Source organism: Corvus cornix, chromosome 2 (genome assembly GCF_000738735.6).
Source record: "Corvus cornix cornix isolate S_Up_H32 chromosome 2, ASM73873v5, whole genome shotgun sequence".
Classification (NCBI taxonomy): Eukaryota; Metazoa; Chordata; class Aves; order Passeriformes; family Corvidae; genus Corvus; species Corvus cornix.
The window spans coordinates 103,496,756-103,568,844 of NC_046333.1; the positions used below are offsets into that span (position 1 = coordinate 103,496,756).

The 72,089-nt window shown below is 40.8% G+C and overlaps 1 protein-coding gene across 1 annotated transcript; it reads left to right on the forward strand.

The window, feature by feature from the left end:
• Positions 1 to 39,105: 39,105 nt before the first annotated feature.
• TMEM200C (transmembrane protein 200C) lies at positions 39,106 to 44,500 on the forward strand. The gene is made up of 2 exons (XM_039549816.1): positions 39,106 to 39,253; positions 41,333 to 44,500. Exon 2 carries the CDS (start codon positions 41,375 to 41,377, stop codon positions 43,007 to 43,009), a length of 1,635 nt encoding a protein of 544 aa, XP_039405750.1. The 5' UTR covers positions 39,106 to 39,253; positions 41,333 to 41,374; the 3' UTR covers positions 43,010 to 44,500.
• Positions 44,501 to 72,089: the final 27,589 nt, after the last annotated feature.

Below are 72,089 nucleotides of genomic sequence, written 5' to 3' on the forward strand. Positions count from 1 at the left end.
ACACATGTACAGTAACTGGTGCTGAAATTATAGTGGGCAAATTGCAGAGACCTGTACTGACAAGATGACCTCCCAGGTCCAACACTAGGCTGGGCTCCACAAGCCTGACTTGGATACAGTAGTTCCCATGTAAAAAGTTGGCCACCGTTGTCTGGGTTTTGCACCATGGAGGACAAAATGGGTGGAAGTGCTGGAACACAGGGGCATCCTCCAGTAATAAGGGAGGGATGAATGGAAACCCCTCTGGGTGGGAAGGGCTGGGGACCATACCTCCTCCTTCAGTGAATGTTCTCAGTGCCTGGCACCACACAAAAGGAAGGTATCACACCACCGTGGCCCTGACAGACCGTCAGCCCTGCCTGTCCCTGCTCACCCCTCCTGCGTTATCCCCACCCTGCCACAGGCCAGGACTGCATTTCTGCCCCCCAGGGCTGTCAGCCCCTGCCCCTGCAACACCACTGCAGGGTCAGTGTCCATGCCTGGCCGTGGGACACCCCAAACTGAGTCCATATGTTTCCAAGGAGGTGACTGAAGCCTGGGGCTGGGGCTGCCCCAAGGTCTCGCATCTGCCCTGCTCCTGGCCTCACTGGTGGGACAGGCGCTGGCTGCCAGACCCTGCCCTGACAGACTCCATGGGTGCCAGACACACACATTTCAAAAGAAAGCAGTTGTCCAAAACCACCTAATCCTGAAGTAAAGGGCTAATACCTGAATCCAAGTCTCTCAAAGGTGCCCAAACCATGAGGGTAGAGCCTCTCACAACCCTTTCGTAGCCACAGGATCTCTTGGCTCGGTTCAGTGCCTGTTGTAGACCCCAGGTTTTGGTACAGGAGTGGACGGTGAGTGATGTTGTCAATTCTTCTCCTGGAGCTGGGTACTGCCTTTTGGCTTTGCAACACCAGCAGTCTTAGAGTCTTGAGACTTTTTGTTTTTCTAGTCTACACTTCAGTGCCAAAGTTGTCTTTTGATCTGTCTCTTACAGAGAAGTTACTTTGCAAGGGAAATTTTAGAAGTCCAGAGGGGTCTACTTTATTCTTTCTACTGATTGCAATAAAGGCCAAAATTGAATGAGTAGGAGGCAATACCAAATGAGGGAAATGGATTTCATCACCCTTAGGATATTTCAACTAACACTCTTCTTTACACTAGGATCCTCTGGGCATTGCAGGAAGCCAATAGTTTTAAAATGCAAAGTTAGTAATCATTAGCAAGAAACATAAGAATTTGTTTCCAGCTGGGAGAGAAACTGATGGTGAAGCAGACAGGCCTGGAGGTGAAGAAGGCAGACAGGGGTTAGGAAAGGCTGTCTTTTGTATGCCTTCTCCAGGAAAGGATTGAACAGAATGCTGCTACTTACACAAAAGCAAATATCACCACAATATTTAAGAGACACTCAGTGAGATCTGCCAGAAGGAAAGAATTTATAGCGCATAAAGTAGAAGAATATTCACAGATCCTTATGTACTCTGCCTGTGATATAAACTCCACAGCAGGATTTCAGATTGATGCTTTTATTCAAACATAAAACTAAAAACATTCTAATCTTATTTTGTACTCTTTCAGTGCCAGTATAGATCTACCCACTGTAATTGTATTATAATATGGCAAGTAGTATGTTCCAATGTGGCTTTAGCCAAGAGAATGGGTATATCTGAAAAGATGTGTCTACATTGCGGTTACTTGAAATTGTGCAGACACAACCAAGTTGCCTTTAAACTAGATTGTTTGGGTAGTCAGCTTTTCCTAAAATTTCTTAAAAACACTGCCAGCATTGATTCTGTCATCCCAAGAAGAGTCCTCTGTGCAGGGCTCTTTAGACATAAAAAGGAGAGAAGAGTAAAGGAAAAGTGTTCTGTGCTCAGCAGTAAAATTGCCTCTCCTGCTGCTGGCAAGAGGGTGAAAAATTGGGTACAAGGACCTGTGTTTCTAGGGTAATGCCAGCACCCTGAGCAACAGCCACCACCAGGGCTGCCTGACCTGACAGACACCCCCGCCATTAGATTTACCATGGATCATGGGGATTTCAATTTACTCACTTTTGCTGCTCTGAAGTGTCTTAGTGCCTGAATGCTATTAGGCCAGAGCCCTGTGTTCCAATGTTACCAGCTCATAGAAGAGTCTGTACCTGCATTAACACTTAGTGCCTAAAAATCTTCCACAGACTTTTAGACAGGAAAAATCATCACACTCTGAGAACTGGGGAAAAGTAGACTGGTCTCTTTTCCTGCTTTCTCTTGAACTTCTCTTGACCTGCCCCTCACAGCGCAACTTTCTTGCTCTATCACAATTTGGACCAAGCAACGTAAACTGTAAAATCTAACCTTTGTAAGTTATTCTTGAATTCTTCATCTGTTCTGTGAAGGATTAATGAAGTCACCTGCTGAGATCTTGTCCTTGATGGCAAATACATGTTGTGAACCCTGCCTTTACCATGCAATATGCTGCAAATATTAAACTTATTTTCTGCAAATCCATGTACAGAAGTATAATGAAGATACACTTGAAATGGTGCAAATACCACCACTGTTCCCAATGCAACTCCTGTACATGCCTGTACCTTGTGATGGTATCCTTTCAATGCACATTAAGCTTAAGCATTCGGGATAAACCTGACTGAAGTATGGCTATCTACAAAAGCAAATTGAGAGGAGAAATACAAAACACATAAAACCATGTCAGTGAGGGAAGCAAGTGCCAATTTTGGCCTGAGCATGTAATATAATCAGTACTTACATAGGAAAAATGACATTTAGCAAAATCCTTTTGCAAGAAACTCATCAAGGAAGCATATGCTGATAATTAAAATCTATGGCTGATCCAACTCAGAGATTTACATTGTCACAAGAACTGAGATATTCAGTACATATGGTGGTCACTTGAGGAAACCCATTGTGAATCACCGCCCTCTTCAGAATATATGTTCTGTGGCAAATACAGCAGGGTTTCTCTTTGATGCATGTAGACTTTTATGATGTCGAGTATTTGAATCATTTCAGTTATAACCTGAACATCATGGTTTGTCAAGGCCTAGGCCAAGGCTAGGATGTTATGCATGACATCAAAATCTACCCTCTGTCTCTAGCAAGTGAGGTGATGTTGACTACTTTGTCGTGCAATGAGCCTTCAGTGCACTTACACTGACACTTGTTCAGACTGCCTACATCTACCACAGGCCTGCTGATACTGCCACGGTGCAGGGGCACCACAGGACACGCCACATATTTGGTAGATGCAGGACTGGCATGCCAACTGTTTCTCATTAGCACCTTCTCCTCCAGACCTCACTCCTGCAAAGGCACCAGGAACAACATTGCACACTGCTCCTGGTCCTGTCCCTAGGATCCTTCTACATAAGTTGCTTTTCCATGTTTGATTCCTCTCCCAAGCATCAGTGGCTCATCCTGTATCTGCTAAAATGCTTTATCAAACCTATCACAAAACAGCCACTTCTAAATCCAGAACTTGGCCCTAAGCAAGTTAACACATAATGTTCAAATTTAAAACAACTTAGAGTGTCAATGACTGACTCTCTCCCAAACTTCAGTTCCATAACACTTGAGGTAACACCATTTACTCAAGCTAGACCGTCTCCCCCCCATATAAGTTTTCTATAGGCACCAGTGTAGGTCATCCAGGTATGACAAATGTAACAAGTTAGAGGTGGATGAAAGTCCACATTTGGCTGATAATAACTGGAATGAAATTTAGGTGTCCTGAATTGTATTTGTATTCATGAATGAACTACACCCACATGCCTATAACAACATGGTCATTTAGTACCCTTAATTTTCCTTGGGCAAGGTTTAGATCCAGTGACTGTGATGCCTTGAGAGGCCTCCTAGAAACAGAGACTAGACAGGAGTAAGGGAATAAAGGTAGGTATTTATTTGAAAGACCTTCAAAGGTACCCCCTGGGGCCAGAGGCTATTGCCCAGATGGACCCCAAGATGGACAACAGATCGCGAGTTCTTCACACTTTTATAGGTTTGGTTCATTTGCATAGCAGGGTTAATTCTCCAATCAAAGCTTCAGTTTAATGATGTAATTCCCCTCAGCTTGTCCCCCTTAGAGGCTCTTTGGTTTCTACTTTTTGGGCCTAGGACAGTCTAGGTGTCCTTGAAGAGCAGGCCTGGAGAGGCTTTGTTATGTCTACCTAGCACAAGAGAGCAGAAGTTAACAGGCTACAAGGAACTTCAGAGTTACACACTAGGCAGTACAGAATTTGAAAAATATAAAAGTTAAAACCTAAGGCATCAACTGTAATAGCCAAGACAAAATACAGTTGTTTTTAAGGACAAATCACCTGACCAAGCCTCTGCTTTAGCCATCTGTGCCTATTTCACTTAATCCCACTTCCAGAATTAAACTACTTAGAGACACTAGAAGCCATAGGAGAGTGAATAAAAATGCAGTAGAACTCAAAACACATAGAAGGAGAGAAATTAATCTTTAGCACTTTGGCAAGTGTTTAGAGTTTGAAAAATACTAATGCTGAAACTTATAGCGGAGAAAAAGTCTTCATTCTTCTTGGGCTTCAGGCCAAAAAATCACGTGTATTTAGTGTGAAAGTACTACATTTACCATTTTAAGTTCTATTCCCATCTTAATTCTAAACCACTTACGAGAAAATAAATTTTATCAGTGAAGATGTAAAAATCATAATATCCCACTTAGAAAGTATTAAGAGGTGCTAAAAGAAACATTCACTATATACTTTGACGGGTTAGCCCCATTGGTCTGCGTCAGCCTTTCCAGTTATGAAGATGTTAACATGAAATTTACTCTTGAAGACTCTGGAGGATCTACGCAAGAAGCTTGTGTGAGTTGAAATGGTGGGGACGATGCTAACTTGCAGCAAATACCAGCTCATTCAGTGGAGAAGTGAAGCAAATAGAAACAAACTGTTTGGAAAGTCCTATTAGTCATACAACTATACCAACAAGCAGCTAATATCGTAATTTTTGAGGAATTGAAGAATTTCTTAAAACATCAGTCCTACTAGCCAAGTCTGTGGACTTTTTTGAATTCTGGCTTTCACCAAAACTTACCTATATACCTGAATGTATTTGGCTCACTTGACTGTAAGCTTGACTACCTTTCCCAGCTGTAACAGTTGGCCTTGTCTCTCTCTCTCCCTTCTAGAAGTCAATGTGGAACGATATCATCAAATCATTATGGCTGCAGCACTTCTCATCTTTAGCCAACTGAACAGTGTTGAAGTATTGTGGTACAGTGGGAATGCCCGATTGACCTAGGGTATGTTTGGTGTGTAGAGAGTGGATAGGTCCCTGAGGGCTTCTGCCTGCACTCACCCTTGCTCTGGGAGATCCCAGGAGCGCTGTGCAGAAACCTCTGCTTCCCCTGGTTCTCAACACCATCGAGCTGGGACTTTATGGCAGCACACACAGGCCACTACCCCCTGCACAACTTTTTCAGTGTTCTCAGCCCCTTGGGAAACAGGCGTGTTTGGTAGCATGACTGGTGGGGCACCTGAGCAGGATTCCACGGAGCTGGGTTACTGCTACTGCCAGTGAGGTCATGTGTTTACATGTGTATTCCACTTGTAGTTATATGCTAAAACGTATTCTATTATCTATCATTCTATTACAGGTCATTCTATCTATTATCTATCATTCTATTACAGGTCAGAGAAGGTATTCATGAAAGGGTAAGGATAGACATCCCTATAAGCAAATTTTAGCCTTGGTCTTCTAAAGCCTATTCCTTAGGCCCTCAATCTATACTTGTTTAGTAGCTTTCCTCACAACCCAGTACACTGTATTTTTGTGGTGATTTTCCTTTGCACAGCTAAAAAAAATCCTCACAGATCATTTTCCATGTGTAAACAGAACACAGATACAGTTTTTCCACTGTTCATATAAATGCTATCCTTTTGTGAATTCGGCCTTAGAGTATTTTGATAGGCAGATAAATAAGGACTTTCACTACAGTCTCTTATTCCCAGGTGGGTGGTATTTTCTGTAGTGTTATTACCAGCTGTATAAATAGCAGCACTACTGCTGGTGTAATTTGGACTGCTGTGGATGTATACACTCAAAGTACAATTAGATAGCTCTAGTTGTTCACCTATAAAATGATAACTGCAGTCACCTGGCATTTGGTAAATATATTCAGCACCCTCAATACTCCAGAACACCTCCCTAATTCGCCACAAATAAAGAACACTGCATAAAGCCTGGCATCCCTTGTGAAGCTAGCAGAAGGGGGAATACAGCACATTCAGATGCCAAGGTACTTTGGCTGCAGATATCCACTATTTTTATTATGTAAGCTTTTAGGCTTGAAAAGAGCACTCCTACAGCATTGTGTTTCTCTGATGAAATTAGGGATTTGCTATGTACCCTAACAAATATACAGATCCAGAATGAAAATATATTTACAGTGCTGTAGCACTCTAGTCTGAATATCCACTAGGAAATTTGAAATTAGGTTTGGCTTGGTTTGGTTGGTGTCCGTTGTTACATAATTAAAGGTCTGTACCCTTGTGTCAACTTGTAAGGAAAATCATTCAAGAATAACTAATGTTGTAGTCCATAAACATGAGCACTGTAGACTATAAAGCGAAACATGTATTCTTACCTAGAGGTGTATTCTTAAAAGACCTGTGTGATGTTTCAGAAAGGTCCAAATAAACAGAGGTATGTCCTTAAACCTCTAAAGAAGTAACACTGCAGCAGTAATAAACTGTGATGCAGCATCACAGTAGTCTTTAGCTATAAAATGTCATTAAGGAATGAAATTCTTGATTTCCTATTTTTTCCCATGCATCCCTTAAAGGGCAGCAAAATCTTTCTGTCATAAATGCATTAGGAGCAGCTAGGAGCACTAAAAGCACCTAAATTTCAGTTCTTCATTTAGAGTACCCAATCCAGCAATATTATGGGATGTATTTACATTATATGTCAACTCTCAACTTCTATTTCTCCCTCCTCTCAAATTTATTGATTTATCACTGCAGAATATGATAATTTCATCTGAGGCATTGCCTTCCCTGATGGCTCTTTTCTTCACCAACTAAAGTAGAATATGTGGGATGCAATTCTAGTGCACTGTTGAAAAGAGTAATTGGTTTCTGAGATTTAAATAATCTTGCCTCCTTTGATTGAGCAAAATACATTAATTTTTCAGAGTTATATCCAGTCAATAAAGTCCCCCAAAAGTGACATTTTAACTGATTACAATCCTACAACTTTGATACCACAGTGGATATTAATACTTAAAATTAAGAAGCTTGATTGCCATCTCTTCATCACGCTTACAAGTTTACTGAACTAATTAAAAATATATTAAAATTAATGAAACTTTGAAAGTGATTAAAGTTGTTTCACACCAGGAGAAAGACACTTGAAACATCAATTCTCCCTGTGTGTTTACATCTACCATGATTGAGAGTGTTCATAATTCAGCATTTTCATTAAGGAACAACAATTCATTTTCTCCTTTTTAGAAATACAACTCTTAAATTTACAGTATTTTTTTTTCTGTTCTAATTGTAAATATAAATTTGGTGTAGATTTAACAAAATACAATTTATCAGAGGACAAATTCAAACAGAAGCTCTTCCACTACCTTTAGAGGATTGAATTGCACCCTATGACACTGGAAGGTAGAAATAAAGAAATAAAAGGCAAGCCGTATTTTTCTTCTTTTAGCTAGGCCTATGAAAGTGACATAACAATAGTACTGCAGCATTCTAAGTACCTCCTCTGACTCCTATTTTTACATTGTTTACAAATATAGTTGGAATAGAAAAAATTTCATGCATGCAAATTTAATTTGATTCTGTCCCTAAGCAATATGGAAATAAAAAATATTAAACAGATAATCTAAGTGAGGGAATTCCTTTTTCCCCCATCTCGTTACACTAGTCATTATCTGACATTGTTACTTTCCAATGGAACTGATTTCTAAAGTAGTTACTTGGAGAAATGTTTGCAATATTGCCAAGGAAAGAAGTTTCTGTGTGTGACATGTTTTAGCTGGCCTGCTCTAGTCTAAATATCTGTTCATTTTCAGAGGCAGCAAATCCTCTTTTTTCATAAGAAACAAGACATTTCTGTACCAATACCAAAGTTCTTCAAATGGAATTATAAATGCATTATTGTACCACCTGCATTTCTGTGTGTAAATATTTTAAAAGATTAATTCCTAGACATTTTCCCCTTCTGCATCTAAGTGAGTGCTGTTGTCATGCTGTATAGAATCATGGAATCATAGAATGTTTGGGTTGGAAGGGCCTTTAAAGATCCTCTGGTTCCAAGCCCCTGCCCAACCGGGCATGTAACAAGGAGGAAGTTGACAATGGAATATTACAGGAAAATAAAATTCAGACAAAAAGAGGAAACCCCCTTTTTACAAAGCCAGAATCACTTTCTTTAAATTCACAGCAAGAATCAAAGAGCACATAGATGCAGTAATTCCTGAGTGTATTTGGAGAATCCTTGCTTAATCCAGTGTCAGGCAAGAATTTCAGAAGTAAAGAGGCAATTAGAGAGGAGGGAGGGAGACATGAGACATGAGAGACTGGCACACAGTGAAGTACGTGGGTTTGCTTCAGTCTCATGCCCTGAGATGATGCTTGAGAAAACATTTGTTACATTTGTTGAAATTTCATTTTGCCTGGCTTTTATTTATATTCCACTTTGCAAGAATAAATAGCCTTAAAATACCTAAATACTAAATGCATAAATCTTCCAGCAATTATTTATGTGAACACAGGCAGGGATAGGGACTTTGCAGAAGAGAACCGCAAAGGTATTTATTCATGACAATCTCCTACATCAAGACCTATCTTAACTAAAATATATATTGTTCAAGAAACCCAAGCTAATGATGGTTTTGGTTTATAATCATTTTAATAATTCAGTACGAACTCATCGAACATTATGTAAAATTTAATTTGAAACTCTTTTAGCCATGAAAGCTAGCTCTTGCACACTGCATTTGATTACCTGACTGGTCTCTAAAAAGTGACTCATGCATGTCTATTACTTAGAATATAATTTTTGCAACATTCTGTATCTACCAAAGGGTTCTTTGCTCTTTTTTTGCCAAGTGTATTGCTACATGTTTACCTTTATACAGAAATTAATGAAAAATTGTCCTTTGTTGTAAATCGTTAAGATCCCCTTATTTAAATAGAACTTATTAGTAGATTAATGGGAAAATATCCTACATATTGATTTAAATACATGGTAAAGATAATAGTTATTAGTATTTATTAAAGCTATTTGGTTTATCACAGAGACAATACACCAGGATAAGGAGCAAAAATGCACTAAGTAGAAGAGAAATCTCCCCAGGATGCGTATTAATATCATTAGCACATATTAAAAGCTAAGAATGTTGTGTTGACAAATATTCAAGCTGATTCAAGAATCACAGCAGGAGAAAGAGTGCCTTCTTTCTCCTTGCAGTTTTTGAGTTGGCACAGGCTGGGCAATGAAAAATATGGTGGAGGGAAGTGTTTTAAATAGCTTCACAGTTTGCTTGCACAGAAAACCTCACTGGTAGAACGTGAGTAAAACCTGTGATAATGGAGTCAGGCACAGCGTTTACTAAATCACTTTATCTAGGCATTTGGCCATCAGCAGTAAATAGATATGAAGAGCAGCATTGGATGCTCTATTGGCATATGAGAACCCTATTGGATAACGACAAAAACAAGATAGTAAAAAGGAGAAAGAAAAGCAGATCATGCTTTTAAAAGAGTGTAATAAAACTTATATAAGAGGAAGAAAAGGAAAGAGAGATAGAAAGAGAGAAAGAAAAAGAGAGAAGAGAAAAAAGGAGGAAAGAAGGAAAGAAAGAAGGAAAGAAAGACAGAAAGTTAAAATAGGTGTAAGACAAATAGGTGTGAAGTTGATCTCTAGACTACTACAGAAAAGATGTTTGAAATCACCCAGTATTATATTCAGAAAAATCAAAGCTAAAGAAGACTTCACATCAAATTTGAAAATCAAGTGATAAAAGGAAATAAAAAGAGTCTGAGTTGACAAGCAGGTGTGGAAGATAAAGTATCAGAAAATATTAGGAGCAGCATTTAGCTGGAGTCTCTAGTCATTTAAAGATAGATGTTAACTAAGTTAAGTTACGTGGCCAAGCTCCCATAGTCAGTGAAATGTATTCAGCTTTAAATCTGACTGCATATGTTCATGTGTTTGTGTATATATATTTTGGCAATCCTATGAACCTGAGGAATATGTCAGATTTTATCTTTCAGGTTGGGTCACGTATATCAACTAAGTAAAAATCTTGTACTTTTAAGAGATTCTGACAAACATGAGCTAAAAACAGTGTAGCCCACAAATGTAAATGCTTGTGTTCTTTCAACAATTTTAAGCTTTGAGTCATTGTTGTAAAAGCAGTGATCTACCAGAAAATTATTTCAAATGTTTGTGAAAAAAATCCTCAGCTTGTTGATAGTAAAAGTAGTATTCATAAATATGTTTTAAATGTTTTTATCAGCAAAACAGAGCAATACTCAGATGTTTTTTCCATCTGGACTGTGAGGAGTTTTCACTTACACACTGTAAAAGACAGGATAACTCAGCACTTTAAAAATAATCAAAATGAGAATCGTGTGCACTCAGAAAAGTGTGAATTTTTATATTTTATTTAATATATAATAAATAAAGCACATCTCCTCATGGTTTCCTAATTCTTCTTTTTCTTTGTTCTGGTTATCATTTTTGCTACACGGGAACTGCCCAGTCTGGAAGTCAGATGGAAACTCTGACACCTCCAAACACGTAACCATGTAGATGTTTTTCACTGAAGACTTTTTGGGGGACCGAGTGCTGAAGAGCTGGCCAGAGTAACGACCCGTGCACCGATACGATTTGAGCATCGTTCTCCGCTTTACTGTTTACCTATACAAGCTCCTATCTACTTCTGCAAAGATTCACACCCAGTCCCTCTAGACGGCCTCTAATCCAAGGGGGAGCCGGCCAGTGTATAACTTTGCCAAGGACTTTCAGGGCTGCCTGCAGCCAGGTGTTTTCCAGGCTTGCCTGCAGCCAGGGGCCAGTTCAGGGGTTTTTCCTCAGCAGCCCTGGGTTGGCCAGTCTGTCCAGGGGTATGATATGCCCCTGTTCCACAAGGAATTCCTCTACAAAGACTGAGACTCAGACAGGAGCATGTGCACAAAACAGGTGTATTCAGATTACACTGAACAAACTGTAGGCATGGAGAAGAATACGTTCTTTGAACTTTTTATTTCAGTGTAGAATTTTAGAGATAGGAGGTAGCACCCCAAGAACATCAAAGGCTTATGGCTACAAGCACAAACATAATTTTAAATTACCTCCTTCTCTCTCACTGCCCCCCAAAAAAACCCTTATACAAAAGTATCCAGTACAAGACAGGCCCAAAGACTGTCTTTTGGGTCTTTTAGTTTACAGCTATCTTTTTTAGATTCCTCACATACCACCACTATGTCCCTCCATACAGCTTACTCCTTCAAGCTACCCCTGAGATGTCCTGAGAGCAACTGAAACAGCTACAAGCAAGAGGTCCAGGTGCAACAACACAATGGAGATCACCATCTACATCCACACCTAGTCCAAATGACTCTTACCTAAGAGATGTCCTTTTGAATGAGTTTTATATCATATCCCTGCATCCCGCCTTCCAGAAACTCATACCTCATGCAGGTCTCAACAGCTCAACAGTGTCCCTTGTGCCCCCCTTCACACAGACCAAAGGAAGAGACTGCCCCAAAGGAAGCCTCCCATGTTCACATGGTAGATCTTATTTAGGTTTAGCTGGGGTGTTTGAACACCAGCACCTGTGTACATTTTGTTTCTTTGCTTGTTTGGGGATTTTTTGCCTCAGAGTCCTGCTTGCTCTTCTCACAGTTTTTTGAAATGACCCATCCGTTTAATCACACAGAGGGATTTCTATCAGCTGTCAGGGGAGGCCACATCAACCAAAGCTTCCACTGCAAAGAACAGTGACCAATCACAGTGATCCAGCCAGGGCTTCCTTTCACTTTAGGTAGGTTATGGGAAAAACAGTGTCTGCTACTATCCACAGTCATAGCAGCAACTCTGAGAAGTGGTAAGAAGTCATCTGGAAGCATCCCACAAGCTTTTCAAAGGAGGCTACAGATCAGGATTTGTCAAGAGGCACTGTCCAGCAGCTGGATGCTTTTCCACACACGGTCTTGTGTAACCATCCCCAAGGTTACCAGCAGCTAGGGCTATCCCTTTCTTATGCAAGTCTACCACTCACTTTTTATCCATGCTCTTTATGCATCTATTGCTTCTCAATGAGCACTCTTTGCTTATAGGTGTTTGAGTTTTGCCTGTACGCCTTCTTTCTCTAAGGGCATGCCCAGCCGTGGCATGGAGGGAAATCTCAGCTGGTTTCATCCAGAGATTTGGAGAAAATCTAGGTGGTCCCTCTGAGGAAGAGGCAGCCTGTGTGTGAGCTCTCTGGGGTAAGCCAGTGCCTGTTCTCTTGCTGTGGTACATGTACATAAAAATACATGGAGTCTGATTAGTACTCAACATTCACAATAAGGCAGCTTATTTTACATGTAAATATTTCTTCTTGGGTTTCAGTCTTCTAATTGTGAAAACAACACCCTAAGGTTAAATCTGGTAGGTGTTTGGAAGGTGTGAGAGAGAGGAGACTATACCCCTTGAGGCAGGCAGAAGCACAGGTGGTTTGTGCCTTAAGCTCTACATACCACATCAATGTACCTTCAAACAGAAAGAAGTCTTTCCTGTTTAACGGCAGAATCCAAACCCAGAAATATCACAGGGCTGCTTGCTCTTTAATGGAGTTGGAACAGTGTCCTGCAGGCTCTGAGCTGTGCTAATCTCATGATGTTTTCTGTGCTCATATGGAAACAATCTCACCAGCAGCCCCAATGGCTTGCCCTGCAAGTACACTCAGTACTATAGAAATTGAGAACTGACAGAAGAGGTCCTCATCAGTATCAGATACTGAGACATCATGCTAGTAGTTAACAATTTGCCAAGATGCATGCAGGTGGGTGCCTTGCCGCTGTGGAAGCTGATATTCTGTGGGGCAAAAAGGCTGCTGCTGCAGGGTGCACGCACGCACGCACACGGATGGAGCACTATGGTCATTGTGGATGCTCATCAGGGTAAATCAGCTGGACAATGCCTCACAGACCTTCACAACAAATGTATTGGTGGATTTGACATGACAAGTCCCCATGAGATTGCTGTGGCAAGCTTCCAAGAGCTGATGAATGCTCATTCTTGAGCTATTGTTGAGAAGGGGAAATGGGAGCCTAGCTAAAATAATTGCCTGTCAAAAATGAATCACTTAGAGAAGCACAGCATCAGCCATGTTAGGGGGGAAAAGGATTCATCAGAGACATGTTATCCACTGAGGGTGCCTCATTTGAGAATAGTCAGCATGGCTTCTTTAAGGTGCAAGAAAGGGGTCAAGCAGGTAGCTGAAAATTACCTACTCGATACAACTGGATTCCCAAGGGGCTTCTTAAAACTCTTTCATCAAAGAGAAAGAAAATAAGCATGCACAGCAAATGCATACAAAAATCAAAAGAGAAAATAGGATTAATGGTCATTTCTCAGTGCAATCACTAGTCAAATTCTTCATGGAATGGTGCTGAAATTTGTACTGTTTAAGATAGTCAAATTTTATCACCTTGAGAAGAGGATGAATGAAGAGAAAATTTGCAGATAATTCACAAAAATCCAAGGCACTAAAAACAAGAACTACCATGATGACTTTTTCTTACCTTAAGGGGCCAAGCAGCTGGACAGTAAATTGGTAGGTGAAATTCAGTGTAGATAAATGTAAAGTGATGCACATGAGGAAAACTAATCCTCGCTTCACACAAAAATTATGACCTCTGTACTGACTATTACACTTGGGAACAAGACCTTCATGTTATGATATATAGCTCCATAAAAAGCATCAGGTTACTGTTCTATAGCTGTTGAAAGAGGAAAACAACAAATGTTTAGAACTATCAGGAAGAGAATCGAGAACAAAGCAAAAATAATCATGCTGCAATATAAATCCATGTTCTGCCAACACCTTGAATATTCTGTTCAGTTCTGCTCACCTCATCTGCAAAAGGATGTATAAGGTTCATAGAAGACCCACAGGGATAAATAAAAGCAAGAAAAGCTTTGATAAGAGCAAGAGTCTGGAACTGTTCATTATGGAAGAAGCTTCTTAGGGGCTTAGAGTAAAGGTCCAAGAAATCCTTAGCAACATAAAGAAGGTGGGCAGAGACCAATCACTTACTGTCTCTTCCAACACAAGAACTAAGGCCAAACAAGCAAGATCTGTGTTCAAAAGCAGCAAAAGGAGCTAGTTCTTTATCCAAGTGGGTAGTACACCTGTGGAACTCCTTGCTATTGTGGCTGTGAAAAAACACATATGGGAGTAAAAAGAAGCCAGGCAAGTACTGCATAAATAGGTAAATGCCAGACAAATCCTACACAACACCACAACTAGAAAACCTCAGAAAATAACCTACAGTGGCCTGAGCAGTTGCAGCTATAAGAGGAAGTATCCTGTTCATGGTGTGAGCAATATAAAATTTCTTATGTTCTTATGTTCTGCCCTTAGCTCTCACAAAGAAGCACCTGCAGCTGCCTTTCCAACCTGAAATAAGTGGTCTGTTGTTGATTATTCTGTGCTACGGAGGAGAAGAAAGTGTTACTAGTGATACCCACATGCCAGAGACTGCATCCAACTCCATCCAGGGCACTGTGACTCCTGAGATGATCAGATGCTTAGCACCTCAGCATGAGCAGTTGCATCACTGTTTTTTGGCCTTCTCTGAAAACAGTTTAATTTTACAGTCCATATTTTCTGCACATACAAGCATATGTTTGTATATTGGTTCTTTAATAAATTAAATAAATCACCATTAAAAGCCAACCACTGCTCATACCAGTTCTGTGAGATAAGGTCATTGTTGCCCACTCTAAGTAAAAAGGGTGTCTGAAGTGCTTCAGGAACACCAGTACGGTAACATTTCTGTTGTCATGCAGCCACTACATTTTTTTCTGGTTTCCTTCTGCTCTTTCTTTTAAGCTCTTTGCTAGTGGGTAGATCCCTACTGACGTATGAATGAGGCATGAAATTCATTCCGTGATCTTCATGTTCTCTTGATTGTTTTGGACTCTTTACCTCTGCTTTCTGTCTGCTAGATTTAATTGGCATTGGATCAGAATCAGAAAGGCATAGGCTCAGTGTGGCAGATGGCAGCCCTGGATACATCTCTGCTAGAATTGGACATCATGTTGCATCCCCGAAAACACTTTTCTAAGTATAGATAAGATCTATATCTTCTCATTTTTAAGGCATTAAATATTTGCACTAAACCCAAATAAATTTTGGGAGTTTGGGGTATCATCTATATCTACTATCACTCGAGGAGTATAGTAAAAGAATGTCTGGGGAGCAGCACAGCAGGTTATTCATTTTTAGATCTATCAAATGCATCAAGTGATATTAGTCCAGAAACTGTGCCATGCAAGTTCTGGTCTCTGATTACTGACAGTCTCAGTAAGAGAAAAAAGCCCAGTGAGCAAGCACATCATATGTGATACCCAGTACTGCCCATCTAGTGTGCAATAATCATTCTCCCCACACCAAAGAGTGGCACAGATCCAGACCCACTTCTCAGCCACAAAATCCCAATGTTCTATGAGGAGGGCCTCGCATAAGGGGCTGGCATAATTCTGTGCAGTATATGAGCAGTAGCTCATGCATCAGCCTCCAGATGACATACGTTTAGTAGGATCCTTTAGACTTGGCAAGCTTTGCCTGGAGATTTTTGAGCTTTTAGTTTCAGATTTAGCCCAGCAGATTTACCACCAAGAATAAGAAACTGTTTTTACCTCCCAAATTCCAGTACAGCAGAAACCAGTATCTAAAGGAATAGTTATTGCTACCAAAGCTCAGTTGTTTACATCAGAAATACCATTTTATTCTCACCCCATTTCAACTGCTCTTTGGATATAGTCAATGCCTTAAAAAAGGTGCCAAAAGGGAGTCCTTTCTCTGCTTGAACAAAAATCACTGCTTTTAGCTTCTGTTTTATTTCTGTTTTGTCTGTATTTCCGAAGAAGTCCAACACTTTAAATAGCAATTTGGAATCATTGTTTCCTGCTGCATTTCTCTTTCAGTCAGGGCTATAGTATGTACATTTTGAAAGGACAATCCTCTTTTCTCTCTCCAGCTGAACATTAAACACTGCCAGAGCAGCAGAGCAGAGGGCCACTGGGAGGTGAGCAGAGACTGAAGAAAGTGTGATGAAATCCTCTTCTCAGCTACACTGCCTGTCTATTGACAACTAGAAAATATTTCCCTTAAAGAAACTGTCTGTGGCATTCAAACATATGTCATGTATACCCTTCTGGAAAGTAATAGACAAATAACACAGTGTCAAAGATCCTTTTAAAATTATAAAGCTCCATTTCAGTCACTAATAAGTATTGCCCTTTTCTATTCTGAATGTCTTCATTATTCAGAACAAATGCCTGACCACAGAATCATATTTTACTCATATGTCAGGTATTTCTTTTTTCCCCCATCAATATATACTCATACAACATACAAATACAGGCAAACAGATACATATATATTTAAACCCACAAATATCTTGTAGAGAACAGAGCACATTTTATTTTCCAAAATAGTATGTTTTGGAAAGACATTCTGAAGTTGTATACATACAAAAGTCAATGACAACTAGTAGTGTCATTCCAGATACACACAGCAAAGCCAAAGTTGCAGCAACCCAGTAATGGGATCCCAGCTCTGTCTGCCTGATTTCAGTACAGATCCCTCTCCCCAGTGCAAGCCTGGGTCCCTCACCTCTTGAATGACGAGACAGCAGGCCTTGATTTTCCTCAGTTTCCAATGCATTATTACTGATCTGTACTTCAGCTTCTCCCATTCTCAAAAGCAGCATTTCTCACTGCTTTCCTTCCCCCTCAAAGGGTTTATGGACATTATTGACTCTGGAAGGACTCTGTTCCCTTCCCACACCCCATAGAGCTCTCACCTTTATCCTTGGTGGTCCCAGTGGGGTAAAGACTTTTTCATACCCATGGCCAGATGTTTCTCTGCTTAGAGTAGGCTCCTTCATGGATCACGTGGCCTTCCTGCTGCACGTTGAATCAATTCAGGCAAGGTCCTTGAGTGTGAGCTGGTGAATCTGAGGATGCTGCAGCTGCTGTTTGAGGCATCAGCTGGTAAATGTTTTCTCTCTGCAGGCACCAACCTCTGCAGTCAGCCTTGTTCCCCCTCATGACTAAGTATCCAGTGCTGTACACATTTGGTAGCAGGAGCTTTATGTACCTACTGCTCTGTGGAGATAGGAGTCAGGGTGTTAGCAGTGTGGAGTATTTTCTGGAGATTTAAAGCCCAGACAGACTACACAAGAGTTTAATGCTGACTATTACTGCCTTTCTTCAACTGCAGTCTGGCCTTTGAGATAGGTATTAAATGAGAATAGGTTTTACAGCAGCTAATTTCAGGCATCTGATTCACTTTCTGGCCCTGCCTCCCCTCCCTTCTCTTTACTGAGCTCAGGCAAAGCAGAGAATCCAAGGCAAGGAGCCCACATCACATGCAGCCATACCCATGGCAACCCCAAGTGTCAACAGCTTCAAAATTGGCACTTCCCAGACATTCATCCTCATCTGTCTCTGCCCAAATAAGTGCTATATTTGTTTAAATACAGGGAACCCAAACACTGTGGGGATGCCCTGCCTTTGTATCCATGAATGGAGAGTCTCACAGTAGGGCCTGAAGATGGCTCCTGCCTGCACTGAGATCTCCCTTCACTCCTGCAATAGAAAGGGCGGAGGATGGTGTCTCTGGAGTTAGGTTTCCCTAAGGATGTTTCTCCAGATTTCATCTCTTGGTGACTACTCTGTTAAGACCTGTCATGCAAGTGGCAAAGGCTCCTGGATCCTGGGTGCCTCATTCCTCTCCCTGTGGTAGAGCATGTGGGCCCCTGGCCAGCCTGGATTAAAGGATCCTTAATTAAAGGATCCTCAGTAGTACCAGAGAATCATATATTTTTCCTTAGTATTTTTCAGGCTTATTTATTTTATGTTACTGAGTCACTGATATCTACAGTTATCACTCAGAGCTCACATTTTCTCCACACCAGGCTGGGCAAACAGTGGGCTGACATAGCCATTCCTTCTGCATCCTTCATTTCTCTAGCTAAAAAATAGATGTTCCCTTGCACTTCAATTTGTTCTTAGCAGCAACATAAATCAAGTAAAAATATTTCTTTAATTCCCCTTCTCTAAAATTTGTTGAACCTCTACCTCTTCAAGATGGCCACATACTGCTCAGAACTGATCCCTAAATCAGGAACATCCTTCTTTCCCTCCTGCTCAAACACTTCTCTGTCAATTTTTAACAGACTTTCTTCACACATTTTGGTCTTGAAGGAGCTGTGTTTTCCACATTTCTGTTTTGCTTCCAGCTTCTACCAAATGATGCTATTACAAAAACATTGCTTTCTTATTTCATTTAGACTGACTATCAAACATTAGATAAGTGTAAAACACAGGACATCTTCTGAGAAAACAAATGCTGGTAATGGAGAGGAACTGGAAGAACGAGCCATATAGAAACTCTTCCCAGGGCATGAGCCAGAGAAAATGGCCTTTCTGTTTCTCTTTATTTGTGCAATATTTTAGATTTCTCTGTGACAGAGCCATATAAAACCCTAAAATTGCAGTGTCTCAGCTCCAGGCAGTGTTTAACTCATTAAAAATCTTTCTCCCAAGCAGCTTGTGACCTACAGAGGCACCAAACTATGTCAACAAAACTACAGACTGGCACAAAACTGGGGCAGACTAATCCTACATATACTACACCTTTAGTGTAGTAGTTTCTTCTCGAAGAAATGTGCTCCTTAATGTTTCACTATACACCCAGGAGCTCATTAAACATATCCTTCTAGGTCTCTTAAATAAAACTAAGGATTGTTAAAGAAAGAAACACTCATATATAGCTGGAACTTCATATTACATTACTCTGCCAGCCCAGCCAGACTACTCATTTGCTTCCCTAAGACCTCAAAAATTACTTTTCTCTCTATTATTGTTTGCTGTTTTCCACAAGATATCTTTAATACTTAAAATGTACTTGTTTTTACTTCCCACAGCAAATTACTCTTTCTGTGAATTCTACCTCTATGCTCCTAACACACTGACATCAGATAATACTTAATTCTCTTCTAGATTCTGTTCTTGATGAAACAGTGAACTGTCCAATAAGGTCTCAGCTATGGCAACCCTAGCCAGTGATCCACCTCTACTTAGGTGAAACAATTTATTGGTCATGCTGCATCCCATTCCACATGTTTTATTAAAACAAACAAACAAAAAACAAACAAACAAACAAACAAAAACAAAACAAGCAAGAAATATTGCCTGTTTCTCAATGCACTGGAAGACAAGTTTTAAAATTAGATCATGCCCCTCTTTCTGTAGATAACTAAGGTGTAGAAAATACTGGAAAAAAGCCCCAACTTTTTTTCAGAGGAGTTAAGACGCATGGATAGCTAGACATACATTGGTGGATTTTAGTGTTTGCAGTAGAACAATAATTTCTAATGAACAGCTTGCATATGGCAATTCCCAAGATTTGCTTTTCTCTACACCATGCCCTGTTAAGGGGAGCCAACCCATGGCACAGAAAGATGTAACTACTACAGTAGGGCTTCCACCAGTGTGAAGCACAGAGTCAGTTCTCCCAAAGCACAATATTCCTTGACTTTCTACTTACAAAAATACATGAATAAAGAACATTTGGCATGAAAGCTCAAAGTTCACTGTGATAGAATCAGCTTTCCATCATTCTATATTTGTTGAAAAAATGAGAAGCAAAGCCATTGTTAAACAACTCAGGGAACACACCTTAATTTCTACTTATTTTCTAGTCTGCTAGAAGATTTTTCTCCTAGGTTTACTTGCACATAACCTTAAGAAATATTCCCTGCTGCTTCCCTTTTCATCTCAGGAGCCCAGAAGACCTTTTCAAACAAGGATATGCTGCATATCACACAACCTCTGTGGCTCTCAGCAGTCTAGGTATCCCCTAGCTTGTAGGCATCAGGCAAACAATATGGCATCCTCAAGACTACACAAGGAGCTCAGAGGGACCTATGGCTTAGTCACAGCTACTTTTTCTTCTATTCTGAAATATCTTAAGAATTAATCCTGACAAGACTAATTTTTTAATAATGAAAAGAATGCCAACTTTTTAAGGCATTCAAAACTAAATAATCACTTTTCATGTTCTTCTCCTGCCCTTTGCAGAGACAAAATGGAAATATGAAAGAAAGAGAAGGAAAAGAAAAAGGGAGTTTAAAGCAGAGAATCATAAAAGAAAGCCAGAGGAATCATACCTTTTTCACTCCAGCTTTTAAACATGTAATAAATGTTACACTGACATTTTTACTTATTTAGTAAGAATTTTTGGCCAGTGTTTGACCAACTCAATTGTTCAACTCAACAGCATTATCAATAGTGCATGATTTTAATCCTGTTTCAGGTTTATGTGTTTTTGCAGAAGGAAGCTGAAAGGTTCATTATTATTAGGCTGATATTTAAAGCCTTTATTGCATGTTGTATTTATACTGGAAAGTTTAAACTTTTCATACTTTCTGAACGTTTCTTCAATTTTTCTTGGTTTTTGCAAAAAGCAAATACGTGAGGTTAGTGAAAAACACAACAGCTTGGGAGTGGGGGAAGATAAAAATCAAAAGGTAAAATTCTTGTTGTGACACATTTTTAAGATGCTTTCTCATACTCACATGATGGGAAGATCCAGAGGGAGAACTTCTTAGTAATTATTTTGAGGACAGCTTAGAAATATCGTCTGCACAACTCTGGTGAAACTATTTGCGTTCCAGACTCACGAAGAAAACAAATGAAAAAGGTGAGCAGTTTCTCAATTCTGTTCTGTTCTTCTCTCAAAAGAGAGAATACCAATAAGACAGTGGTGTTGTTTCTTTTGATTCATGGGGTGTCTATCACTCAGGTAGCTTGATCCAGCAGAAGAACAACAGTAGAAGAAAAAGTAGAGAAAGAAATGCACTTGCTGAAGAGGCAGATGAGAAGACAAAAACTTGTCCGCCTCATTTATTTATTTAGAGCTATAAAACCATTCAGAAGCACCTCTCTGCTCTGAATCTCATCTCATGAATTAAAATACCCAGTAATATGCAATATAGAAAGGACAGCTCATCACAATTCAGCACATAAATATTGAGTAGTTATCATGAGGAAAAATAAGCTGAAGGCTGTTCGTCTCTCAACCCAGTCTTCCCTAAGAGCCTAAAGAAAAGACAAATTTCAAAGGTTAAAAAGACAAACTAAAAAGAAAAATGTCCTGAAAATGGTGGCAACAGCATTGAAGTCAAGGATACCACATAGAGTGAAGCATTCAGAAGCCTTGCTCAGCATGGCGCCTGTGCATAGGCTTACCAGTGAATGAAAGAATGATCATATGGAATATTCAGAGCTATTCATCCAAGTGACTAAGGTGTTGCTCCTGCATGCATGCTTGGTCACAGTAAAGAACTTGAATTTAAGGTATCCTGCTCCTCTCTTGGTCAGTGCAATAGAGAAAATAATCCCCAATGAGGATGAAACACAGATTTTTATCCTGTGTGTTCTACAGTGTCTACAACATCTTTCATACAGTAGAAGGTACCTAAAAATTTAATTGCCAAGAATTTCCTACTCTGGAAACAAGAATAGTTATCTTTTGATCCCAATTCAGCATTACTAAGAAAAAGAATTATTTATAATTGTGTTGGTTCTTTCTGCAATCCATTGCAGTGGTAATTGTCACTAAAAAATATGGAGTTATTCTAGTTTATTGACATAAATGTAGCAGTTGCCAGTTCCGATTTTACCAAATGATGATTTTTTTCTAAAAATGCTTGCTTCTAGGAGCCAAACAGGAGAGCAATGCATTGGAAGGCAGTAGTGGGTCAGTCAGATGCCTTATTGAGGATCCAACTCTCAGATCAGCTATCTTAAATGCTGGCACAGAAGTCATCAGCATGGCTGTTAATTTTGGTTTTGCACAGGTATTTCTTGGTTTGAGTGCACACTTGGTTGGTTTCTCACTCAAATGAAATCCAAGCAATTATTTCATGTTGTTGTTTGGCTAAATATCATGAGAAGTCACAGGTCTCTTCTCCATAGCAGGCAATTCAAACAGACCAGGACAAGAGCATGAAGGTAATTTGTATCTACTTTAACAAGACCTGTTACCTTCCACTGACTTTTTCACAAATATTATCAAATCAGTGGAGAGGCTTTTTTTTCACATCTAGCACAAGCTAGAGGAATATCATGCTCTGTGGCATCATGTCTGACAAAGCTGCAGGAGGAGGTCTTTTCTACTGGTAAAGTCTGATCCATGCGAATGCTGTCCTCATGGAGGAAAGACAGTGGTGCCAACATTCCTTCATGGGTTATCCTTAAAGATGAGACAGCTCTCTATCAAGACCAGAATTAACTGCATCCATGGCTTAAGGCAGAAGCTCCTGAAGGAGTGTAATAGAGCTGTGCTTACAAGGGTCGTGCCAGTACTAAAATGTCGACTTCTCAAAGTCCATCTGATCCTTGCAGCACTGCCCAAGTCTTAGCATTTGAGAGGTCACAGCACCTTTTGACTAACACAGATTTAGATGTTCAGTTTCTGCTATAAGAAAAGTACAATAAATTCTATACTGCCCCTGGCTGGCATAATCCCAGTGGTAAATTTGGCCCAGTCTCTTTAAGATTGTATTCCCTCCATTTAACTTCACTTTCACTCAGATATCTGTAGAAATTATTTAATCAATCCACTTTTACCTGTCATGATATTCAAGAAAGTAAAGTAGGTCAGTGGTCAGAGAAATTTCAGTGAAAAATGAGAAATATTATCTTTTTCTCCCCTCCTTTCTTTTTCAGTCTCATTTTGGAACTGAATGTTACCAGTCCTTGGAAGGATGCCAAAATTCAATATTGTGCTGATGGGGACATGAATAATGTATAAAGAGACACTTCAAACAGTGTATAAAATCTGAGGCACAAAATGTCTAACAAGGCTAAACCAAAAGCTTTGTAAAAGTTACAGCAGAACCAATTGTTCAAGTACTCTTAAGACTGTTCCATCCCATTCAAATTCAGATGCCAATAAGTGACAGCTTTCTTTGCAAGAAAATTGCTATGACCTCAGTAAAACAGAGAATGGAGTTAAAGATGCTGAATTTAGACACCAAAAAAAAAAGCAGCCACTAATAAAAATCACACATACAAAGATATTCAAAGTTTTAGGTTGGTTGCTGGTATTCTCTTTAGTTTGGTTGTTGCTGGTGTTTTGGGTGGTTGTTCCTCAAAAATAAATCCGTGTATTGTTGGGAGTCCCAAAACCAAGGGGACATAAAAGGATAGGCAAAACTCCTGGGTGAAGCTAGTTATTTTCTACAGAGTTTTTCCTCCTCCTCTTTGTATTTAATACATTGAGTACCAGATCTGCACTCCACACTGTAGAAGGAGCAGAGACTCTTCCTTCTCTACAGCTCCTTATTCCCTTCCACTGACAAACAGACTAAATGATACACACCCAGAGTTAGGGATGAATAGGTATATTTTCTATGTGAAGACTTTCAAAATTAAATGCTTTCAATCTGTCCAGTTATACATACGAATGGGTAATGGAGTATCTAGGTTTAAAATTCAGGATTCAGTTTAGAGAAATAATAGAGGTATCTCCTAAAATGCTTTTTTTTTTTTTTTTTTATTTTTTTTATTTCTGTTTTTGTTTTCTGGATTTTGCTGGTTGGTTGGTTGGTTGGTTTTTTCAAGTAGAGGCTAAAAATGCTTCAGACTAAAAATTACCTTGTTGGTGTTCTTCGGAAAAAAGTATAGACTATGTAATCCATGAAACACATTGGTGACATTCCCACTTTGCCCTTTGGACTAATATGCCAGGAGCTTTTCATCAGACTTCCTGAGACAAAATCGTGCATTGCTCCCTATAAATTAGAGCCATGGTGTGAGATACTCAGAGAGGAACACGGTGACTGTGAATGTGAACTTGAGCCTGCCTCCTCCAGACCTCAGACTGCCTTCCACAGGAATGAATGAGAATGTGTAGAGCAGGAGAGAGTAAGAAAAGAGAAGGAAAAAAAAAAAAAGGAGTGAGAGGTGACACACACCTCCAGAACCCCAAAAATGAATCTATATTTAAGGCACTGCTGCTTGTCCTACACACCCTCGCTGTGTATATGCACACACATGCACTCAGCACAGGGGGAATGATTTAAGGACTGGCCAAACTCATTGCTACTCTAGCTAATAGCAACTTACTAGCCAGATAAAGGGAAAAACAAGGAAAACTGTGCTTTATTGGACTGTCTGAAGCATGTCATCTCCTGGGGCTACCCTTGCTGTGGCACAACATATTGCAGGATCTCTGTCTGAAGGCTATGCCCAAAGGCAGAGTGTAGCCATATGAAAATAAATGCAAGTGATATTATAAATATTGTGGCCCTTCACAAGATATCACTCAGAGGAAACAGACAGAAATAAAATCCAGCACACTAAAAATGTGAGTTACAGAACATGTTCTGATGATGGAGGATAGCAACAAATTAAGAACCTACGTAGTAATAACTGTGAACAAACCTCGAATGATTGTCCCATCATATTCACAGAGCTGTCATTGAGGGTCAGGAGCTGTTTCCTTTATGAACAGTGTCACTCACTATTTCACTATTCAGCTGTTTTCAGTCATTGTAGGCTGAAACTTGGCATTCACATAATCAGCTCAAATGCAAATCTGTCTCTAAAAATGACTTAAATGGGTTAGGCCAAATTTAGTACTGGAGCAGTAAAAATAATAATTTAGGTATGGTTACATATTGTCTGACAATAGAAATGTCACGTCTAAGTAAATGAAAATTTGAAAGTTTTAAAAAATAGCTGACAAAAAATGGATAAATAAAAAATATCTGTAAAAAATGGATAAAACTTTCTACATCTCAATTCATGTTAATAATACTAATTTAAAAAAAGGCAAGCACAAGTTTGTTCTTTACCCACGTAGCAAAAATAAATCTACAATTTACATCAGAATTAACATCACACCCTGATGTTTTCCTTCTGGAAAGGAATGGCCAAAATCCACAGGATTATGGTGTAACTGAAGCCGTAAGGGGCCTCTTGGGAGCACCTGGTCCAGTCTCACTCTCAGCGGGGTCCCTGTTAAGTGCAGGCAAGGACCTCACTTTAGAGAGTGCATTACTTACCAATTCAGGTATTATTCAGCGTGACAAAACTGAGCCTAGGGCAAGAGAACAAGTGAAGACCAGCCTTTGAGCATTCTCGCTTTTTGACAAAGAGGTCAGCTCAAAAAGAATAGGCTCTAAGCTCCCAGTGTTTCAGCATCTGTTTCTTTGTAGCAACTTAGTCGGCTGCTGGTTTCCAAAACATCCAAGCTTTGGGTCTAAGCCTTATCTCATTTACACCAAGGTAAATGTATATCTGACAGAGTGCAGCAGTGAGTGCAACTAGATTGTGAGAGATCTGACTCAAATGCTGTTGTTTCCTCTTCCTTTTATCTGAATACCAGGTAAGTCTTTATTCTCGACACTGTAGCTTTCCCCTGTGTGCTTCTGAAAAGCATTTGAGCAGGATGGAAAAAGAAAGCTATTGTCAAGACTTCATGTAAGATGCACACCTCTTTTTCATCCCTGTTTTCAATTCCTTTCTGGATGCAAATAACAAGCTCCTGAAAATATTTACCAAATTGGGAATAGCATTTGGATGAGATCTTCAAAAAAAGCTAAATGTTGGAACAATTATTTATAGCAAATCAAACACTTCTTTTAACTGCAAGTGCCCACTTCCACGGCTCTTTCTCATCACATTTTCAAACACTTTGTAACACCATGGAGGGAAAAAAAAAAAAAAAAGCGGTGGGGTTTGAGATTTTTTTTCACTATTACAGTGAATTCTGAAAGCACAGAGTTCATGACCTGCCTCACCTCATAGCCATTGGACTCCCACTGCTCTTTACTACATATAAAAAAAAAGAAAAAAAGGACAGCAACATTGTCAAAAAAATGTAAGTGGAAACAGCTAAAGTGTATGAGCAAATTCCAGGCGTCTCTGAATATGAAGATTTGTTTCTCCAAAGTTACAGAGCCTGTGACAAATGACCACCATGATTAATTGCTTATTTTCAGCCAAGCAAAAAATTTGAGTTATAATTTGTTATAAAGGAATATTCCCATAGAATACCTATTCAGCTGCAAAAAGGCTCAGTTTGTCATCACTTGAAACAGCCAAACAGAATAATACAAATGGATTGAAAGGCAAGTAGATTTTCAGACTGGTGTATTGTCATTTTACCAGTGTCCCCCACATACATCAGTTGGTGTCATATCTGATATATTGATGGCAGGGTCATTGTTGCCACATGTTTATTAGTTTCCACAAGTAAGGTTCCATCTTATTAAAATGCCAGTGTCTGTAAAAGTTGTTTGGATTTAAAAAGCCTTGCCTTGAGAGATAACCTTTTATTCAAGGTCAGGACCTGAAATTTCATGTCATGCATTATTTTTCAAAAATCAATTTATATTTACCTCAGCTCCAGGCTGCTTAATTTTGACTCACCCATGCCTTTATGAAATGGGTCCAGCAATCATTTGCAATAATATAATGTATTATTTACTCTGTTGTGTTTAGGGCAAATAGCCACAGCCAGGCAAAAGTTGGAAGGATAATCTCAGAGCTGACGTAATAATTACCTTTCTGTCTCCTTCTGAAGATGAATGAGTATCGCCAGTTATGTTGGTAAAAAGAACCACAGAATATGTACAAGGTAAGTATCAAGTTCCTAATTGTGAATGGTCCAAATTCAGTAATAAAATCTCACATTATTACAGCATATTCAGGAGGGTACTATGCTAGCCTGAAGGCTCTATGTCACACCTTGAGTGTTCCTTTCCTCAAAATAAAAATTCCTCTCCTTAAATAAACAAACAGACCCGTCTTTGACCCCTAGCTATTATATTGGAAAGCATGAAACAGGTATTTGAAGGAAGGAAATTAGCACTTTTGCCTTCTTTCCAGACCATTTTCCAGCTGACGTTAACTCTAAGGCTGTGTTGTAGGCTTATATTCATTTCAGGGTCACAGTCTCAATGTTTATTCAGGCTGTGTCCCTTGGCTTTGATTGCTCATTTTGTGCTACTTTGAGGCACACTCTGTTTCTTCTGCTTGTCCCACAGAAACAAATATGAACAATACCCAGACAAACCCCCTTGACTTAAATGGTTATGGGTGCTTATGTTTAAGTTGGGGGCTGCGAATGAGCGTTTTGGTTCACAGATTCAAAAGAAGCTTGACTCTTATGTTTATCAGCAATATAGAGAGCAGTCACATTTTCTTCAGAAGATGCTAGCCTAGAAGAGGTCTTGGAGATACAATTATTTTTTTAAAAAATGTAAGCATTTTATCAAAAGAAGGTTTAGCCACTTTCCAAACTTCAATCCTTTTTTAAATCTAAGATTTAAAGAAGAAAAGTATTAGAAAAAATATGACCGTGCTCTCTATTTTTCGAGACAGTGTTTTAAGAAAGTATTTTGACATTTTTCATGAAAGGTTAAACAAATTTTTCCCTTACATCTAGTTTTTCCTAGTTTACTAGGATTAATCCCAGCCGTGGTTTACCAGACAAATCCCAGAACACCTTCACGGCAGCTTTCCATTGGCATTATATCCCGCTTTATGAGTAGATTTTGTAGTTTGTCTTGTCAAGGTTGAAACTTAGGTTGCAATCCCAGTCAGCTTCTACTTCATGTCTGTAGTTCTTTTCATGTAAAATACATATGAAGTGCTGGATATGTTTCTATGAGTGGGAGCTAACAACAACACCTCTAGACAAGTGTGAGAGTGGGATTAGAAGTTGCCAGTTCCGTGATATCCTCATTATATCTATATATGAAATTCTTCATGCTGATGCACTGAAGTGATTCAATTGTTTGTGGAGGAACAAACTTGAAACTCATCACTTCCCATGTCACAAACTGTCTGCAACTTCACTGACAACAGCTCTAAAGAGCAACACAGCCCATGTTAAAATAGACTTTGCCTCCAGGCTACAGTGGCAGAAGATTTAGGATGATTGTAGTCTACCAGGACCATGCAACATGTGGGTCTCATCACAGTGTGGATCCCCCTGGGCTTTCTGCAGATGGAGGTGGCCTGCCAGCATCAGGGGGTGGAAAGGCTTTATGCAGTCTCCAGGTATGGTTCGATGAGAGACACAAATTCCACCTTCTAATTTCTTCTAGAAATTGTGCTTCAAAGTTTCCACTCTTTTGGGTAATTATAGACCACACAGAGGTTCATTTCATCACTGTTTCAGTGAACAGCCCCCTTAGAATAACCTCAGATCAGTTTGGTTCATGTTTAAATTTTGTTCATCCCGTGCAGGAGTTTAGAGTGCTTAGAGTCACATACAACATTTTAAGCTGTCCTCTAGGTAAAATAAATTACAAAAGCAGATGTTATAAGTAAACTAAGAGCATACAGGTTCTGAGTTTCACTTGTCTGAAATAAAAAAGCCACTTTCTGTTACATCAATTTCATCATTCATTGAGGCACTACTGATGATTTACACATGTATGACTAGGAACAAAATCCATTCCCTGATTTTTCACATCAATTAGTGAAAAGTAGATAGAAGAAATATCTTATCTATTCCACTGGTTCCCCAGATTACCTTTCCATAAATACTAAGCATCCCATTTATTTTATCACTAACTAGAAAATATATGCACAAGGCTCTGGAGAATAGAAATTCATTATAGTACCTTGTCTCCACAAAGTTTAATGCTTTCTGATGTGTTTCCTTGCTCAGATAATATTTTTGCATCCTTTTTGTCTCAAATAACACACAGGAAAGACATTTTTCTTTAATTCCACTGATAAAGAACCCAAATCAGCTTAATTTGCTTGCAACATAGCTATGTTTAATGAACTAGTACATTCCCATTTCCAGAATCTATCAGAAAGTCTATCCAAATTGGCCTTGCTCCACTATTCTGTATTTCAATTAAATTAATTGAAAACCCAACTGTTTATGAGCTGTTAGGTATGACTCCACCCAGACTTCACATGAGAGTATCAATCCCTTTCACCCCAAGACCCTTCAGTTTGCTCAGACAATTCCTCTGCATCTTTGCCTTAGTCACTCACAGGCTGATGTGTGAGACAGGGTAAATATGGGGCCTCATCACCTGCATGAGCAGGGATAGTTATTCATTTAATGCAATCTATCTAAAAACTATCAAAAAACCCCCAAACTCTATTAAGCTATATATCTATATATTTTTTTCAAATTTATTTAACAGGTTTAGACAACCATGTTCCTTTGACAATTTCAAAGTGATCTTTTATTGGAAAATTTAAGTTAGTATGATTATTCTAACAAAAAAAGTAATTCACCTTATTTAAAATGTTTGTTATTTCACTTGTTTTCAGATTGTTGATTCTTTACCTTTTTAGTACTTGGAGGGGTAGGGGAAAAAAGACAACACAGGTTTAGTCTTACTGCTTTTATGAGAAAGATGATACTAAACTCAGTGGATCAGGTTTCAACTCAATCCCATTTGACATCTCATATTCTTACTAAGACTTTTCCCAACATTAATAGTGAGAAACTTTTTAAAAATTGAAAATGGAATTAAAAAAACCAAAACAAAACATCAAAACCAGCCACAAACCAAACCCAAAAACTAAGCCTCTCCACTCTGAGACATTTGAGACAGAGAAGCATCAACCGCAGGAACAGAAAAGGAGTCGGGGATTTTTCTCTGTATTCAGAATGAGGAACAGCATGTTTTCCTGACATGCTGAGATCAAATAATTGTATTTGCTGCAAGCCAACATTGCCCTCTGTGTTATGGGATACCTCTAGGGAAGATGAAGTCGTGGGAACCTTGGGAACCAACCTGTCTCTGGGAGACAGGTAATGGTGCTCAGATGTAGATCCTGTCACCATGACATCCCAAGAGATGCACTCTCCTTTAAGCAAAATAGCAGATTCTTTCTTTTTCAAGATGCATTTAACTAAAGTTGATATCATCTACTTTCAGGCTGAGAAAAGGCAGGCATAGAGTCATGTAAATACAAAAATCTAAAGATGAAACAGTTAAGATTTAAGCTCCCATTCACCAGTCTTTGGGTTTAAATCTATTACTTGAAATTTAATCAGAGATTATGTTCGCTGTGTTATGTTGCCTTTCAGATGAGGAAAATGTGGCTTGTCTTGTGCTTGAGAAGTCCTATAACATGCTCTTCAACTAGTCATGCCTGATATTTTAGGATATTTTGTTTTCTTTTTACTCCTCAGTTAGCCAGTATACTGTAAACATTTCATAATCTCTGCATGTATTTGAATCCCCAATATGTTGCTTCTGCCAATCAAGAAAGAAAAATATTGTCTGCACCTTTATTGCTAAAATGAACCTTATGCTTTTTAAAGTTTTATAGTTAGCAAGCTAACTGACAACTCAGCAGCATGTGGCTAATGGTGGAAGGAGGACTCCAAATGGATGAGTAACTGGGATAATGGGAGGAATGCCAGAACTACAGTAAGTGTCCATAGGCCACACCTAGCATTTGGTACTCCTTTTAATTCAGAATAATCACTGCTTCAAATTTCTCCATGAAAAGTTTCCAAGATCACAGCCTTTTGAGTAAGGATATGCTTAATCTTGCACATAAGCTTATCTATGAACTCCTGAATGTCTTTCCCAAACTCAGGCATAGTGCCTACCGAGCAACAGTAAATAAGGATAGCAGAGCTTCAGAGGGCAGCCAAACCACTTTCCCCTGTAAGCAAAGCACCTCTCATTCTGGTATCTGTGCTAGAAGGCTCATCATACAACTTCAAGGACATGTCTTTCTATACCGAAATATTCTGCAACTATTTATTGTTATTTAAGTCACCACTTATAATGTGATCCACACAGGAGTTACTTGCTGTTCTCAAACTGTTGCCCAGTGAAATGAAACAACCTGCCATTCTCCTGAAGTGTTTTTCTTATCCATTCTTCCCCTCAAAAATTTTTGTCTACACTTCAGCACACCCATCAATCAAATTTCTAATCCGAAATGAAATAAATTAAATTTCTGAATACAGAGAGAAAAAATAGCCAAGCTAAGAGACAGATGCAGATTTCCCTCAAGGATCCATAAGTGAAATAGGGATGCATGAAGTCACTGAGTGGTATAGATATTGGGATGTAGAAAGCATTATGAGATGCAGAAGAGAAATCTGTTGAACATGACCCTGAGATCTAGTCCTTAGCCAAACTCTTATGATGTTATGCAAAAAGGCTCCAGAGGAAGTAATGCAAACATTACAGATAAGCAGAAGGAAAAGTCTGAAATATGAAAATATTTAACATCAAAACCTAACCTTTCAGTTGTTCTATAATCACTAGGAAGAAACAAGCAATTGCAGAAATCCACTCTTCTCAAAATGCCACTGAAAGAGAAGACCAGACCTGTCGTTACTCTAGAAGTGATGTAGGCATGTCATAGCCTTCCAAAGTTAGGTGAGATAAATTTCACACACTTGAGACGGAATATGTTCTATTTGAGACAGGAAGCAACAGAGTCTTTTGTGGTGAGGACCGCTAGGAAAAGCAAAAGTAACGAAGATTGTAAGTGCTCTGGCTGTGGTTGAGACGTCATCAGAAGCTCTGATGTTACTTGTTTTGCCATGTACTGATTTGTACCTGCAGGTGTTACTTGGAAATACCTGTGTAATATTTTCTTCCACTCTGATCAGTTAGTTAAAAGTTAAATAAACAGTTCTTAATGCATCTGTGATCCTCATACTCCTGGCTATGCATGAGTAATAAGCATTCACCAAAAAAAGAACGCATAGTAAATGGAGCTATTGAGGCTTTTTTAACCTGCATGCATGACAAGCTTCATTTCACAAACAAAATATTCAAACAAGCCAAGAGAAAAAAGATGTGAAAAGGCCCTTCCCACCCTTATGTTCAATAGACAGAGATAATCACAAATAAAATTCAGGAAAACTAAATGTTATTTCAGGTTCTGTCTTTTTGAGTGCTTTAGGGCAAAATTACTTAATCTGCACTATTAATATCTATAAAAGAAATTCTACCAAATAACTCTCTAAAAATAACTAGATGTACAGAAAAGACTGAAAATCAGCTATGTTCTACACCACAAGATGAGGCACACATTTTTCTTCTGCCTGGAATATCTGTGTTTTTCAGGAACGCTCAAGCCTACAGAAGCTCCCAAAGCTCCTACCTTGCTACATGAACAATACAGTTAGTGCTTGACAGCTGGGCCAAAGCCTTGTTGCTTTACTCACATACCTAATCCCCCAGTACTTACAGGTCAGATTTTCCTTTCAGTATCTCTGCTGAAATTTTATGGCAAGACAATTGTCTTTTCTTCAGATATATAGATTAATTAGGTCATAACCTACCCCAGTGGGAGCGTTGAAAAAGACCAGCACAAGCAACATTATTTTAGACTGTACAATTGAAAGGCACCCTTGCTTTTTCCCTTTAAATTTAGGGAAAGAGAGTTGTGTTGTAATGAAAGCAAAAGTAACAGCAGGCACACGTGGTGTTGCTAATTCTTTTTCATTTATTTAGTTTCACTCTTTCATGTTTCAATCTTTCCTATATTAAAGAAAAGAAGATTTCTATTGGCTTTCTGCTATGAATATTCCCTGGTTTGTGCAATACCACAGTGTTTCCTGTGGATCTACTACATTGTGTAAATTCAGCTCGCTTGTATCAATGCAGAAAAGCATTACCAAGTTGTACTTTATTTGAATTATAAAATTTTAAACCTTTAGAGTTATAAATCTGGTTGAAAATAATTATTGTCATGCCAGGCATTTGACTAACATAACTGAATGTTGCAACATTAATATTCAAAATAAAAGCAGAGGTACAATATGTTTCATGTATACCAAAAGACTAATAATCAAGTTGTCCATGTAAGATGTTATGAATTATATTTAATAAGCAATGGCTTACAATCTGAGTCCCTAAGTGTTGTAAAATTACAAAATTCAAGCTCTAGTTCTTAATCTGAGCTTTTTTTTCTGTCTACTTTAAGGACTTAACACCTACTGATTACTGTTAAATCACCATTCTACAACTGTAGGGCAAAGCTCACTGTTATTTATGAAAACATTCTTTGCTACTTTTGACAATTAGAATAGTTCAAAACACAAGTGTGTCTGAAGAGAAAATATATCAGCATGCTGACCATGCTTGGGTCCAGAGCATGGAGGAGTTCAAAGAACTCTACAGCTCACTTTTGTGCTGCCCTTAGGCTGGGAAGAGTTTAGCTCCTGTCACACACAGGAAACCCCCAGGCCGTTCACATCTGTGCTGATTAGTAACAGTACCTTTCACGTGTAAGAACTGCTTCAAGATGTGCTATTGACTTTACACCAAAAACCCTTCTCTGCAGAGAAGCTGCAGAAGAGCTGGCAGAAACAAGGTGACTCTCCTGGCAACACAAGGATTCCTACAACAGGGTCCTAATATGTTTTTTGAGTTCCTTCATGTTCCCAAGATGTGCCATTAAACCTTGAATTTGACCTTGGGTTTTGAGCAGATCTTGTATCACTCTGATATTGATAGCAATGAGTCTTAAAGGGCATTCACAATCCATTGGGGCAAACTGAATGTAAAAATAGACCCTAACAACTGTTTCTATTGGATGAGCACTCTATGTTAACTTATTGTCTCTCCACAGTGGTGTTCAGAAGTCTAGTGCAGAGTGCAAAACTGCTTGCAGGTCATGGAGGAAGGGAAACGACAAAACAAAAAAACAGGTCAAAAATTTGGGTTAATCTCTCTTGACAGCATACAAAAAAGATACTGTGATAGTTTCAATTTATTAAATGCTAAGTTAATCCTTTAATAATGTAGGGCAAAACACCTACACAACTGCAAAAGTATGTAAGTATGTGGGGGTGCTGGTCTGAGAAAAAACCTCCTCTTAAAAAAAAAGGATGCAATCAGTGTTTCATTCTCCTGACTGATAGACTGTGCTTTCACACAGATTACTGCAAGTCATTTTAATATTAATTCCAAATGTGATTATGATTGCTTGCTTTCTTCCAGTGTCTCACCAGACCAGTCAGGAACTTCCCCAGCTGATGTTTGCATTGTGTATTCTGTATAATGCAAAGGCAGCCCTGCTCCCCGGCAGCCGGAGGAAATGCTGGGAGGCAGCAGGTGCATCCCCAAGAAACAGGAGGAACCATTGATACAATTAAAATTGTAGAATACCTGTAAAATAGTCAGGGTCTGTGTGATGGTGGTTCCTTGTGGGTGACTAACCCAGCTCATGGACTGGATGAACTAACTCTTCTTCATGGATGTCCTATCCCCACGTGGAGGAGACAAACTGCTCACCTTTCCCCCCAGACCACTTCTTCTTTGAGCTGTTTTCATATTGCCAGAACTCTCTGATGTTGGGACTTGCAATGAGCAATGCAGATAACAGGCAAGAGCATCTTTCTCCTTGATGAAAATCCTTTGCACAGAATTGCAAAAATGCTGGGATCAAGTTTATTTTTGAACATATACAATTTTATATTACCAAAGCTAAAAATCTCTCTAGCACCTGCTGTCCTAGATGAAATAAAGACAGGAGGAGTCAGAGGTTATTGGCTCATTCTAATGTTCCCTTCCTACAAACAAAGTGTTTTTGCATGCATGTAGTGTACTTTTAATATAGTATATAACAAAATAAATTTTCAACCCACTGTCCAGTATGCTTTGGCATTATTTCTCATAGACTAGTGCTGTCCCAGTGACTCCAAATACTGCTTCTAAGGCTTGAAGATAAAAAAAGCTATTTTATGTACTTGTCTTACAAAATACACACTCACATAAGTTTCTGTGGATTTTCAATTAAACAACAAAAATGTTCAGAAAATAAGAAGGTCCTAAGCATGAAACAATTGTACACAGATATCTCATTGAAGCTAGGGTCAAGTTGCAAGAGAGGCTGAAGGAGAACAACACGAAAAAATAAATTTAAAAAATAAGTAATTTCAATTATTTGGAGGAAATATGGCACTGGTATTCCCCTCCAGGCAAATACTTTGGGAAGTTTTCCTGATTAGCCTTTATGTATTTTTGTCCACAAATAACACACACAATTTTTTGCAGTTACTTGCAGTTGTCTTGTATCAACAAATCAAAAGTGAAGGCAAATAACATGGCTGAATAGCTCCTGCTTCCTTTTTAAACCAGCTGAGAAGTCAAGCACAGAACATCTAAAAGAAAGTGAGTGACATCTGCCCTTGAGCACAGTTCATAACCTGAGGGGGTGACTATCACAGGCTTCCTGCAATATGTCACAACTGACCCGAGAGCAATTCACATTCTGTCTCCTCTAGTTTCAAGTCTTTCACCAGATGTCAATTAAAAATACGTATATTTATAAAGTGGTTAGTGTAACTAATGCCTCAAAAATAAAATATCTTTTAATGGGGAATGGCAGTAAGAACTGGAGTAAGATAAACTACTAGTTCCTTTCATTATTTTTTTCCTTTTTGTGAAAAAGCTTGTTCATCTGAAAACATTCATTCCCTTTACGTTTCAATCACCAGATTTCATGGCTGTGTATTCCTTCACCCAGGCAAATGTTCCCAGCAATGTGTATGTCTGCTATAATCAATTTTGAAAGAAGAGCAGACATGCAAATTGCCATTCACTCTCAGTGGATTATCTATTCCCAGATTTGCTACACAATTAAAAGAAAAGTTGCCTCTGATTGTACCACATGTCAAATAAGCTGGACGAATCTAATACACAGTGCAGATTCACTGTGGTGGAGGTAAGTTTGTAAGGAATTCAAACATATATTTTCTCAGTGAGGATGATTGCTCATGGTTCATTCTCAATGCTGCTGTTTTCTTCTGCATTTGTTATCAAATCATCATTAATTATACCAGAGTCTCCACCATTAATCATATCAGAATTTCTACTGCCATGGGAAACAAACAAACAAACAAACAAAGTCCATGAGGCTAAAATTAGAAAGAAAACCCCAGACCACTCACTTCTCTGAGACCAGTGACCAGGCTTGGAGTGATGCTCTTACAACTTCCCTAGCTATTAAATAAGATGAAGCTGTGAATTCCAGCAATGAAGACTCAGGAACTTGGCTCAGGACTTGGCATTTAGCATAATATACTGTGAAGCATATGTACAAAATGCATATCAGCTTTTGTTTTTGTTACTGTAATAAATTAGCTAATCAAAAATAGCTAAATAAGCTATAATTAAAATGGACTTTCAGGCTAGGTCTAGTGTTGCACTTATAACAAGTAAGGGCATTCTCTCTGATTTTGTTTTGTAGGGTCTCTACTGTGGGAGCTGCAGGTTTGTGTCTGGAACCAGGAGATGTTACAGTATTTCAGACAAGTACACCAAGTACTTTAGGTTGCCTTTTGAATTGCTTTTGGACCTTGAGCCTGCTGAGGGCTGAGATATATTGACTTGGCTACATATCTCCTGGGTGCCCAGCCAGCCTGGGATGGAACATATTCAAGTGGATATACTAAAACTGATGGCAGCCCTGATGTACTGAAGCATGTCCTGACAAGGACCAGATAAAGGTTATCATCTTATGCTTTATACAAAACCAAGTGTATGCTTAAAAATTAATGATTTTTTAGAATGAAGGGGAGGGGAGGGGAGGGGAGGGGAGGGGAGGGGAGGGGAGGAGAGGGAGGAGAGGAGAGGAGAGGAGAGGAGAGGAGAGGAGAGGAGAGGAGAGGAGAGGAGAGGAGAGGAGAGGAGAGGAGAGGAGAGGAGAGGAGAGGAGAGGAGAGGAGAGGAGAGGAGAGGAGAGGAGAGGAGAGGAGAGGAGAGGAGAGGAGAGGAGAGGAGAGGAGAGGAGAGGAGAGGAGAGGAGAGGAGAGGAGAGGAGAGGAGAGGAGAGGAGAGGAGAGGAGAGGAGAGGAGAGGAGAGGAGAGGAGAGGAGAGGAGAGGACCTGTGGGAGCATAAAAATCCATATCAACTAAAAATAAAATAAATGTTTCATTAAAGCCCCCAAAGCTTTTTTCCAATGACAGGAATCTGTAGGATAGGTAGGGATACATAGCTTGGCAAAGTAGTTTGCTGTGAGGGATTCAGCCTGCCATCGTACAACTGGTCCTTAACACGTAGAGCAAATTAAGATTACATTGATAGCTGCCACAGAACAACACCTTCAGAAGCTTTTCATCCAAGAACATATTTCTTGTTTTCCAGGATTTGGCCTCACCTACAACACATTTTGCTGAGAGTTATTTGAAAACTGTGAATGTGATGATAGCCCAATCACTCAAAACTTTAGCAATGAAAATATGGCAAAAAAAAGGGCTGTTGTATAAAGAAGATAGCTAAATAGAATGGTTTGGTTTGACAGAAATAGAAAATATGACTCAGATAGGGAAAAGAGTTCTTTGCCCTTTAAAAAATCAGTCTTGTTCTTCCTCTCTCTTTTACACAGGAGCCTTTCAGGGAGAGTCTGGTGATGCTGCATTATTGATGTGATACAGGTCTCCAGTGGAAACAGATGTGATATGTTTGGTTTCCTCTGATAGCCTGGGCTGAACACAAAGCAAATTACTGAATGTCAGAAGACTTGGGTTCATTGAGACTGTTCAAAGCACACATTTAAAAGAAGTTCTTAAATAATAAATCTTAAATTTCAAGCCTGTTGCATAACCAAAAGTTATATATGTACTAAAAAATGTGTCCCAAATGATTTTGCTGAGACAAACTGCAAATGACATTAAAATGCATATGTGCAGCTTTAGAATTTGTTTAGTCTCAAACCAGGCACTGATAGTTGGAGTGAAAGATGCAAAATAGCACGGTCTGGGTGAACACAGAATTGCAGAATAGCTGAGGCTGGAATACGTACAATTTAACTGAATATTCATAACCACTCTTACAATTTTCCCAACCTGTGTTGGAACCTTTATTTTTAAAAACAGCATTTGACAAATTTTTTGTTATTGCCCTCTGCTTTCTGCCAGGCTGTTTTAGCCACAGTCTTCCACACAAGAGGTCACAAAGAGGTAGAAGAAAGCTGATTTGGCTCAGGCTAGGTAACACTCCAGCTTCAAGAGAATTTTAAGGCTACTGTACAAAACCCCAGGTATTTGGTCTCTCCACCCCAGCAAACCCTGCTGTGTACATTCATCCCAAGCCACGGGATGAGGTTTCTGTATTTACTGAAAAACCTTCCTGAGATTTACCTTTCTAGATCATGGTGAACATCTAACAAGACTTGACTAAAGCAATCAGCAGCAATCTCCTCCCAAGAATAAGTGCAGCAGTGTGACGGGACATGTTAGATTATGTCTCACTGAGGTGATAGCTTCAATTTCATCACTTTTCAGAAAGTAGCTCAAAAGAGAACGCTGTTTCCCATTCTCTGCTGAAACGGAGAGATTCTGGGTGACACCATTGATGGAAAGCTGTCACTTTCTTCTTCATCCCCTTGCTTCATTTTTTTACCTGCTTCTTCGCTTTCTCCCCAGGCATTCCGGCAAACTTTGGGAGGAGAAAAACCCCAAAGGTGAGGTGGCTGAGGATGAGGCCGCCAGGACGGTACTGGCGGAAAGGAGCCCGGGGGTTGTCGTGGCGATCGGGGCGGAGCCTGCGCGGGCGGGGCCGCCGGGGTGCGGGGCGCGGCGGCGGCGGGCGGGCGCAGGTGCGCAGGTGGCGGGGGCGGCGGTGGCCGCCCTGCCGCAGTTTCCCTGTGTCACGGCTGCCGTCGCTTGGCAACGGCGCCGGGTCCGGCGGGCAGCCGCGGAGCCGCGCTCCGCCCGCGGCGGCGGCACCGGCACAGGCACAGGCGGCTCCGCCGGGAGGGCGGGCGCGCTGCTGCGGGGGGCGGCCCCGCGGCGGGGAGATGCGGCGTGGCGAGGGGACAGCGCTCCCGCGGAGCTGCCTGAGGAGGCGGCCGGCCGCGGCGGGGCCGAGGGGGCGCCCGGCGCTCGGCCCAGCCCCGCCGCCCGTCCGCCCGGGGCCGTGAGCGGCGGCGGGGCGGGGATGCCCGCTCGGGCCGGAAAGTTTCTTCCCCGCGGCGGCTCGCCCGCTTCCCGCCCGGACTTCTCCCCGGCCCTCCTCGGTAAGTGACCGCGGCACCCCCGTCTTGAGCGGCGGCTCCGTGCGCCGGCGACCCCCGACAGGCGCGCCCGGGGCGGCCGCCGGCGGGGCTCGGGGCTCTGCCGCGGCGGCGGGAGGTGCGCGGCCGGAGCGGCCGGAGCCAGCGGCGCCCCGGGGGCTGGTGCCGGGCATCCCGGCAGCCGGAGCGCGGCGAGTCCCGCGTGCGAACCCAGGGTGGGAAGGAGTTAAGCCGGGTGCTGTTAGTACTGTTACAGCTGTGTTTGGGCTTTGCCGGGAAAGGTCGTGGTGCTTGCGGGTCCGGCTGCTGGAGATGGATGGGGGATTGTGGTCCGTTCGTGCGGGATGTGGCTCCAGCCCCGCGGTTCCCGTCCGGGTGGTTTCATGGCATTGCGGCCGCTGGCGATGGCCGGCGGCCCGGCCGTGCCCTCCTTCGCCTGCCGAGCGCTGCTCTCGCCATCGCCGAAACTAAGTGCCCGGCGATGCCGGACTGGGAGCGTTCCTCGGAGCTGATGACCATCTGTTATCGCCGTGGAGAGGAGACGGGCAGCTGGCTAGTGGGGCAGCGGAAAATGAGATCAAAGGATCGGCAGTTACAGCAAAGCATGCCCCGATAATTACACTTTTGCATCAACAAAATGCGCTCCCTTTTTCTTTTTTTTCTATTTTTAATAAATAGTTCAGCGGTAGGAAAGAGAAATCTCTGCTCTTTGTTTTGAGCGTGCAGTACCTTGGAGAGTAATTTAACAACGTCCTTGCTGACAACACCCATCTTTTTTCTGGGGAAAATACAAACAGAGTAAATGGGACACAGTATTACTGCATATGTGGCAATTCTGGCATTAGAACAGAAGATAGATGAGATTTAAAGGCTGAACAGGCAAAGAGGAGCCGGGGGGGCGGTTTTAGGTGCTTACTTAATTGCCTTTCACTGCGATTAATTGAACTTTGTGAGTCGTATTATATTCAGTGATGTCATCTTTTGCCCCGTCAAAGAAAAAATAATAGGACGCTCAGAAAGAGAAAAGGGGGAGGGGATCCTGCTTCTCGGTAGCATGAAGAAATAGGTTCCAAAAAGAATTGCACAGTGAAGAAATGCTCCTACACACTGTGTTGTTTAGCTCAGATCACGGGAACAGCGAGATGACTTCTGATGGTCCAGTAAGACAAAAGCCACAAATGCTCAGTGTTTAGTCCCCTGACAGTTTCCCTCTTCGGGTTTCCCCGGGTGACTCATGGAGTTTCACTTCTCCTTTAATAGGATTTGACCTGCCGTCTCTTACCTGGCAGCCACCATCTCCCCCTTCTGAGGGCAAGGGGGGAAGGGGTTGAATTTGTCAGTGTTACGTAACAGTTACCTGGAACATCGCACATGTTCCCAAACTAGGGATGCCTCTGGACCTCAGGAGGGAGATGCATTTCTAATATTGCAGATCAAGTGCAAATGGCTAGGAAGAAACTTTCACAGGGCACCACTTTCCAATGTTCAAATGTTTCCCTTGTGAATTTCACAGTAATTCCTTTCCCACTCATTTAAGCAAGACAAGTAATATGTTTAACCCTCACTCCAGTAATATGTAAGTAGTGCAATGAAACAAATGGTATCTATAGATCAAATATACTGCCTTTCTGCTTTTATTTCTCCCATCCCCTCAAATCCTGGATGACATCACTAACCACAGTCAGTGTGCAGTGTAACCCCAGAACATATTAGGGGCTTGGCATCCTCTGAGATCTGGGGCTTTGCAAACTCTTTCTGAAATGAGCAACGTCTTTTTTTTGTTTACTTTAGTGGATACTATTAGTGCTGTCATTTACCTGGAGCATAAAGAAATTAATTAGCTGTTTGGCAAGAGCATAGTGGGACATGTGGCTGCTTTGATGCTGTTGGTCTGCTTGTTTCTTTCTCACACACAGGAGCTGTGTGGGCAAGGGAGACCTACCTGTCAGTGTCAACCCCCATCCCACTTGTTCAGGGTTTTAATTAACAGGACTTTGAAGGAGGAAGAGCAAGCAGAGACATCTCTTGTGTTGCAGGTCTGCCCTTGGTCCTCATCCTCTTCTCTTCTCCCTTTCCCTGCAGGAGCTGGATTGGCCGTGGGGGGCAGTGCGCTGGTAGCCAGCCATGATTGCCACTGGAGGCCTCCTGAGGATCTCGGCCAGGAAACAGGACCCCTTGAAACCCCAGAGCCAAATCCCCAAACGCAAACGCAAGGCCAAAAAAAAGCGCAAGAATGATGTGGTGGTGGTGAAAGGCAAGCTCAAGCTGTGCTCCCTCTCGGGGTTCATTGCCCTCTGTGGCATCCTGGTACTGCTGGTGGGCATTGCCTTGGCTGTGGTGGGCTACTGGCCAAAGCCCAGCCAGGTGTACAGAGAAAGCAGCTTTGGCAAGGGCCGGCACCCAGCACCGCAGGGTGGCACCCCCACGAACCGCTCCCAGAGCCAGGAAGGGGTGCAAGCAGGGATCCACCTGGAGTCACCCCCCAGAGCCAACACCTCCACCACTGCTACCACCGGTGGGTCCCCCCGTACTTCCTCATCCCCTCAGGCCTCAGCAGGTTTCCTTTTCCGTCTTTTCTCGAGCTACTTGCATTCGGACAAGCTGAAGGTGCTGGGCCCTCTCATCATGGGTATCGGCATCTTCCTCTTCATCTGCGCCAATGCGGTGTTGCACGAAAACCGCGACAAGAAGACCAAGATCATCAACCTGCGTGACCTCTACTCCACTGTCATTGATGCCCACAGCCTGCGGGCCAAGGATGGAGGCACCCCAGCCTCAGCCCCTCTCAATGGCTTTGTCAACTATGTGCAGTCCCGGAGCCTGGAGCTAAAACCTGGCGGTGAAGGCCTGGGTACTGCAGCCATGCTGGCCAAGAGCTCCTGGCCACCAGGACTGGGTGTCTGCCTTTCCCCGCCGGATCTGGTGTCCTCACCACAGCGTTCCTCCTTCTGCGGCCCACCTCAGCCACCCAGCCTGGCTGAGGCTGTGTACAGCATCTGCCGGGAGCGTGCTGCCCTTGCTGGCCGCCCTGACACCAGCCCACCCTGCAGCCCACCGGAGAGCTGTGAGCGCTGCAGCACGGCCAGCTCCATCGTTGGCTCTTCGCTGAGCACCTTCACCCTCCTGCCCTTGGGGCCAGGCAATGGAGGGGGAGGCTGGCAGAGACCACTTGGTGAGCGGGGAGCCCAGGAGATCCCACGGGGGGAGTTTGAACTGAGCCTAACTGACCTCAGCAGCAGCAACATCAAGGGAGGCTGTGCAACAAGGAGGCACAAGCTGGTTCTCCGGCGGCAGAGCACCAGCTGTTTGCCCGATGCCAGGTGTCCCCTTTCCCCTGAGCCACCTCGGTCACCAGCTGTCAGGAGGGTCCTGGACTCCAGCCTCTTGGTAAAGGCATCTCCTAGCTACTCCAAATCTCTAGATCTGGGGGGATCACCTCCTTCAGCTCCTCCTGCCATCACCACGACGGACTCCCAGAGCTCCCAGTCTGAGCATTCCAGCAGCAATAAGGGCTACAGCCACCTGGAGGAGGCAGGCACCTCCTTGGAGTCAGTTGCCAACACCAGTAAAATTCCAGACTGTGAGGAGGAACCAGTTGAGAAGATGGACCCCCTCAAGGCTACCAGCAGAGAACAAACAGGGGAGCAATCCCAGCAAACTCAAAGACAGTACACAAATAAAGAGAAACTCTTTATGATTTCTAGTTCAAATGCTGCATTAGGGCTGGAGGATGGGGAACTGGAGAGTACAGGCATCTAAATAAAACAGACGGCAAGAGGACACCTTGTATCCCTCCACACCTTCCCCGCTTCTTCATCTCCTTGTGGACTTAGGAAACTAATCAATATCCAAAGAGCTGCACTATGTTACCCTTGAAAATTGAATTCCATAGATCCTGTAGATGACTTCAGGAAGAAAAAAGAAAATCCTTTCTGTCTAATCGTGATTGTATGTTTCATGCAAGCCAAATTGTATTAAATATCCACAGTCCAGCAAGATTAATACAATTTTGGATGGTATAGCTGTGCACTTTACTGTTTTGATTTTTAAGTGCCCCTTCTTCTCCTCTGATTTCTTTCTTGCTGATTTGCCACTAACTGCTTGAAAGCTGCAGGCACCTTTTTAAGCTCAAAAGCAACGTGGTCTTCAGAAAGAAAGCTGAGCTCTCTTTGTTTTGGTTCAATTACTAAAACATTTGCAAGGCCTTAAGGATGATGTACCTTGACAAAGAATGAGTTTGTTTAAATTCTAGAAAAAAAAAAGACAGTTTAGAAGGGACTGGAGCAGAACAGAGCTCTGATGATTTAGTTAAAACCATTACATTCCTGAATCCAAAATACATATTACTACATGATACTTTATCAAAGTATTATTACACATGTATTGACTAACAGCATTAAAAGATGTTTTTTAATAAAATATTTACAAACAAAACTTACAAAAAGATTTCTTTATTTTGGTAAGTAATTACAGATATCATAAACTCTTTTGTTTTATACTGTGAAAGATTATAGAAATACTATGAAGCCAAAGGCTTGCTTATACTTTAAAAGAGGTAATTAATAATTTATGTGTAATTTCAGAATAAATACTGGATAAGTCCTTGAGAAACCACACTGTAATTAAACCAGCAGATTCTGTCTCCATTCTGACAGTGCTCTGTGACAGACAGCCTAAGAAATGTGAGATTTTGACATGCTAAAGGAAAAAAAAATTTAAACATTTGATCTTCTGTTCAGATTGGGTTTTTTGTGAGAGTAATCTTGAACTGCAGCATCTTCTTTCTGCATTCTTCAGTTCCCTTATAACTGTTGCATTAAGCCTTTCTGCTGTTGCAGTTCCTATTCATGAATGCATGTGCATAAGCTTCATTTAAAGCATAATGATAGCCCTGTCAGTCTCTTAGCAGTTTGCCGTGTTGAAGTCAGCAGCAGTTTCTCCTGAGTTCAGCATGATGAGGATTTCTTCCTGCATAAGAAAAGCATCAGGTTTCCTGAAGGCTGGAGAATGCCTTGTCTGTAGGCAGAGTTTTGGTAAATTGATGAGCTGTTTCATTTTAGTAGCTGCAGCGTGGCAGGCACTCATGTTTTGTCAAAACAGCTTTATGCACTCAGAAGATTTTGTCAATACTTCTGATTTTAAATATGGATGTGGCATTTCTCTACTATGGGAAGAGGAATCGACTTTAAACAAACACAATGTGTAGGCAGACAGAAATATTTCTGTTGCAATTAAAATTTTTCTTGTGGTTCCATGTTTTAAAGTTCTTATCTACATATTTAGTTACATTACAGTACATCGTGACATGGACTATAACTATCACTAAATACAATTGTATTTAGTAATCCTGCAAAATTCTGTAATAAATAAGGCTACTTTAAAAGAAAAGAAGAAAGACAAAAAGAATAATTTGCCATGTAAGAGTCTTGAAACTGGAGAAGCAGAAGATGCTTGTGCTTGTTCTCTTGAGCAAGAGAGACATCCAGGTGGCAATATCTTTCCTCCTGTCAGTGGCAACCAGTGCACTGACAGTATGAACATCACTGTGGCATTTTTTGCTGTTAAACTGCTAGCACACAGCTGGCAAAAATCTGTTGTAAAACTGCCTGGATTGGCATGGGCTGGATTAGCCACCGCAGGAAGTGGCAGGCAGGTGGCTCAGCTGGTGCTGGCATTTGCATGGATCTTTCAGTTCTCCATGGGCATGTGCTTCTGCTCCTTCTGCTGTGACTCCCAGCAAGATTTATGAGATATATGTGAGCAGAATTACCTACTGATGCAGATTGTAGTTAATGACAGAGCTGAAGACATCCTGTTTATTTTCCACACTAAAACCTTCCATGGAGGTGCAAGGGAAAAGGCAAGTTGTGTGCTACTTACCAGGGCATGGAATCCTCATGAAGATGTGACAGGGGTTTTGTTTTGAGAGAGGGAAATGTGCTTTTTAAAATATTCTGTGTAAATAGTTCTTCTATCATCTGAAGTGTGCTCCAGAAAAAAAAAAAAAAAAGCAACTTTAAAAAGCCTTTGGTTACTCCTTAGATTGATTTACATCAAAGCAGGCCAGTAATTATTCTGATGATTAATTTACTGCAAAGTCTTTTGAATGACAAGATTATAAGAGTTTGTGTTTAATAAGTAAAATTATAGCTTGTTCCTGTGTTGCCAAAAAACATGTGAAACATCAACTTTCATCAGTCGAGCTGGATTTTTTAATAACAGCAGCAAGAAGGGATTTTCTGTCATATAAATTACTGAGCAGAGAAAGCTGCCTCTCTGTCTTTACAAGTCATTATTTTTGCAAATTTATTAATTAGAACTATTTGTTGAGCAATTTGTGCAGGGGTAGATTTGGAGTCAGAAACCTTTGTTTAAAATTAAAGCTGGGCAAGTTAGTCCAACACCCCGATGTTGGAAAATGAATGAGAGATTCAACCCCTGTGCACCATCTCTGACTGTTTATAGTACCAACAGCCCTGGAGAGAAACAGCAGCTGGCAAAGAGCTGAGCCTTTCCTGGTGACACCCACAGGTGATTGGGGTGATGGGGTCTGTGGTTTGAATGGCTCTTGAGTCTCTCTGAGCTGGCCCTGACTGCTTCTCAGGACTGCCAGGCTGCCTCTTGGCCGTCATTTGCACATCCTGGCACAGGATGGTGAGGCGTTTTTCTCCAATCCAGTCTCTTCCTTCCAGCCTTCCTCTCTGGTGTCCTGCCACCTAGTGCTTCCTCCACAGTCCTTGTCAAGCGCCCTGAAATGCCTCTGCTTGCCAGTATACAGCTGCCTGCATGTTGCAGAAATAGATGGGCTGTCACACGTTTATTAAGAAGTAATTAATTAATTAATTTAGAAAAAATTTCTAATGTTTATTAAGAAAGAATCATTAGTCCTTGTATTTGAGAAGTGATATCCCTGAAGATATGTTAAGCTGGCCATTCATTTTTGCTCTGGAAAATTCAGATTTTGGTTTAGAAATGTGTGCTTTGGTTTGATTTGGGGTTTTTAGCATAGAAATGCTATGATATTTATATAAAATTTCCAGAGGAAAGTTAATTTCTGCCTGGACCCTCAGAATACCCCCATACCTAGGAGGGAGGCTGTGTCTTTTCATTAGGAGTGTAGATGCTGTTTGGACCAGTCTGAGGACAGGGAAATGCCCTAATTGTTCTTCAGTCATGCTGCTGTTTGTTACAAAATCCTCAGGACTCTGGAGAAGCTGCTGACGTGATCATACTGTAACCTAGTTCTGGCTCAGTTTTCACTAGCTAGCAAAGTATTTAAAATCCTTGCATTAACCTGGCTTGCTTGGCTGGACTGGTTTACTGAACTCCCCAATTGTTGACATGTCAGCTGATCAACTACAAAAGACTATAGCCTAGATTTAATTACCTGTATTGTTTAGATACATTTTTAAGAGCCTTTTCAAGGACTGATGCTGTCCAACAGCAAGTAATAGTGCACTTAGAAAAATTGAATTAGGTAACTGTTGACATAGTTTTAGGTCTGCAGTCTGAAATACAGATGTTATGGATTGTTGTAATTTTCATAGCAGCCAAAGTATTTTACACAGAAGTAGCAATATGACTTCAATTAAACAGCAGTTTTTATTACAAGTAAAGGAGGTGACAGAATGATAAATCTTACTGGATTTCAGTTGGAAAACAGCCTTTGATAATGTTAAACAGTTTTTTTTCTATACAAAACCCACACAAAATACAAGTACTCACTGCTAGCTGACTAGTAAAATTTTAGTAGTGAATAAAAGTATAGATTTTGGGGGGCATTTTTTAATTCTAGGGAACAAAAAGTAAAGGTTTCCCTGTCACCTCTCCAAGACTGTCAGTAGCAATAACATAATGCTTTAGCCAAGTCACTTACTCACTGTTTTTAAGTTTGGGCTTATGAACAGTGAACAAGATGCACAGCATGTGCAGGCACAATCTGAGAGGATAAATAGGCTATCACAGCCACAGGAAAAAAGTGTTTCATGGAAGGGTATACCATTATTATTTCATTTTAGAAGCCAGAATTTCTATTTATCATTTCTAGAAGCTCCAAACCAGAAAAGTGAGCACACTAGAAATTATCTTCTACCATTTAGTTTTCACTGTAAACATGGAGACAGAGGGAGACCCTGGAGATCTGAAAAAGGCACATACAATCAGGTAAAATGGCACTGAAGTTTAGATGGGGGAACTAGGCTGCTAGAAAGGATCTGACTGGATTACAGGGTAATTCAGGAAATAGGAGAACATGGCATGTGTTTTTCCACTAGTTAGTCTTCTATCTATGTTTTAGTTAGAGACAGTGAAGTCAAAATACAACTTTAAAGGGGTTTTTGTTATTGTTATTCTTTCCAAATTACATTGCAATGAGACAGAAAGCTTATTTGGGGAGACTGTGAAAAGAAACGCAAACTAAATAAATGTCAAAAAATTACTGTTAATAACAGTTTGTGAGGTTTCCTTCACCTTCCTCTGCACAAAGGAGTTTCAGTCTAGGATTTTTGAGTATTAATTTTTCTTTTCTTCCCTTCTTGTCTCCCACCATTTCTCCAGGCTGGGATTAAACAAAACACTTGTGTTCACTTTATTTATCAGTTTTGCTGAAACACAGTTCTATTATTTTTATGGTAGCAGAGTTACCTGAGTATATGCCAAGTTTGGTTCTACTGAGGACACAGCTGGTACTCTCAGACTGGGAGGTAAAAATGGGTAGAGATGGTTTGGTTTTAGAGAAGCAGCCTGTTCCACGCTAAGCTTCATAGCTGAAGTAGAAAATGACAAGTAAAACAGGAATGTTCAGAATTCAAGTTTCACCATTGCATCAGGTGATGTAATACCGTTACACAACCTCGGATTGCGTTTTGCTCATCACTCAAAAGATTTGGCGTGATCCTGCCTGACCTGCTTGAGAGCAGGCTGAGACGATCCCATACAGCTCCCATTTTGCTGCCAAAAGCTAAATCAGCCTTATCTAAAGGAGCAGGACTTCAGAACATGACTCTCAGTTCTGGCAAGACTTGGAGCTGCTAAAGGCTTTGTGAAGAGGTGGCTTGGTACAGGGTGCAGTGCAGTTCCCTTCACACCTTGGAGCAGCACAGAAACCTGTGGCAGGGTCTCACACAAAAGTGCCTGCAAAGGCACGTAAGAGTCACCAGAGTCAGCTCCATAAGGATAAATCCCCAGTGAAATAATATGACACTTCTGCAACATCGTAGACTAGCCTTCCTCCCTCATTACCAGAATCTACTCATTTTAAAGAAATGCAGTTTGGTCTCAGAGCCTAATGGCAACTACTATTTAAAATGCTTATAGAGTCCCCATTAAATTAGTATCAGATGACCTCTTAATGTACTTCTTTCTAACATGCCTTGGGTACAGAGCACGATTATCTTCCTCTGTCAAAACAAGACAGATACAGCCACAGACAAACTGTGCAAAGACCAGATTTTTATTTTCTTTAAAAGGAGAAGAATGTAGGCATCAGTATGCAATCCTAACAGCATGGAAGTGTCTGCCTCTGAGTGATGTTTCCAAACCATGCAAGTAGCCTGCTGGGGAACAGAGCCTTAAATGCTTGTCCTCCAACAGGACATCCATCCTTCAGCTTTAACAGAACTTCTTTCTGCATGTGAGGCACTGAAGTGCTAATTTAGTTCACTCTTTCAGACTCATCACACACAATATTACAGAAATAACTTAGCAAGACCTCCCTGCAGAATATTTAAGGACACAAGGCATACTAGACAGCTGGTAACATTCTGTTTCAAACTAGAAAAACTTAAAATGAGAACAGGTAAAGTCTGGCACTGCTTATTACCTTACTGTGGTAATACAGCCTAAGATGATGATAGTAGCAGCTCTTTGAGCTTTGGAAACTTAAAACTGTCTGCTGGCACTGCTAACGTAATTCACACTACAGGCTGCCTCAGGGCTGAAAATGCAAACAGAATAGTTCCTGTCCTTGTGTCTGTCTTTGCAATGTGTACAGCATCTGGAGGAGCAGCACTGAAGCAAGGACGGGTGCTGAGGCTGCATCTCTCATCATCTCTCACCACAGGCAAGCTGTGGAAGGAAGTTATTTCTTTTAGACCATTAAACGGTGCACTGCCACCTTAATGAAGCACTTGCACTCTTTAGAGTACTGCTTGGTCCAATATGCAAAGGAAAGGTGAGGATGGCTTCCTAGCAATGTTGTCTGCAGGGATATACTGCCCCTCCTTTGGCACACAGAGAGGAAAACCTGAACAGAAGCTGGAGCATAGTTCTGGGATCAGTGAGCTTCTAATGCTGCAGCAGTGTTGTTGTGTCTTGGTAGCCATTTGGCTGGTACATGCTTGTCACTGACAATCTGGGAAGAGAGAAAAGGGTCACATGGTGAGCTATGGAAGGTCAGCAGCTTTTAGCTGTCACCAGTTTGTGTGTCAGCTGCCAGCATGGCACCTAACGAGCCCCAGGAGTTACCTGAAGAGCAAAAGAAGCCAACGAAAGTGCAGGTTGCATCATGTCTGATGCCACCAAGAAGGCACTATTGAAGATGGCAAGCAAAGCAAAAAGTCACTGAATTTCTATTGTACTTGTCCTTGCAGTTTTGGGTTGTCAAATGTGGACAAAAAGAGGAACCACAAAATGTTGCAGTTCCACCAGGAGCAGTGAGTAGCGCTTGGCTGCTTCCACCTATGGCTGCCTCTGGTTTCACTCATGACACCCTCCAAAAGAGCTCTTTGAATTTCACTGGCAAAGTGAAATGCAGTCCTCTACTCAAATAAATATTTTAAGCTGCCTGATGATTCACCAACAGGTTGAATTCTCATACAGGCTACAGATTTCTCAACAGCAATGTTTTCTAACGAACAAATTAGGTATGTATCTGTCATGGTTCAACCCCTGCCAGCAACTAAGTACCTCACAAAATGTTCTGCAGAATGTCTTGGCTTAGATTACAGCTCTAGATAAATCTCACTGGCAATTTAAGCAGATATACTCGGGTAACTCTGCCTCTATTAAAAAAAAAAAAAATAGAACTATGTGTTTCAGCAAAACTGATAAAGTGAACACAAGTGTTTTGTTTAATTCCAGCCTGAAGAAGTGGTGGGAGAACAGAATGAGGTTTGGATCAGCAACAGATCCTTTATTTAGAATTGCCATTTTAAAATTCAGTTTCTTGTTAGAAATGAAATTTTCACACCATCAGTTCAGACATTCCCAGATACTTTTGTAAATTCAAGATGTCAAAACATTAGGAAATTAAAGCATAAGTTATTCAAATTATTTTAAAATGAGTTGTGGTTTCCTATGAACAGTTGGAATGCTTATAAAGTGCAGGCAAAATAAAGATTCCTCCCTAAATATCTTCAGATGTTCACAAGACATTTCTTTTTTTAACATAAAAATGGAATACATGTGGCAATGTGGGGGATGGAGAAGTTTTTTGTCAACAGGAGCTCCAAGGTGAGCAATATATCCATTGTAAACACATGCTGATAACCGTTCCATACTATGATGCTGGATTGCTTAATCTCTTTTGTTTTCTTTCCAGCCACATGAAATGATAGACTATTTGTATTACACATAGTAAATGGAAGCAATATCCAGGATGGAGCCTTCTCTTGAAAAATCTGTGTTTGATCAACATAGGCAGTGTGTGGTTTTCAGGACTTCAAAATAGTAAGTAATGCACTGGTTTTACTGTCTTAAAATACAGAAACATTAGCAAGTCTCATTCCATCAAGAAGAGTTCTGAGAATTGCTCTGCTTCTCCTCTGTCAAGGGCTACATCTTAATCAGCTTTTGTTTAATTGAATAATTCTTATGATAGACAGTATAAGCAATTGTTACATGTGCTTGAATCTGCATCAGCTGCAGCAACATGACATAAATAAATCAGCATGGTTGTGCTCATGGAAAAGACATTACTTCTACACAGCCCAAAGAACAACCAAATGCTAAAATCTGAAATTCTGGTGCAACACATGGGGTAACATATGCACTAAGAGTAAAACAGGTGTCATAGATGGGGATGGCAATGAGAAAATAACTGATTTCAGAGCAGCAGTGATTTAAAACCATAGATCTGGTAATCAGAGCTGCTTGAAATAGGACATTAATTTGAACCTGCTACAAGTTCCCAAAAAAAATTTGAAAAAAGGAAAAAAGAAGAAGAAGAAGAAAACCCAAATAGTAACTGAAGGCAATGCCAAGGAGCCCACCTGCAGCCCATGAAAGCTGCTTAAAAGGAGAGAAGAACTCTCCCCCATCAGTACCACATCATAAGTCAGGCACATGAGAAAGGGCCTGATTTAAGGCAGGAGTTATTCCGAAGGCAGGAGATCCTTAGTGCCAGCTTGCTGTTTTCAGGCCCCACGCCGCTGTGACTGGTCTGTCCTGAGTGGATGTTCCCTCTCCAGAGACTGGTAGAGCATTTCCTACAATTGCAGGCTGCAGCACGGAGACCCTCCCTTTGCCAGTGAGGAGCAGGGACACTGGTGACAGCAGCAGCCTCAGCATGACTCAGCTCACCCTGCAGAGGAGCCCAAGACCCTCAGGAATAGGAGCATGGAAGAACCATTTCCTAAGAACAGAATATTTTGAGTGAAAGGGTTAAATTAAGGGACCTTCAAGAACATCCAGTTTCAACCCTCCTGCCATGGGCAGGGACACCTTCTGCTAGATCAGGTTGCTCACGGCCCCATCCATCTTGGCCTTGGACACTTCCAGGGGTGGGGCATCGACAAATGATGGCTGATATGCCTACACATCCAAGGTTGGAGCCAGCCTGAGACAGGACAGCCCATGACACTGAATCCTGCAATTTGCTTCTGCTTCTCTGAGTCATCTGAGTAAATTGAAGACTACAGGGAGAACTTGTGCCCCTTCTGCCTGATCTTAAACAACCAGCATCTGCAAAGGAAAGTGCAAGTGCTGCTCTGTGAGACCCTGATGTACAGTTGCTGGTACATTTACTGCAATCCCATTTTGTGCTGGCTCCACTTTCTATGTGCAGAAAGTCAGCAGTACAGTTACTCAGTTATTCTGAGTAGGATTACAGCAGCTCAGAGACTTTGGGACGGCTCAGTGCCCCCATTGCAACAGGGGCTCTGCAAACCAGAGCAGAAGGGGCTTACTAAGCAGCAGACTAACAGCTGCCAAAGGGAGCTAGCCCAGAGCCCTTACCAGCTCAAAGGGGTGAAACTGGGCATCCTGCTCTGCAGCAACAGGCTGAGCAAAAGGTTCCACCTGGGAAATTCAGGCAAATACAGAAGCATCATAGAAGAGGCAAAAGCGTAGGGCCCTATGCCTAACTGGATAATTGGATTGGAGGAAGACAAAACTGAGAGTAGAACAGAAAATGAATAGCAATGGGAAAAGCAGTGTTAAAGAAAGTCGAGTGATGGGGCAGTGAATCAACTTAGCAAATTCTACAAAGCCGTGCTCCTGACAACAGGAAAAGGAAGTGTACTTTAAGTTTCTGACAGGCAGATTTAAATGCGTAAGTGCTTCTCCTGGCATTTCTCTAAAGGGGTGAGGGAGACCTGATTTTATGGACCACCTTCACATGCATTACTGCTTGATTTCTGTGCACTTAAATACTGATGGGTGATGTAACAGTTCTCCCTTTCTGCTTTAAAAAAACAGAACAATGTCACTGTAAATCCTGCAGCTACTACAATGGGTGGCAGCGCAGGAGTGGGGGCAGTGCATCAGACAAGTCAAGAGATAAGGCATGCAGATATGCCAAGCAATAGACACCTGACTCTTGCCCTCAGTGGATAGTAAGACATAGAGAAGGAAATAAAAAAAGTAAAACAAATGTTGCCACAAGGCTGTCCATTTCTTGTCAGATTAATAGTTTTTTCTCAAAGCTTAAGCTCCTGAAATTTTATGTTTACATCACTTCTTAGGCATTTAATTTTTCTCTTGTGCCAGCAAAAGTTAAAATGCCCTGAAATATATCTTAAAATATAACTTTAAGCAAAACTCAAGATTCATTTAGGTTTTGACTGATAATATATTAACATTATAATGTATTTCTTTATAACTCACTGTGTAAAGGGTTTCATAACAGTACCTAAAGGGATCCAATTATCCAGGCTGAAATTATATTGCTTCAATAAAATTTTATTTCAACTATGTTTTATTTGTTTCAGTATAATTTGATTATTTCTGCAAATAATCATTTCTGGGTGCTTTATGTGTGGAATCGGTAGATAGGGTAATGTCAGTATCAGCCTCAGAGGCTAGTTAGTGGGTTTTAGTAAAGAGCAAAAAGGTCTTTTTCACAAAGTTAAAGGTGAGAGAATAAAATATTTTTGTCAGCAGAGCTACCAAGTCTCCTGGAGGCCCCTCAGCCTCCTTCTTGTCTGGCCAAGGTCCCTGTTCAGTGTGAATTTCCCACAGGTCACCTAACACAAGGAGATAGCATGCCCTGGGATAAGACTCAAGAATCAGGTCCATAGATTTTATACAGAAAAAAGAACTATTCTGTGAAGCAACATGCTCACATCAGGATGCTGTATTTGGAGGCAAAGCCTTAAAAAAGATCTGATTGTGCAGAAGAATCTCTTCATTTCTCAATTAAATTTATTTCAGCAAACAGAATACCCAGCTGCTCTCAATAACAGCCTTTATCATGCAGAAAACTGGGGGTTTGATTCTCAGCAGCATTAGATAAGACCTCAGTGTCACTGACAGCACTGCCTCCACTGCAGTCTGAGCAGGATTTAACCTCAAGTCAACTTAATTCTGAAAAACACCTATGAACCACAGATCTTCCTAAGCTTAGCCCTCTACCTAAAGGGAATTTATCAAAAGAAAAACCCTCAACAGGTCTTTGACTCCAGTTCACGACTGACAAGCAGCTGAGCAGATTCTTTGTCTCAGAAAAAGACAAGTAAAACTTCCCATAAACTTTTGTGTATTAGAAACGCAGTGTGATCACCTCTCTCTGACACATGTACTTGCCACTAGTTAATGCTTATTCAGTATTATTATCTTCTTACTCAACAGCACAAAAGCTGAAGTAGGCACCCTACCAGCAGATAATAAATGCTGGATTTCTGGCAAAGAGGGATATAACTACTGTCTCATACAAGTGCTTATCTCTCTGCTTTACATTAAGAAACTGAAGGTTCAAAGGGTAATGGATAGCCAGGCAGCAATTTACTGGGTTTTTTTTTTCATTTCAAAGAAGAATTATCTAAGTGGTATGTCCAGTTTAAGAATAAGATTGTTTTTTCCACTTCTGATCCAAACACTGACACCCCACATCTTGTAACTGAGATAAAAATAATTCTAAATAAAATTTCTAAAAGAAGTTGTTAATGTTTTCAGCTGATCTGAAAAAGCAGTTATCTAATTAGAAGATCAAAAGTGAATCTACGCAGTAAAAAAGAAAAAGCCCTGGCTGGATATTCAATACCTTTTTAAAATTCTTTTTTTAAATTAATTTCTCTCTCATGCTCTCATTTAATATGTAGTCTTTTTTAGACTCTTTTTACGAGACTTGCTTCATGTTTCCGCTGCACGGGTCAGTGACCAAAACCCATAGTGGGAAGCCAGCTTCAGAGGTGTTAAGCCCACACAGTGCTTGGATTTAAGCCCATCTGGGAGTGGTTTTGAGAAGAAAACTGTAGAATACAACTACATGAAGTTGCTTAGGATTTATGGGGCCCCAGATACATCCTTCTGGTTCTAGCTCTGAATAGCCACTTCCACAAAGAGAGCATTTACCAACGTTTAAATATTCCCCAAGACACGGCTTTTGCAACAGACATGCTTATCAAACTTGTCTTTCATTCCCCCAGTTTTAGTTCCCAGACAACATGATGAGAAAGAAATGGAAGATTTACTAACAGAGAAGAATCCATGGTTTGATCTCCAACATGCCATAAGCAAGCTTCTCTCCTGGCTAAGCCTGCAGCGTTGCAACTGGGGGTCAGGATGACATTGCAAGGAGCATGGGCCTGTTCAAAAAACTGCTTCAAGTGTTTTGCCAAGTAGAGGACTTGGGAAAGTTGGTTTTGTGGTTTTTTTGTTGTTGTTTGTTTGGGATTCTTTTGTGTTTGTTTTTTACATAAGAGGTTATGAGAAACAACAGCAAAATGTTGGTAAATATTTTAAATTGAGAGATTATTCCCTTCTACCTGCATGCAAAGAAAGAATGTAGGACTTCTGCTTTGGTAATACACTACACCATCAAAACTGCAGCTAACAACAGCAGAATAAAATATGGAAATAAAATGGTTCAACAAGGTCAATTTACTATCCACCCCTACAATTTCCTACTCCTACTTGAAGGATCAGGCAGGGTGATTGTAGGGCTCCCACCTGAATGCATCACCTTTCTGCTGGCTCTGCTGTGCCAAGAGAAGTGGCTGACATCTTCCTGACATGAAGTGTAGGTAAACAAGGAGGTGTCTCTGCTTTCTTCTGCATACATACAAAGTACTTGACTATGGAAAGGGAAAGCCAGCTGAACTAACCTATATAATCTTCATGTGCTTTAACACAGAGACATCCGGCTCTTGTTTAGCTGCATTTAGCCTGCAAAATATGTAACATCCAGGAAAAAAATTGGCCCATCTCATGTTTAGTGCCTAACAGCAACCAGAGTATTCATGATGAGTTATTTACAGAACATTCCTTCCTCTGGCTTTGGCATCCTGTTTATTAGGACAGCTAGTTTAACAAACATCCAGTTAAAACCAGCCAAGACACAGGGAGATGCTGTAGTTAAAGCCTTCTCTCAAGTTGCTTAGCAAATACTTATCATTGCAGTGCAATTCCTCATTTAGTACTTTCACAAAAAGTCACAGTCAGTGGGTAATGTTTATTGCAAGTTCTCTCCAACCCCAATGCTGTACCATTGTTTCAATAACTCAAGTTATATTTAACTAAACTCAATTACAAGATATGAGTAGATTGCATTTCTACATAAATTACTAATGCTTATGAAGAAAATTACTCAAAGGGAAAAAATAGGCAAGTTAGAGACCATAAAGAGAAAAAAAATCATAGGAAAAGTACAGCAAATGCAGGGATCATAGTGAATCAAACTCTCTCCTGGATCTGAATTTCACAGTATAATTTCCCTACAGTACTCATAAAAAAGGACAATTAATTTGCTTCAGCAATATAAAGATATTTTCATTTCAGAAACTCTCTCCCTGTTGTGTTACATCATAAGTGCCTAATAATCAAATATATTTCAATTCATTTGAATGAAAAAGAAACAGGTAACAAAAACATGGATACCCTTAGCTAAAGCAGAGAACCCGGAAAATTAAAGACTTATTTAAAACTTTTTATATTCTCCACCACAAAGCTGAAAAGAAGTTCTTATGATTTGAACATCTTTATAGAAGTTTATTTTGACTTGGTTGTCATCAGAGACTAAAGAGATGAATTTGGTAGACATTTGGTTTCAAGCACTATTCTAAATTGTCCAGATTAATCACAATGGTACAACTTAAGTATATATTTTAACTTAATGTACCAAAACAAGTTATTTACTCCCAAGATAAGTGAAAATAATTACCCTACTATCATTATAATAACCCTAAAACAGAATTAAACTCAATTGGAACCTGTACACACTAAACCCCCAAATGTTTATGAGTGCAGGTTCACCACGCATTTGCTACACTCCAGTGCCATCTGTCTATAAAAAAATAATTAACATTTTCAATAAGAAGAAATACTGCATGTTGTAAAGTGTATTTGGTCCTAGGCCATTGAATCTACTTCACTTCTTACAGTGAATCCTTTTCTGAACTAGAAAAAAAAAAACAAACCCGAACCTAAGAAACATTGTTTCCTCAGTGTATATTTGAAGCAAATTTTTTCCTGAGAAGAAAAAAATCGTCCAGAATGCCCTGATACAGAGATGCTGTTTGAGGTGTCACTCTTATTTTTGGGGAGCACTTAACCTTGGAGTCTTCCTTCTAACAGTGTAGCTGCCTTTTGAAGACCACAGAGAAGCTGGGAATAGCTACTCTGGAATTTGCATTTAGAAGACCATTTGGGGACAGCCTTTTCAAAGTCCACAACCTTCAGTGGAGGGACATAAAAATAAATGCTCTGCCAAGCACTGCAGCACAAGGGATCTGACACAGACCCCAGTGTGAGTACAAAGCAGGTTCATTAAATGCAGAGCCTTCCCTTTCCTCCTGTACAGTGGCTGGCTGGGGAGGGTTGTTTCCCCCACTCCCTGTGGACAAATGCAGCACTTTGTTTTTTCAAGTTTGGTAACAAGTTTTAAACCAGCCTGATGTTAATTTAACAGAGGGCATCCTGGCCGTTCTGCCTAAACGTGTATTCCCACACACCTTATTGGGAAGCAAAATACCATATGCCTAATGCTGCTACACTTTGTGTGTGTGTGTGTGTGTGTGTGTCTGTGTGTGTGTGTCTGTGTGTGGAGGGGGAGCTACTTCTTGATCGCACACTTTTTTTGAAATGCACGCTTCGCCCCCACGGAAGAAAGAAAGAAAGGAAAAAAAAAAAAAAAAAAAAAGAGAAAGTATATTTTAAAATACAAAATATCCCTTTTCAATGAGCAATTAGAACAGATAAGGGAAGAAAGGTGTTTTCCAAGTGCCCGACCGGCTCCTTGCCGCGGCTGTAGGGATGCGCGGGGCCGGGAGGCGGCCGGTCCCTTCCCGGCGCATCTGGCTCTCCAGCGGTGCCATCTGCTGGTGCCGCTGCCGCGAGGCTCCGCCGGGAACGCCGCCCCCGTGCCGGAAGGACAGCGGGCACAGCTCGGCTCGGGCCTCGGCCAGCAAAGGCAAAGCCAGGAAACGTCAGCCCCAGCCAAAAGTCCGGTTTAGAAAAGCGCTCTTGTCCCTTGTGTCCTCCTTAAGGCATTTTACAAAGACAATTGGTTCGATAAAGAAAAGGAGAGGAAGAGGAAAACAAAGAAAAGTATTTAGTGCTATACCTCGTTTTCTTCCAAAAATGTTATTTCCATAAGTCAGGCAAAATAATTTTCTCATTAAGTAGCTACTAGGTCAAAGGAAATAATGTATTTCACAATAGTGCGTTAACAACTAAAACCATCTACCTGTTACAGACATGCAATGAATGATGGTGTTGCAATCGTGGTTTGGAGTCACAAATCACACCAGCTGTAGGCATTAAGCAAGAAAAGGTGTCCTTCGGCAGTATTCAGAGAGAAGGCAAGCAGATAGATAAAGGAGAAAAGTTGAGGGTGCAGGCCCAGGGCAGGGGTGAAGCAGGGCAGAAAGAAACTCAACCAAGGTAGCATTGTGCATCGGGGCACCAGAGGTGTCTGGCAGCAGCTTTTGTATCAATGGGGGATGGCTGAAGGGTCTGATTCTGTAAACCACAGCTCACTTGTCTTTGCAGTACACATGTTCACACACACTCATGGCACAGGTTTAGAGCTAGGCATTTCACCATTACAATATTCAGTGATGTTCCCCTCAGATTTTGCTCTACTTTTTTTTTGTCAGACTCCTAAAAAGATTGTTTCCTGCCAAAAATGAATTCACCATACCCACCCCTGTGACCTCAGCCCAGTGCAGCTCAGCCCCACTGTAGCTTTCTGCCTTCTCCACCCTCACCAAGTGTGGGTTCAACCAAGTTCACCAGGGACTGCAACAACTTTATCCCAAACTTGTTTGATCAGGTGCATATTCTGTTCCTTCAGTTTTTTGCAAACTGCCATCTGTTATCTTTGCTTTTTCTTGTTCTATTTCCAAGCTTTTCAACACATCTGAACTTGCTGGCAGCAGACCAAGTACTGACTTCGAGCAGATATCTCCAGCTGTAGGAAAAGTCCCATCTGTAGCTTCAGGCTGTCCCTTTGCCTCATTGATTTCTTTTTCTTTAATTGCAATTGAGGCCTCAGCAACATTTTCAGATGGTTTATCATCAGCTACTACTGTTGAGGCAAGCTTACAGCTTGCAGCAGGTGCTCCTATTTCAGCCTTTGCTACATAGTTTGGGAAGTCTTCACTGCTTGTTTCTCCCACATCTTCTGCCTGCATTTCTTGCTCTTTACTCTCTTCCTTACCACTGGAGCCCACGTTAATTGAACACTCACAGTAATAGTAACCAGATTCCTGCTTCTTCTTACGCATGGCACAGAGATCAATTCGACTGAAGACTTCTGTGCCAAAGTGGCTGTCTTCATATTCCTTATACAGATCTGTACAAATTTTTCTGAAGCCCTATATGTTGAAAGAGCAATGTGACGTTATACATATGTTATATGTGCACAAATACGCATGCACTTTAGGAAGGTGCATCAAGTATTATCTTAACAAAACTCAGCCAAGAAAATACCACTCCCCCATCTCACTTCTGATTAGGATAACAACATCATCTTTATGTGGCAGTATTTTAGTGGATACCAAGAAAAGTCATCCACTACAAATTAAAGTTATAGGAAGATTGGCTTTTGCTGAATACTCTATCTACCCCACCCTCCTCATGAAAAAAACATACCAAAAGATACAAAAATCAGATCAATTTAACCTACTGTCTTTTACGTGCATCCACCTAATTTTAGATATTTCAAGCAAGTTCACAAGTCACCATATCTAATTATTCTGAATTGCCTTTAGGAGGGATTGCTTGATTTCACCTAGAGTTTACTTCACTCAGTTTCATCTTACTGCATTTTAACAGAATGAAAAGTTAACCCTTCTCTTCGGTGTTCACACTCCACAACAGTAATTAAATTGTGTGCTAAAGACAGGCTAGAAATAGAGTTCATGCACCTTCATCCCTGTGAGCAAAGTAGTATTCAAAACAAATTTAACTCAGTGACTTACTGGGAAAACAAGCTCATTTCAGCCAGCCAGAAAAGAAAAAGAAAACCTCAGCAGCTCTTAGATAGTTACCAAGCATTGTCAGTATCCCAAAGGCCAAATGCTGCAACAGTCGTGACACATAAATGAAAGTGTGCACTCCTAGAGACATGTTTTCAAATGCTGACATGTTGTTTTCAGACTAAGAAAAGTAACTTCATTGCCATAACCAAAGCACATGCTTAGAAACCATTGCAATATGTGACTGTCAAGACTAAAAATCAGCAGTTCCTGAGAGTAATTTCTTTGCTCTTCTCCCCCTCAACAAATATGGGCACAGCAGCACTAGTTGCCCTGGACAGGTGTCACCAGGGATGGGTGAGAAATCCAACAATTCCATGGTTCCCATGGCTTTAATTCAGACAGCAACAGGCTGCTGATTTACATGAGGTGCTCCCAACAAAGCATTTAGCCTATAGCAAACCACATATGCTAGGAGCACATATGGAGATGTAGTGAAGGACAGATGAATCATTAAGCAACAAAGAATAGTCTCCACCTTCTCTTAACCTAATGAGTATGTGAGCTAACAAAGCTCCAAGGAGCTCCTTGCAGCACATTGCCTCAAAGAGCTCTCAATCAGTTTGTTTAGACCTGCTCCCAAACACCAGGGGGAAGAAAAAGAAGAAAGTATTTTTACAAGGTTTCTCCCTCATAATGACAGCCTTATTAGCAGGATATGTATGGTTCACAGCATGGGGATTGTGGGAGGACAGCCAGAGTCACCTGGACAGAAGCAAATATACATAGCTTCACAAACAAACACATCAAACCATTAGGCACTGCTGCCCGAGGTGACTAAAACACTTGAAAGTTTATTTAAACCAACAGCACACCTTTTTCTGTGCCCCAGAGATACCTATGTGTCAGTCAGAGCTAGACTGTTCAGGAGCCAGGAGCTACATATCACCCAAATGCTGTGAGGTTCGAGTTCTGCTGAAATGCAGAGACACACTGCACATGGGCTGATTCCTGGGTAATTCGGGAGGATAATGGAAACTTGAATAAGGTCACACCACTGAAGATAACTTATCAAGCAGCCAGAAGAGGGCAGGATTAGGACTGCCCTTCCATTAACAGGCTCCAAATATTTTAATACAAGTATGTGACTTGTTAATACTTGTTAAATAACAAGTATGCTCTCTCTCACAACCCAGGGTAGACCACAGCTATTTCCAGACCTGCACTAAGTGAATCTGCTTAAAGCAGCATAAAAGGGAGCGAACAAACATTTTTCACTTTAGCACAGAGGCACCTGATCCACAGCTTTGCTCTGGCAGAGGTGAGTGCAAGCAGTGCCCAGGACTAAAGGCTAACAGCCTACACTGCAAAAGTTCATCTGTGTGCTGGAGAAGGCTCTTACTACAAGTAATGAAGTGGATTCTCTGAAGAGGTGAACTGCTCCCTTTCGGCTCCTTAGAAAGGTAGAGGTCAAAACACCTGAAGAACCCATATTTTATATTTATGCCAGGGTCACACTGCCCATTTTGAACCTGATCTTCAAATAGAACATACTGCTCCTTTGGTAGCTATTGAGAATAAAAAGCACACAATTCAAGCTCTCTCCAGACTCTTGGGATATTTAGGCACACAACTAAAGCCAAAGATGCACAACTTCTCATGGTGAAAGGTTACAGTTGTATTAGTCTTAAGGAGAACCATCTCCTCTTTCCTCACAAATGAGAACAAGGTCTGCAGCTACATCACCAGTATCATCATATACCTCTCATTAACAAAGAATTCTTGAGATGTAAAATATAATTTGTGCTAGCAATTACCTCTTAAGTGTCATACAAGAAGCACTTAAACTGTGTGAAAACTGTGTGAAACACTTAAACAACACCCTTTCTACAAGGCAACAGTTATTTATGGTATAAAGAAAGTAATTACAGCCAGTAGATGGCATCATAATAACTTAAGTGATATTTTGTCTTATTCATACTTTGGCATCTTCTAGTGTTTAGGAAGGCTGATTTCTCTCCTACAGTATTTACAAATGGGATACTGTAAAAGTAATGAATAAAAAGGAGGAAAACTGATATCGTGTTTTGAAAGAAATACAGTAAGTTGACAGTGTCAACTGATGTCATATCGCAAAACACATACACACTAATCTTCCAATTTGGTCTTTGAGATTGTCTCATGTCTAGGATTGAGCTTTAGTAACCGCAGGGAGATTTGTACATGGACTTGCCAAGTTCACATGCCCCTAATAATCAACTCAACATATGGCTCTACTCCAGTTTCACAATCCTGGTCTGTAAAATAGTATTTTAGGAGCAAAGGTTTTATTGTGAAAACAAATTTGTACAGAAATAAGTCATGCTTGGTAAACAAGGGAAGAGCAGTGAACACTGTATACCTGAAGTCTGGGAAGGTTTTTGACACTCTTTCCTGTGAGAGGTCCATAAAGAAGGCTGATGAATTATTGGCTGGCTGAAGAGTTGAGGTGGATTGAAAATTGACTGAACAGCCAGTTCCATATGGCAATGATGGCTGGCACAAAGTCTAGTTGGAGGCTGGTAACTAGAGATGTACCCAAAGAGCCAATACTGAGTCCAGTACTGTTTAGCATCTTCATTAATAATCGAGTGCACCCTCAGCAACTTCACCAATAACAAACTGGGAGAAGTGCCTGATACCAACCAGAGGTATCTCAACAGGCTGGAGAAATGGACTGATCGGATCTTCATAAGGCTGAACAAGAAGAACAAAGGTCAGCCATAGGGGAGGAATGGACCCAGGCATGAGTACAGGCTGACAGCTGACTGTGAAGGAGTTTTGCAGAAAAAGGACCTAGAGATCCTGGTGGACACCAGGCTGACCACGAGCCAGCAGGGTATCCCTGCAGCAAAGGCAGCCAATGGTAGCTTGGGCTGCATTAGGAGGAATGTTGCCAGCTGATTGAGGAAGATAATTCCCCTCTGCTCAGCACTGGTGAGGCCACACCAGGAATATGCATCCACTTCTGGGCATACCACTTGATATTCCAACATTCAAAGACCTATACACTTGCGTATTTTTATGTATATACACAAATAGATGGCATACATAAATCATGCTATGCGAGATTAAGCTATATTTAGTGCTAGAGATCAAAAGAGGAGAGCATGCAAGAAATTACAGTTCTATTTTTTAGTTTTAAATTTCATAGGTAGAGGAAGTGTGAAAATACTCCAGACAAGAGTCAACAGTAATTCATACGTGCCTACTGTATAGTTTCTTTTGCATTAGGCATTGCAGATGCCTGTGCTCACAGAAATCCCTATGGGCAGTATAAAAGAAAGAGCCTCCAGCATACATCTATCAGTCCTATCTAACTTTGATTTTATCATGTATACAAAAGGCTAATATCAAGTCAATATGAAGTACTTGAACAAGGTCATTTTCTTCAGCTATTATAGCTTTTTCTGTTTTCCTTTCTGCATGCTCCTCTGGTGTTTCAGGTTTGCAATATATTGACCTCATAAATACAAGTATTATTCCTGGAAAAAAGCAGGACAGTATTCCACTGGGAAATGAGCAATCTAATCAGAGTTGTTTTTTACTTTAATTGTTTGTGATAAATCCCATACAATGCTGCAGTAAAGGTTAGAAAAGCACATCATACATTCATAGTATAAATCAAGGCACCAGCCTGACTTCCAACATGACATTAATCTTGTTCTGAGGTAAATATTACTCAGAAGATAAATATTGCTCAGAAGCCATCCTGCCCTATGGAAACAGCTTGACGTTGTTTTTGTGCAGATTTGACCAGCCACAGCAGAAGGAAGCACTCTGTACTCTACAAGAGAGCCTTACACAATATTAGCAACAGGCCTCATTTCTTCCAGTCAGATATAAAGAGACAACTGTGTTGACCAGCTGATATACAAGCTTTGTTAAATAAGAAAAGTTATACTGTTCTCTGGTTGCAATGATTATTGCTTAGATCCCAAGAATCTCATTAAAAGAAAAATAATCACTAGAACAGATCCCAGAAAAAAATATTTTTAAACCCAGTTACTTACCCTTCTTCTCAACCTTGATGCTTTAGAGAGCTTCAGGAAAGTCAGATGTGGTTTGAAATCCTTACTCCCTGAAATGTTGAGATTCATTTTGATAAAGCATTCTTCCACAGCTTCTGGAAAAAGATAGTATAAGTAAGAAATTAATAACTGTGGGAAGGTAGGGAAAAAAATATTTACAGGGAGGTTAGACAAAAAGCCACTATCCCTTTCTTGAGCAAGACAGTTAAAACATACAGCAGGTAACCAGTCCTTGCACCATCACAGGCAACAGACGAATTTGAGAAAAGTACTCAAAACCAAAGTTCTGCATGACATGCAGACATATGTTGCAAACCTGAAACTGGATCCAAACTTCTGTGTTTGCAACAAAATTCCTTCTGAATTCACAAATCCCCTATCAATGGTGAGCTCAAGAAAATGTCTGTCCATGGCAGCCCTGCCAGGAACAAGATGCAGCTACCACCAGTGGCTACACCTAGGGTCTGTGACAGGGCAGATTCTCCCCTGCAATTGCAACACAAACATAGTACTCCTTCCCCAGATAATGTGATACAAAGTGTTTATGATGGTATTGGCTTAAAAACTTCAGTCATGAATTTATAAAACAATATATCCTTCATAGAAAAAAGTATCTGTGAGTAACTCCAGGATTTATATTCTTCAAGGCCTTTCAGCTAAGGATTTTAATGAGAAGTCGAACCAAGTTGAACTATTCCTGGTTTTCTTGAACTTGGGGGATGCAGAGTCTCAATAATAGCAAGGCAAGGCTTGCATGACGCAGATCCCTACAAGTCTGGCAATGTCTTGTTCAATAGTTGTGCTTAAACAGTAAGAAATAATTCCAAGATTACACTGAAAGCCTTGGCTAAAGCTGGAGTACTCCCCAGCAATTTTTCTTATTGCCAGAGGTCTTTATACCTTGATTTTATAAAGGGGATAAAACAGCAGGGGAAAAAAAAGGGGGAAAAAAAAAATCAGCATTTTAAAATTGAAACCTGCAGCATTTGTGGCTCTCCCTGCCAGATCTCCCCCATCTTGACACTTACCTCTGTTACTGCTTAATTGTTTAGATACTGAGAGAAGGAAAGTCAATGTTGAAACTGAGTAAAAAATAGCATATTGCGTATCTGATGAGTGCCTTGTTTGAAACCACCCTACTTCCATTTTATTTTTCCACCTATCAGGAAGTTTAACCACGTGTGTTCACTAGTTTGTCATATGCATTTGTATGAAGGCTGGGTCTCTGGCTTGGAGTTTAGCTAATTAATAGTTTAAAATGTTTCTTCTCAATATTTATGAAGGAACAGCAGCTGGGGCTGTCTGATCACTTTGCCAAGGCAATTGCTTTTTATATTTTCCATCTGGAGAACACAAAGAATAGGATCCAGTTGTCCAAACAAGCACCTAATGCCCTTTTAGATGCCCTACAGGATGTCCACCTGGCCTCCAGCTGCTGCTGCAGAAGGTACAGCCTGGCTGTAAGTCCAGTGTGAGTGCTGCAAGTACTTTAGGGCATCTGAAAATGGTCCTAGATGATTATGGTTAGGTATCAAACAACCCTAAAGTGCCTGTGGTACTTTGTCAAATAGAACACATTAACATGAAGAATTTCTTCACATTAAATCTTCTTGCTCCCATGCCAGTAGGTCAAAGCACAGCAAGCCCCAGAGAATAAACACAGCAGAAAAGCATCTAAGCTCCTTCTAGAAAAAAAATGCCATTTCCCATACATCATCCAGCATATACCTCCCCTAGCTGTGTAAAAAGAAGCCAGGTAGATCTTTACCCAAGAAAGAAAACCTGAAAATAGCATCTCCTCTTGGTTACCACCCAGTACCAAGCCTATGGAACAGCAAGAAGGAGTTATTATTGAAAGGTGAAGGTTTTAGTGACATGAGCAGATTTTCATCAGAAGGGCTGATGATGGAACAAAGGTCAAGGCCAGCAATTGTCTTCAAGAAGTCAGTATAGGAACAAGGGTGCTGGATGGCATGTTCTGCCCATGCCAGGCTGGCACTCAATTTTCCGGACACTGTCTTCGCTAGCTCATTTGAAAAATATCCTAGGAAAATTCCAAGACATCTTAAGCAGTATCTTTTCTCCAAAGTGGATGAAGTCACTAGCAGGAATATAAACACAGCAGTGCTCAGTATTTACCAATTAACTGCAGTTAATTGATCAAGAGACAGGTTAACACTCCACTTTGAAACTGAAGTCCATGATGTAGGACCAAAAGCAAATGGAGGGCCAGTCACCTGGCTAATATCAGGAACACTTCAGAGGCTAAAAACTTCATTAGAGCAGGCAGAAATCTTAAACTTGCTGACAAACAGTCACTCAGGGCATGATGAGACAGCTGAAAGGAGTATCTTGACCTTTGCCAGCCAAATTATTGGCACATCATGCTGCTCAAAAAGGCAGCATTTAAAATTCACACCTAGCTCACAACAACCAAAAATATTGACTAAAAGGTACAGAAAAAAATCCCCATTCATAGGATAACAAATCAATTGCTTTGCTGAGAGAGGGGAGACAAAAACCCATCTCTTTGGAGATATCATTAAAAGGATAGACTTTGATATGTATTTGCATAATTCCCAGACTCCAGGTTCTGGAAATGGTCAAAAGTTATGCAAAATAGAACAACACTGGAAGTTACAACTCTGAGTAGCAAAATCATTGGTAATGAAGTTAACAGCTTGAAAACTGGCAGCTTGTCTCCCAGTCAAGGAATTATTTCAGGCAATCAGTGAACAATCATATTGCATTAAAAACACAAGTACTGGCAGAATATTCCCAGGGCTTGCAATCAAAATTTTTCTCCTCTATCTAATTAAGGGGTTCAGATCAGAAGCTAGATATTAGTTTTCCTGAACCCTGAAGATGCAGGTTATCCAGGCAGAGAAAATGAAGGATCTGCCACCCACAATTGTAATGGCTTTTAGAGCTAATGAAAGTCCAAGATGATATTTAAAGAGCATCATAGCACACATTCTGCAGAACCAAAATTAGACACTTCTGCTGGGGATAAAATAACATGATGAAGATTGACCTTGTATGCTATGACTCATTGAGAACAAAATTCTCAGTTAAGCAAGACAATGAGTCGAGGGAAAACCAGTTTTCAGATGAGAAGCGAGGTACTCATTTCTGCATCTTTCAGGAGCGAGGAGAGAGCCAAGGTAATGTTCTCAAAACAGTCAAATTGGGCAGCAAAAGAGTCAGTCAGTCCCTTCTTTCAATGACACTGAATTGTTTATATGTTGTAGACAGGTATGTACCAAATATGATCTTATAGGAAATTGCATCATCTGCCTTCTACTTTATCTTCCAGTCAAGATTATTTCCTGCTAAAGACTTCAGAAGAAGCAGCTTGTGCATGGGCAAGTTTGTTGAGGTTGTAATCCTAATAAGTAGGGATAACATCAGCATACTTTCAACAAAAGCACAGCTGTTTCAAGTCAAAATTAGCTTTGGAATAGATGGAACAAAAAGAGAAGGCCAGAGTCAAGTAAGAGGTAATGGCTAGTGAAGTAGCTAATTTTATATAGCTGAGGCAAAGAAGCTGTTCATAAGAGGCATCCCCTGTCTACTGGTAACACTGACTACTTAAGAGGTAAAATAAACAGGAGGATAAGAGAGCAGAACTATTATATCAAAGCTGAGAACTGGAGGAGGTAGGAAACAGCATCAACAAAAAGAAAAGCAGACTTCTGAGAATCATATTCTTTGAAGTTTACACAGTGTCTTCATATTGCATGCCTTTCTGAGAAGCTTTAGTTGAACTATGCTTCCTTTTTGTTTAGTATGAAAATAGCACAGAAAAATAATGTATATTGATTATTTCTTTTCTGTTAGAATGGAAGCCCAGGACACAGATTAGGTTCTGCATTGCAGGCTAAAGCAGCTCCTACACGCAGAACAGAGTAGGGAGGAAGAAGAGAGTATCAAGCCCTTCTGAAACTGCACTCAGATGCAGGTAAGCAGATCAAATGTCTGGAACATCTCATGAACCCATCAGTGCTTTGGGAGATTAGAGCAGACAGCAAGATATTATTCCACTTCTGTTTCATCTTCTACAGTAGAAGCAAAAGACTGATTTTCTGGTGCTACACACCCACATGCAGACAAATACTGATTTTTGTCACCTCCTGTCCCAGAGATACTTAGGAGTTCATGCATACTCCAGTTTAAAGGAAGTCCTTGTATACTCAGCTGGGGCCAACACTTTCAGTTTATTAGAATGAACAGAGCCTCAGCCTGAGGTGTCACTTTGACGACTGTGCACAGCTCGGGCCTGTGAGGTTCCAGCTGCAGGGCAGGCTAGGTTAGCCTTGCTGTGTGATCTTCACATGAATGTCTGTGCATTTCACCTGGCCCAAATTAGCACAGACAACCCATTTTAATAATAATGCTCTGCAGTAACCCAGTTGTTGGCTTCATATTTAACAATTAAGAAAGAGAGGAGATGAAAGGTAGCACATCACAGTCATACACAACAGCTTGGTCCAGTGCTTACAAGAGCTGACTAACTCTGCAAGCTGGTTTATCATAAGTGGTAGAGAGTCAGGTGCTGTACTTACCTGCAACTCTGCTCAGCATTTTCTGGTCTTCCTCCAACATTTTCACATATAGCACTTGGTTATTAAACTCTCCAATCCCATGGAATGTCAAATTAAGGTCTTTACCCTGCAAGATGTCTTCCACTTTAGTCTTGCTTTGCTTCAGCGCCAGAACAGCCCTTAAAAATAATCAGTATATAAATGCTAAAAGTTATTAGGTTTTTTTACATATGGGAATATTGTTTTATTTTTAATACCAGCTAATATACCTGATTTTGACCACTCTGCAGCACTATGCAGGGTGTAACGAGCACACTGTATTTCATTGCTAATGTTTTTGTAAGTTAGAAGATTGCAAATACAGTGTCTTTCACTTCAACCTTAGCTTATACATTAGTAGTGAGTTTTGTTAGTGAACATTCAAAATATTAACATTCCAGAAAAGCTATGAATATATGCTACTGAAGAGTCAAAAGTGATAAAACTGAACTTATATGTCTGTCATGTAGCTTAAAACTTTCTCTGTCATTTTCAACTGGCTGACTAATTTTATTCTTAAACTAAAGCAAATTCATTCTCCCACCTGAAGGACAATTAGCATTTTTCTCCATTATATCCTCCTGTTCCAGGCTGGCTAGCAAAACATTAAATTGACCATTATATTCTCAGCTCTGTGTCCCATTTCAATAAAGTTTAGACACGCACCTTGCTGTGCACAGAAGTCTCAAAAAAGTGAATTATCCAAAGACACTAAAACTTCAAATTAACCCATTTTTTTAAAAGACACAGAAAAAGTATAATATTAGTTTCTAAACATAGGCACCAAGATTTCCAGCAACTTAATACCTGCTGAAGTTTTACAGGTTCCCTTCTTTGCCCTGCTGTCTCAGGAAGGGGGATCCTGTCAGTCTTCAAACAAAAGACTGACAGTCTTCTACTAAGACTTCATATTTTAACAAACTGCAGCATGACTAAGGACTGCAGGACACCATCCCACAGGTGTGGGGCTCTATTAGCCACATTTACTTTATCATTACACCTAGAAGAGGTTTTGACTGCATTCATTTTACTCTTTTAAAATCTCAGAGCCGTGTAACATCCAAATAGAAGCCAGGCATTAAAACCCGCATAGCACAAACTAATGCTCTTTGGAAAGCATGTTTAATGCACACAGAGGCCACTTCAGCCAACATTATGAACAGTACTCACTACTACATTGGAGTTATTTCAGCTCTAATGACATAGGAGCAGCTTCTTTCCGAGACTCCTGGGGACTCAGCAGATAAAGATATAGCAAGGACAGGACTCAAGTTGAAAAGATAGTGAATTCTTTGCAGAGGATTTTGATTTTTCCACCTTAACAAGCATGGCTAATCTAGCCCTTCATTTAAGTTCATAATGTCTAAGCTAAAATTAAATACTGCTAAGACAACTTCTCCCATCAACTGGCTTCTGTAGCAAGGGACCTTAAGCCTCATCTAGTTCCAACCTCTCTGCCGTGGGTAGGGACACCTTCCACTAGACCAGGTTACTCAAAGCCCCACGCAGACTGCTTGAATGCTTCCAGGGATGGGCCATCCCCAAGTTCTCTCTGTTCAGGGCCTCACCATAGTAAAAAATTTTTTACCAGTATCTAATCTAAACCTGCCTTTTTCAGCTTGAAGTTGCTCCCCCTTGTCCTATGCATAAATGTCCATGTAAAAAGTTGTTCTTCATCTTCTGCCCTGAGATTTGAAAATGCCTCCCTCCCATTGTGAGGGGCTGGGCCAGCTCTATCAGCAGTGGTGTTAGCTTAAGAAGTGAGAAATACTTAAGCTTAAGGCATTCTTTCATATGACAGCACAGAGCAGTAGCCACTGAACTACAGCCTCATTTAGAAGAGCTATGGAGGTAGGTAAAAGATACAGGATGAAAAACATTTGGCAAGGCAGATCTGCTTTTCATTAGGTATGTCCATTATTTTTACATTACAGACACATCCACCCTTAAGTTCATTAACACTATTTAGCTACACTCACCTCCCTAACCAATTGAGTCCCATTTTGATTGCTGCTCTCAACTAGCTTCCTATCCTCTTGGACATCAGCCTGCCCAGTCAGCAGCACTGGCACAGCGTTTTATTACTGAATTACTGTACACTGCCTTCTGCATGTCTCCTCAGCCCATATAACACTCCTATTTCTTTCCCCCCCTTAGACTCTCCAAAAAAAGTCTCTGGAATGAAAATTAAAGGAGGTAATTTTAAAATAAGGCATATACAAGCCTGTCATATGCATCTTAATCCAGCCTAACTGGTGTTGCCTGTATGGGCAGAAGAGGTTTTTTCTAGCCATATTGGGTTTTTTGACACCTTTCCAGCTAGGCATTCTGCTTTACACCCAAGCAGATCCTGTGTGACACTCGTATGGTGTTGAGGCCTGTTTTTCACTCCCCTACTGATTTGTGCCAGGGCCCCTGAAGAAAGGGCTGTTCTCACCAGGTTCCCACCTCTACCACATGATGCCTTCCCAGGCACATAAGGGCCTTTCCTTTCTGCCTCCTTCTGCCTCAAGAAGTCCCTGGTTTCCCAATGTGGTACAGTATGATAAGGCTTAGAGAAAAAAACTTCAGCATACTGGCATTATTTTCTGGACCTTTCTATCAGTTCTAGCCTTCCTGACCACAGGGTAGCTTTCCTTAGTCATCTGTCAATAACCCCATCTTAATTCACAGGGCCCCAGTGACAGCCCACAGCTTGAATTCAACAAGAGAGCAGCTTGGGAAGGAACTAAGCAGACATTTTTGTCGTTTTCTTCTTAATGCAACATATCTTAACAGCTAACATTTTCCAGCTGATACAAAAGCATGGCTGATCTGAAAAGCTGAGGTTTCTTGAAAGACAGCAGCTCAGGGAAGCTTACATCTGTTGAGCTAATTTGTGGTAGTAACACAGTAAGAAAGTAGTAATACTATTTACAGCCACACTGCTTTTTCCCTTCATCCCATGGCTTTTATCAAAAATTTCAATCTCTGATGCATCACAGCTAGCTTTTGTAAAGATCTTTCCCCCCAGGTACTGAAAGCAAGCCAGAAACTGAACAAAAGTGTTTAAGAGAAATTGTGTGTAGGCTCTAATAGAACATAATGATTCACCATAGCAGGAGTAAGGGTACCACATTTACAGAAAAATTAGCTGCTCCTGAATTTGGCAGGATTCTTACTTTTTTACTTCTTCTTCTGTTCCCAGATGAGCTACTAATATAGTAAGGTGCATAGTTTGAACAGGAAGAAGAGCTCTTGACAGGTCAGGCTCTTTAGAGAATATGAGTTCTTGGACATCTTCAATTCTGTCCAAAATCTGCAGTGGAGTAAATAGGAGACAGAGAAATAAATTTTCATTTTGGAATGCCCACACATTACTGGAAAAATTCAGAATGCCAAAATTTTACAC

What these genes read in the sequence shown, in the direction of transcription:
- TMEM200C (XM_039549816.1), top strand. Translation starts at nt 41,375, where the DNA reads ATGATTGCCACTGGAGGCCTCCTGAGGATCTCGGCCAGGAAACAGGAC.